This window comes from Petromyzon marinus, unplaced genomic scaffold (assembly GCF_048934315.1).
Source record: "Petromyzon marinus isolate PM22_M1 ecotype Great Lakes invasive population unplaced genomic scaffold, UKy_Petmar_22M1.pri1.0 PM_Scaffold_2, whole genome shotgun sequence".
NCBI lineage: Eukaryota > Metazoa > Chordata > Hyperoartia > Petromyzontiformes > Petromyzontidae > Petromyzon > Petromyzon marinus.
This window is the reverse complement of record NW_027423168.1, coordinates 4574152-4646240: the sequence shown is the minus strand read 5'-3', so window position 1 is coordinate 4646240 and position 72089 is coordinate 4574152. Positions and strand designations below refer to the sequence as shown.

Genomic DNA, 72089 nt, shown 5'->3' with positions numbered 1-72089 from the left:
TGTGCGTGTCACAGTGTTTGTGGGGAGCGGTGGTGTTAACGGTTAGCACGCTGCGCTACAAGCCTGTTTAAGCTATATGGGGGGGTCTTTGTCTTCGTGCTGTGGTGGCGTGGTGGTTAGCACCGCTTAAACAAAGTGTGGTAGTGACACTGATACCCTTCAAACGTTACATTTCGTCAATCATTTGGCCAGGATTTCAACTCTCAACCTCCCAGGTTTGAGGAGGGTAGTTGTCAAACAGTAACCAGTAAACCGGTAACAATTTTCATAATCGATTGCTGGTATTGAAAGTCTGGAGCCAGTAGACAATCCCATTGGAATTTTCGTCGCGGATGGCTGATTTACGTGTGATTTACATGTGATTTACGATTGCAAATGTACAGATCGCATGGCAGCCCTAAGTTCCTTTGTCCTCATTCCTCACTTAACCTTTTCCCGTTCCGAGACGTCTGCACGTTTTCAGGGTGGTGGTAGGTGTCCCCGGTTCATCACTGAATCTTGAAACGCGCAAAGCGGCTCGGCGTTAATTTTATTCAGAGAGGCGTCGCAGCGCCGTTGCTTTTAAAGAAGTTGTTACTCACCGCAGAGAACTCTCGCGACACGACAGCTGCACTCTATGATAGCTGGCACCAGTGTAATGAAAATAATTTAAATTTCTAAGTGCTACCCAGCTGATACACGCATTTATGTGGGCGATCTTTGTCATTGTGCGCATTTTGAGTGCCATACGTGACTGCGTGTGCATACCCTCATCTATTCTGCACTTCACAAGTACAGGTGAATAATGTGCAAGTGCCACCTTGTTTGGTCACCTGTCTGTCCGTGTGCTGCTAGGAGCTTGGTGTCTTGGCTCGATGTGGTACATGGCCCCCGAAATGTACTTTGGGCTCCCGGTCACATGCAGCGCGGACATGTGGTCACTCGGATGTGTGGTGGCCGAGATGCTCCTCGGGAACCCGCTCTTCAAGACAAGCTCGGAAGACCACATCGGCTATCTCATCCAGGTATCTGACGCGTAGGAAAACACCATTGCATATATATATCCAGTTGGTTATAAGGTCCTGCTGTTGAGCTACAAGGCTGTCAGTGGGTTAGCCCCACAATACTTACAGGAGCTGATCCACTCATGTACACCAATGAGGTCCTTGAGATCTTCTGATCTCCTACTCAGTTTTCTGAGGTCAAGTCTCAATTCCTGGGGGCGATCGGGCTTTTTGCCAGTGCAGCTCCGAGACTATGGAACACGTTGGCCTCTGATAACAAGACAGAATTTTTAAAGCTATTTAAATCTCGCCATGAAAACTCACCTCGGTAAAATGGCCTATTCCCCATAGTTTTGGTCGTCTCATTTCCTCGTTTTGGTCGTCTCATTTCCCTGCTTTCCATACACGGGGTGCATTGGGATCCTCGGATTAAATGCGCCTTACAAATATTAATTATTATAATATATACATACTGATGAATTCTATAATTTTTATCGTAACAAACCTCGAGCCTGATACGGCACCACCAAACCGGGCGTCATATTTCCCATGGGACCGTTCCAACTGCGCCATATAAAGGAGGAGGGAGGGTTTAATTCGAATTTGAACCAACGATGGAGTCCACGATAAACAACAACAGCAGCAGCAGCAGGGGGTTGGTTATGACTGATGGCGCACGACGATCCACCAGCGTACAGACCCGCTGTGCGATGGCTCATGCGACAAAGCTGGTTACGTGCAGGGCTGTCGTCATCCTCTGGGCCTTTCACTGGTCAAAAAATGTCGCTCAGCTGCCGGTACACGTGAGAGGAGTGGACGTGTTCACTGCGTGATCACGCACCATTTGCATGAGTAAAGAAGTAAAGAGAGATTTCGGGTTCATCGGTAATACCAGAGAATCAGAGCGTCAGGCTGATGTCCTTCGGAATGATTACTATTGTTATGATTATTGTGGTTTGTTGTTAATCCCCGAGGCTTTCACAGCCTGTGTTGGAGAGCAACGAAGCCGCACGTAGTAACCACGTCGTCAATTAAAGACCAAATATGTATGCTTCGCCTGATGATAGAGATAAATATCTGCAAACAGTATGTACAAGAGCAGGCAAAGTTCATTGTACATCGACGTTTCAATGAGACAAAGTGCAGCGTATGTACGCTCTGTTCACTCGAGCGACGGACCTCATCCAACTCATCCCTCTTGTGATCTTGGTTTCAGATGTTGGGGTTCCCACCCAAAGCCATGATTGACGCCTCGACCCACAACATTATCTCCTTTGGTGAGTGGACAGGGGGGGGTGGTGAGGTGGTGGTGTTGGAGTTCGTAGCTGTTGCTGCTGCTGCTGCTGTCACTGCCCGGAGAGTCGTGGCCGTGCAGCCGCGTGTCTCGTGCTCTGTGCTTGAATAGAAAGGCATGGAAACTGCTTCGCGTAATTTAAAAATGAACTGTGCTTTATTTGGGTTTAAAAGTCACAACGGTCTTGGCAACGTACTTGTCAGTACGTGTTGAATTAGTGCGACAGTAAGGAGTCTTATGAAAAAAATACTTTAAAAGGAACGGTTATGTTTAGGTAGCTTAGTATATTTGGAAAACCCATAGGGATTTGCAATCCAACAGAGGACGTGTGTATTAATTACATGGAATTCTGGCCATCACATTTTTAATAAAGATGAGTGGCCGTTTTTTTTAATTTCAGCATGACTTAGCACAATTTTTAAAAATTGTGTGGCAGATGCGACGGTATCCTAAATCAGCATAGAGCAGTTCTACCATAGTACAAAACAACCACAGAGAACAACCCTCCACACAAACTCTGGGTCCTTGATTGAGAAATATATTATGCTTAAAAGCACGCTTGTACAACAAATTACCATCCTCTCCAAGTGATGCAAATAATAATATAATACTAAAATAAACATCAAAGTGTCTCCTTGCTCAAACAAGTATCAGGAGGTTCTCGTCTCCTCCGGTGGCCCAGAGTTGAGAGTGGGAATTTCACTTTAACGCTTAGAAGCCATCCTTTCCACACGACTACTGCAAACGTCTCACAAACGGTTACAAATTTTATCGACCCTGGAGGGATGACAGGCTGTAGTCGACCGCCAACATGGAATCATATTTGCAAACATAGCAATTGGAGGGTTAAGGACCGCCGCCGCATTGCACTGATCGCCACAACTAATTCAGTGTTTCTCTCTTTTTCTCTCTCCAATAAACAGACAAAAAGAATCGCCCCGTCGTCAACGGGAAACGGATCGTCCCGTGCTCCGTGTCTTTGAAGGCGGTTCTGGGAACCCGCAATCAAAAGTTCATCAATTTTCTCCGCGGGTGCCTTCAGTAAGAGACTTGTTACTATTGTCTACATTTCACCTCGTACAAATAATTAAATATAAATCACTTTGCGTCTACCATCAACATTACTGGAAACGATCTTAGACCTCACGTGTCGTTTGGGCTAGGACTGCAAAGTTTTGTGTCACACCGGGGCATCGTTTCTTCATCTCGTCGCTTTTTAAAATAAATATCGTTTCTGACAAAAGTGTTGAGGATAGAATTGCGCATTTCACCCCAGACCACGATTCAATGAAGCGATTTTAGAATGCAACAGGCACCTGACTCCCTCCGTTTGCCTCCTTGGCAGGTGGGATCCCCAACGTCGCCTCACACCCACGGAGGCCCTCAACCACCCATTATTGTTGGGCGGAAGGACCGTGCCACCGCAAGCGAACTTCCCGCCTTGCCCAGCCATGGACACGGAGCCGGTGGCGGCCTGCAGCCTCTCGGCAGTCCCCCGTCTCAGCCAGGGAGATTGCCAAGTCCCTGCTGCAAGCGAGCAGACTTCGGAGTCCACTTGGTCAAATCAGAATACTGCAGGCTCAGTTTCTGGGAGCGAGTGGGCTTCAAACTCTGATTGGGGAATGGAGTCGGAGTGGGGAGTGGAGTCGGCAGGTGACTGTGCGGTAACACGAATGTCTGAAAAACTCTTCGATCAACGTGACAGCACCAATGACGTCATCGTTGAAGAGGAAATGGAGCCGATGGTGGCCTGCAGCCTCTCGGCAATCCCCTGTCTCTGTGAGGGAGATTTCCAAGTCCCTGCAGCAAGCGAGCAGACTTCGGAGTCCACTTGGACAAATCAGAATACTGCAGGCTCAGTTTCTGTGAGCGAGTGGGCTTCAAACTCTGATTGGGGAATGGAGTCGGAGTGGGGAGTGGAGTCAGCAGGTGACTGTGCGGTAACACGCCTGTCTGAAAAATTCCCCAAAGTGGTGGCACCAATGACGTCATCGCGGAGGAGGAGGAGATGGAGTCGGCCACGAGACAAGAGTGAGTCTCCAGGCAGAAGTGCACCTTGAGAAAAATGTGTATTGGGGAGGTCATTCAGACAAAGTGTCTCCTGATATAAATTAGCATATAGCAAACACCATCATCATCATAAATTAGTTATTTGAGTAAATTACACATTCCTATAGCAAGGGCAAGTCTATTTATATTACAACCACTGTTAATTCCCACAATGTAGTATTCACGATTGAGAGGAAGTAAAAAATATTGAGGACACATGAGATTTGGGTTCTGTATCAGATGAGACAAGTTCTGTATTGTAAGAACGGGGAATCTGTTTCATGAGGAGTTGTGAAATGAGGATTCTGTAATGGCATTCACCTCTTTAGTTCATCTCACTTGAAGATGTAAATATCCCAGGGCTCCACAGGATGTAATATCTTATCCCTAACCTCATCTCCACCAATCTGCAGCTAAATGCATTCCTAGTAAAAATATATATCTTAATTATAAATATATGAATTGCACTGCATCCCACTTGGAGGTGCTGCGGTTAGAGCACTCCACGATCACTGTACGCTTGCGAGTTCAAAATCCAGGTCAAGAAGGTTAACAGCTTATTTATCAACCCGAGCTATAGTCAAATAATGAATCCCATTTTGTGGGAAGTCAACAGCGGTGATCCTATTATACACCACCATTGGCTCCTGTTATAGGAATGTAGCATTCCGCTACTGGCCATAGTGAGAGATGTGTGGCATCCTCCTACCTCGCATTTGAGCGGCCGGACACATGTGAGGTGCACTGCAGCAACCAGTGTAAGCACAGCCGAGAATGCACGATGGGGCAGACGGTGGCATTATAGATACGCGCATGTCTGTACGTTGAAATAATTTTGAACGCGTACGTAGCCGATCGTGCTAACCGTAGCCGACCGTGCTAACGATGGCGCGTGCGTCCATTTGCCAGGCGGGGCCCTGCTCTCCAACCAGGCAACAACAACAACGAGGAGGATGATGATGATGCCGTCGACAAGATTGGGCCAAAGGCGTCACGCGGGTCTGGACGGAGATTTTCCCGCCTGAGGCGGAATATTCGGGGGATTCTGCGATTCATTCGGGAGCACTGTTTCTGTTACCGTGACGATAGCGCTGAATAAATCCTGTCATGCGGCTGGGCCCTCCCTGCCCTGTGTACATATTTTTCAATGTTACTGTCGTTTTTATCTCGCTTCTTTCTGGTCCAATGACTCCAAGACTCACGGTTTAAACTAAAGATCCCAGTGGTCCTCAAAAATATTTATGGGGACTCCTTCACTTAAAAAACATTCAACTTAGAAAGTCTCAGAGATACAAAGAAACCTGTCCATATGTCCAGTTGCCTGTTTGTACCGAGATTCATAAGTTCAACCGCCACGCAATAGATGGTGGTGGTGGCATCTACATCTACACAACGTGAAGAACCAGTGGCGTCTACGTCTACAGGAGATTATACAACTCTTAAAGCCATTCCCTGTGTTTAGTGTACACGCCGTACAACATGTTTGGAATCGACAGGAGTAAAGTTGGACTTACGAACAGACTTCTGGAACCTAACTCGTCCGTAAGTAAAAGAGTCCCTGTATATGGTGGTCACTGAACAACGCAGACCCAGCCTCCTTTTTACGATGTTTGGTCCATTAGGACGTTACCAGACGCATCTTTCTGTGCTGACGACCACGCGATACACATTAGACGAGTCACAACAGGTCACGTTTAATACTCTAAACTTGTCTGGAGTAAATTTTGATTTAAAGCTTTCGTGACTGCAGTAATTCATATTCTTAGTTTTTTCGGTAAAGTCACGTTGAAGGAAACAACAAAATAATAATATAATATATATGACCGTTTGAGTTATGGTCGAAACGTCGTGAGAATTTTTTATTGTTTTATATATATTTTATTATTTTGTTGTTTCCCTTCAACGTGACTTTACCGAAAAAACTAAGAATTGTCTGGAGTAATTCGCATACGGCAGACATTTCTGCACATTTGCAGAATTACATGTCTATGGGAAAGGAACCATGTGTATGGCATTACAAGGGGTGCTTGGTCGTGTGTGGATGTAGGCTGTTGGCAGTGCCACTGATTAATCAGAATCTTTTTTTCATCCTGGAGGAATCCAATGAGCTATGAAGCTCTTTTCACATATGTCCAGTAGGGGCGGGTCAGCGAGGTATGTACAAAAACGATATGAGAGGCAAGATGGAGAAAATGTAAGCATGTTGCTAAAAATACAAAGTACATAGATTCCTGCCGATTTGTCAACAAATGCAAGTTTGGGCAAGGCAGCAACACAACAACAGCACCAGACCACGACAAGACAACGCACAGTCCCTCAATTACATTGCAAATTAAAATCGAAAGTTCAATGCGCGATATTTGAAACAGCGTTACTAAATGGCAATATTCCCCTCGAATACCGAATGAACGAGGCTAAGACGCTTGCAGTAATGTTCAAATATGCATCGCAAGCCATTCAGAAGTGGAAGGCCTCACGTGACCACAGGGCACCACGGTGACTGGGAGATGTTAACTACCTCCCCTGGTACGCAGGAGGTCGTGGGTTACATCCCAACCCTGACGCATGCTGTATATTTGTCTGCTATAAATGTCCACGTGACGATAAGCCACTTCGTTGAGCTATCATTTGCGATGGCCAGGTCGCTTCTGAAAAACTGCTATATATGCTCAGTGGGCCTTACCTGGTAAAATATAAATAGTTTGTCAATTAGTAAATAAATGAAGTATATAAGTTCCAATTTCATTCATACATACATTTCCAAGCTTGGAAAAGGCAGTAAAACAATAGCAAAAACAGCCACAGTCCACACCAGGAAAACATACAGTGCGCCGGTAAAATTGTACTTAAAAACTGAACTGTGGATACATTGTTAAGAATACAAAAAATAGTTTAGTTAAAAATCATTTGGTTGATAAGGACCTGGGTAGTGATCTGCGATTATTGAGTGGGGGTTTGGGAGTCGCTGACTGGGAGGAGTGGGAACGGGTGAAGCCGGATCTGCCACGCGTTGCGCTCACCAACTCGAGCTTCGCCGGGACAGCAACAAACGAAGAGACGGAGAGAGGAGCTACCCCGGGTTTACATCGCCACGACTCACGACGCACACAACACACACGGCACATGCCCAGGGGGAGGAGGGCGATGACCACCCCACAGTGCGATAGCTACGACTCTCCTTTCAATTAGTGAGCCATCCTCACACAACGCTGCACGGAGTGTGCAGCGTTATCAATGAACACGGCACTACCACTGCACGGAGTGTGCAATGTTATCAATGAACACGGCACTACCACTGCACGGAGTGTGCAATGTTATCAATGAACACGGCACTACCACTGCATGGAGTGTGCAGCGTTATCAATCAACACGGCACTACCACTGCACGGAGTGTACAGCGTTATCAATGAACACGGCACTACCACTGCACGGAGTGTGCAGTGTTATCAATGAACACGGCACTACCACTACACGGAGTGTGCAGCGTTATCAATGAACACGGCACTACCACTGCACGGAGTGTGCAGTGTTATCAATGAACACGGCACTACCACTGCACGCGAGCAATCGGCTGCTTAGTGAGTTACACGGCACGGTACGGAGCTATTAACGCGACACGAACCACAGCGTGTTCCCGGGGTACTCAACTACCTTAGTTTCTCAACTACCGGGATTACTCAACTCAATATTTCAAGAGGCGCAATGCACTGTGGTGAATACGAGACAGTGGTCCTTCATAAATAACATCACCAAACAGTCTTTAAAGAGCAGCATGCGGCACCGGGAGACGCAGATTGCCAACCCCTGAGCTATTCTATTCCAGCGCATGAGGGCAACATGTTCAGGAGCCATAAGCCAATGTCCGAGGTCTGCTGGTCACGACGAGAGGGCTTCAGGAGAAACTTCGTGTAGGGTTACTATTCCTACTCCGTTGAAGGAGCACAGACGACTGTGGTTCACAATATCGTGCATAGTTTGGGTTGCATGGTCACAATCACACTGTGGCTTGACTTTAATTTTCTATTGCGTCGTTTCACGTTGTACGATCTGTTCTGGATGACCACAGTCAAACACTGGAGAGTTTAAAATTTTCCATTTGTGCATCAGGTATCCGCAGCTGCCATGGTTTGTGCAGATGCGGTTTAGGGGGACCATGATCTTCGTGGAATATCAAGCCCAGGGATCTTCTGCGTTGGGTTTTTCACAAGGTGTGTCAGTTCTTTTGAACTTACACTGATCATGTCGACTCTCTGCAGTGGCAATGTGAAACTATTAAAATAAAAAGCGATACAATTTTTTAGAAGTTGATTCTTACACGTGCAATTCAATACATGAATTGTCAGCTGAATAATAAATATTAATCGATTAACCGATGTATCGCGCTGTTACTACTAACTAGCACAACTCTTTATTACGATCACAGCATGTACAAAGTAACATTTTAATAAAAAATATACTTCCTGAAGTAATGATGGTTTATTCAAACTGTGTGCAATATCAAGCAACTTCGGAATGATTTCTGAAGCACTGCTGCAATGTTTGGTGCACTGCGATACTAATGGCTAAAGTCAGTGGTGACTGATATCTGAACCAGTCCTGAACCTAATCCCCGCCCCCTTCACCAAGCGTGGTAAAGTTTGGTGCAACAACCCCCATGACCAAAGCAACGTGGCGAGGCCTTCATCAGGCAGTGGACTGCCAGAGGGGTGTTACACACACAATCATCAGTTTGTCTAGACAATCACTTGCCTTGAACATTGAATCCTTAAGTTACATTACCAATGGCATATTGGTGTGGCTCACTGACCCTTTGATGTGAAAGATTAAAGAACCCCAAGTGTCTGTCGCCGACTCAACAATTTTGAGGAGCGACCCGTGGCGGTCAGGCAGATCACGAGGTGAGCAGAGGGGTGAGGAGGAGGGCACTTTGGAGGGGGCTGCCAAACCTCGAGTCGCGAGCACACAGCGCCGTCTCCTCGTACAAGACGGCGCACCGATAGGCACCGCCGCTGCTGCCACCGGGCTTGGCCTTCTGCGCCAGTTTTACCAGGTTGGCCACGGGGCCGTGCCCATGGTTGCGGCAGGAATGCACGCCGTAGTGCTGCCCCACAGCGCAGTCCACGGCCGGCAGCTGCAGAGCACACAGCCAACAACAGAGACCTGGAACCCTCTCTCTTTCGTTTGGAGGCGGCCGAGTTGCTAGCAGCCCTTTTCCACTGGCGCATCCGATCCGTGCCAGCGCGTAGCACCCCCACGGAACGGGTGGTTTTCCATTGGCCATTTGCTGTGCCGATATAAAATCAAACTGTAATACGTCGCCCTTACAAGACCTCTCAAAATGGACCAGGAGCCAAACAGGTCCAGAGGTGGTGCTAATAATAAAGTGTCCATTGCGTACGACGTGAACAGCGTTAATGTGACTGCACAAATTTATGGAAACATGGCCGAGTGGTGGTTCTCGGATCAAGCCCAGCATCCGCCCTGGTTAATGTTGCCAGTTTATTCACCACAAACAAAGAGATCTGTTTCACAATGTATGATAATAATCCTGTGACGCCGTATTAAAAAAATTGAATTGGCCACGTGTAACCGCATCATGTTCCAAATTTGCCAAATCAGATCAAATACTTGCAAATTACTTTACCGGGGAAAAAACCACGTAGGAAAATCAAACATCGCTCCCGAATGGCAGACATGTCCATTCACAGGCCGGTAGTGCGTGCACCACGTGCCAAATAGGAACAGCTGCCATTGGGGGGGGGGGTCCCCTCGGGTAGACTGCCGTAGAGCAATGGAATGGTTGAGATGAGACGTTGCTGTAAGGCGCTTTGAGTTGAAGAGTTTATTTACGCGAGCGCCCTATATCTCCAAATCCTTATCCCCATCTCTGAGCCGCCCCTGTGGCCCCTACTGGGGCCCGTGTCTCACCGCTGCGGTGTCGAGGCTGCCGCACTGGTGGATGAACTCCATGCAGCTCGTCGCGCTTTGGACAGAAGCTTCCCGCTGTGGCTCCAGATCCACCCAGGGCAGAGATCACAACCCCAGTCTCCTCCAACAGCTACCACAGACACAACAAATCCGTCAACATCAGTTGGTTGACACCGAGGCGACCGCAAGGCAAACACCGGCTTAAAGCTAAACGATACGCATGGAGCTGCATCTCACAATGCAGTGCACAAAAACTGATTAAATATTACAGATTTAAGTTTGCAAATTAACACAAAATTCGTTCTCAATTTTAGTTTTCCAAATGCACTATCGGCGTAATGTCAAGAGACAAATAAATCATCCATGCGTAAATCTCGCATAGCCGTGCAGGCCCTGTGTCATAAAATGCGATGGGTGGCCTTTTATCTTGTACACAATAGGAGCCAACACTTTCACATTAGCTGTGTTATGAGATTGTGCGGCGCACGAGAGTCAAGCTGAAATTGTTATTCTCAGAGATGGAATTAGGAAAATGAAGTGCAAAACCCAAGTTTAATGAGACTGTAATTTTGTGCAGTCGCTGGTGACTGGGCTCGGACGATCGACTTGATAAGACTTGAGACCTCGGTTTCAACCCAAGCGGTCAAAATCCAGATTCAAGCCCAGAATCTAATTATTGTCATCGCACCGCTTTGATATCTGAGCCACCTGGCCACTTTGCATATATAGTGTTATCATAAATGTTATCTGAATGTCACCGCTGTACACTCAATTTTAACGGTGATTTTCAATATCTACCTTTGGGATGTTTGCCAAATTCACAGATATTTTTTAAGAGTGACAAGAGAAAACCCATGCATCTTACGTGACACTTTGTTGTGCTCTGCATTGGCAGTGATTACATAACGCTTAAATGTATTCGAGTTATCGACAAATGAGTTTTAAGTTCGTAATAATAAACTAATATTACCGCGCACAATTTTGGAAACAAACTTAACATTGAGCGCCACTCGGAGGCGGTAAGTACACTCAAACTTTGCACGGGCAGTGTCGTACACCTACTTGCTGTACTGCCTCTTACCAGCTGGAGGCGGGTGGGCTCACGCACGCCACGTACACACCTGGGCGTTGCGATGGAGGATGTCCAAGGAGCCGAGGCCCAGGCTGGGGAGGTCGCACGAGTCAAAATGCTCGGCAAGCTGCTTCTCCACGCGTAACAGCGCAGATAGGCTCGGGGGCTTTGCCATCTTACTTACGTGGCTCAGCAGACGGACCAGATGCTCGGCTACTGCCTCTGCGAAGGAGACAAGCAATGCCATTGTAGGAGAGGACAACGATGCTGTAACTCGCTCCAATAGGCTCAACAACTGCAACTCTCTCTCTGCCCCCCCACCCCCACGTCTCATCTACGGCCTCCCGATAAGTTTCATCATCACTCTCCAGATGACTCAAAAAACAAGTTTAACACGAAGGCCTTCGCGACCAATGATTATCCATAATAGAGATTTTTGGATTAGGTCACGTAAATAGTGCATATTAACGCGTATTATTTAGTGCATGTATACATGATCTAACCCAAAAATCTAGATGATGGACTCAAAAAACCACTGGCAGACTTCTCACACCCGTATGCAAGACGATATCGCCCCAATATTCAAATTGTTCAACTATCCCCCGAACCAGTCCAGGATAAATTTCAAGATCACACTCAGCATTTTGACAGTCCTCCGTGGTCTGATCCCTTATGTACAATACGAGAAACTACATTTTATTCAGATTGTGCTTTCGATATCGTGTCATGAGACGGAGTATCCACTCGGATCTCTCACGGAGCAGCGGAACCCGTCCTATTGGAGAATGGCCCACAGAAGAGAACTTCACAAAGCTACCTCTGACATCGCTTCTAGTGACCTCTGGTCTACAGAGTAAAGGGAAGCACATTCTAACCCACTCTGAACGTGAGAGTAATGTCCGTCACATGAAAGTTGAGCCGATATTGGACTTGGTCAAATTAGCAGGAAAGTGTTATCACCCAGCACGTGCATCGATCGGTTGATCGTTAGTTTGTGGCATAGAGATCCGCAAAAAATAGATATCTTTGGATCATCCGAGATTTTTAATTATCCGCAGCCATCCTCCACGTCATTAGCGCAGATAATCGAGTCTACTGTATATGCAAATTTGTCTCCTTACTCCCCGGAGTAGGCGGCGGTCTGGTGTCGGGAGTGCTGATGTTGCCGAGAAACGCGGCCGGTTTCTCCTTGACCACGAGGTCGCGAGGAGTCTCGAGGGAGCTACAGCACAGGGCCAACTGAAACATATTCCGGGCCGGCGTGTCCCCTTTCACCTGCCCCAGGAAGTCCTGCACACACTGTCGGTAGAAACAACAAAGGACCCAAACCACGTGCAGCCATATCACTCTGTTGGGACAAATAGAGGGTGATACATGCATAGATGTCCGACCGATTTCAATGCCCCCCCTTACTTTTGTTTCAACGTGTGACTAAATTTTGTGAAAGCGATGGCCCTAAATATTATAGAGGAGTGTTAATTCAGTGGTAGAGCAAGTCTTTTGATAATGGTGGAAGTATCCACAGACTTGAAACGTATGGCGATTATCACTTATTAAATAATTCCGAGGACAAATGTATTATGGAAAATCTTTGACAAATCTAAGCAAATGCATGAATGTTCTCGCAAGGTAATTTTGTTGCATTAAGTCCAAACGCCATGGCCCCACCTTCTTCAGCTTATTCACAAAGATGTCCTCGGCGTTCTGGAAGACCTGCAGCACCATCTCGGCCGCCGGCTGTATCGTGAACTGTCGGCGAAGATCGGCGCTCGTCCCTGGCAAGGGGAACGACTCCAACAGGTATTTCTTGATCTTGTGTGGCCGGCCCTCCACCTCCTGCTTAATGTCACACTCGATGCGAGCCAGCCCACGGTCCATCGCCTCCCGCTCGCCTTTCTGGGCCTTGCCGATCACCTAAACAAACAACACAATGTTAGCAACTGTGGCGGCCACAGGTGCAGGGCAGTGCTGTAGTTGCGATGATGGAACACGTGATGGACGAGTGGTTCAACAGCAAATGCAAGGTGTGCAGCTAATGCACGATTGCAATCGAGAGATGGGATTGGTGGATCATCCTAGCAGCAGTGGCTTTTGGCAAGCCATCGAACAAAGACAGTCACCGCATCACTCGCTTTCAGATGGGCTTCTGCGGCCAACTGGAATGCTCTTCCTTCCGATATTAGGAAGCCATTGGAGCTATGCACTTTTAAATCTAGATTGAAAACAATTTCTTTAGAACTGCTTTTTGTGTTCAGTTTGTTGTCCTCCACACCTCCGATTAGCACAGTTGGCTATGTACAGTGCGAAAGATGTTCAACATATATACATGTGGTTTTACCCAATCCAGTCATTTCTGAGTACTTGTTTAGATTTGCAAATTTTGATTCTGACACCAGCACACATGTCCTCCTCATTCATTAATAACACGGGATTTATTTTTTTACATTATTTGTGAAGCATATAGAAATGCAGTTTTGGATAATACACCCGCAATATTAACTAGGGCGACTCCTGGGATCGAATCGCGAACCTCTGAAACAAGCGACAAATGCACAACCACTCGGGAAAGAAGATTTCTGTAAGGAGCGGTACAGTAAAATAGGCCTCAGCCTTCAATACGATATATTAACATGATGTACTTACACGAGCAGTTACTTCAGTGCTCTTGTCGCAGCACTGCACCCCCAAAACTGAAGTCGTGTTGGAAGTCTGTCTCAGACTGCATGACAAAAGGATACACCACATTCACTTGACAGGGAGACAGGTGTGAAACTTGTGTGCCTGAGCAACTGAGGATAACTCAGCATTGTGGCCGTGTAAGGCAAACGCAGGGGCGGGGGAATATTGGTAAAAGGCTGATGCAGTGTCACTCTCAGGTGTGAACACAGCGACACGTACGTTGTGGCTGTGTGTCAGCAATTCCAGAACGCATTTAATTCCGAAAGTAAACCCCCTCAAGGGCAACAACAATACATACTTGAGCCAATCTTGATTTGAAGCTTTCGCGACTGCAGGAATCCGCACTCTTTGGTTCTTTCGGTAAAGTCACGTAAAATCGAGGAGGAGGCCGCTTTCCTACCTTACAGTTACACGCTAATTTCTCATGTTAACATCACTAGCCCTGGCCACTTCTTTATGACCCATAGGCTACACACATTTCAAACCATTTAAAACAGTCTGCCTCAGCAGCACACCAAGGCTTTATCACCTGATGACGGACGCTTGTGTCGCGCCCGAAACGTCGTGATTTATTTCATTTTATACCTACGTGACTTTACCGAAAGAACCAAAGAGTATAACTTGAGGCATCCAATAATAATACAATTCGCAGTCAACAAGCGACGCAATGCATACACACGTACACACACACACACACACTCGTACACGCAGGCACGGCACGTACGGAAATGCCCAGAGGTATGCTGGTGATACGGATGCCCAGATCGTGAATATCCGGAGCCCCGTATCATTCCATGAGATGCTTCAGCAAGTCCGGCACCTTGAAGCGTGCCATCACTCCTTTGCCTCGGGAGCTGCGGCTCTTGGCCACGAAGGTCCTAAGCTCTGCCGCAAACAACAACAACACGAGCGGGTTACGCAGAGCGCATGCTAGGGGAGCAACGACGACGCATTGATTCGGACGTGATCATTCATCCTGAAGATCGCGATATGCACACCGGATCGCGTGCGTAAGAATTTGTTTTTGATTTGTATACGTTGCGTGTCATTGTTTCACATTGTCCAACACCCACCCACTCCAGTCACTAGAGCCGGCTGTGTTCACGTTTTAAAACAAGGCGTTGAATCTAGAATTTATTCACGAGCCCTCAATCGCGATAATCGATTGATTCGCGACATGGGTGGCTGGGGTGGCGCGTATCGCTTCTGTTTATGTCTGCAAGGAATCACTTGCTGAGCCTTCGTATCATTTCAAATACCAAACAAATTCATGCATCAGTAGCACTGGTGCCTTGAAAAAGGGAAAAAATCCGATAAGCGACGTTTTGGGCAATGACCCTTCTTCATATTGCATAGAAAGGCCAGAGAGATTGAGTCAACAATAAGAATTGGAAACTGCACTTCACAGCGATTACCGTGTTTCAAAAGTTATTAGGTAACCATTCATATGAACCTTATGGTGGGACCCCGGGGTCCCATAAGTCTCCGGCTTTTGCATAAACATTATATTATATATAATGTAAACAATGTATTATAATGTAAACATTATATTATATATAAACATTATATTATATATAATGTAAACATTATATTATATATTATATATAATGTAAACATATTATAATGTAAACATAAACTGTGGTCTTTTTCACTAATGGGTTTGAAGGATGGTGGCAAGTGTTGACTTGTTAAACTATGCCTTTAAAACTGAAAACTACTTACCTACAGTAGCTCTATTTAAATACACTATCGAAAACATAATCTACTCCCCTCTGTCAATCATCGTGTTTCTCAGTGTGGATTTGTAAACACACTTGTTAAACAATACTTAAAATAGTACGCGTTTTCAATGCGCTGTTCATATTGTAAAATGCGTTTATACCAATGTGACTCTACAGCAGTTGCACAGCCGCACTTTTATATAATTCAGGTCAAAGCCAGATAAACAGTGGAGGATAAACATCGCATGAAGGCGGGGCAATTGTTGTGCAATCATTTCAGGTCAAATTTACAGGTGCGTTTTATTCATGCCACACAGGTAGAGAATTGAGAGTGAAACCTGGCCCACTGGCATCGTGAATCATGGATCATGAGTCACCCGGACTTGTTGTGTTTGATTATGGTTGCTATACAAGCCATCAAATCTACACCACGAAGAGAGTTGATGAACAAGTAGGAGAGTGTGTAACTGGATTACATTCATGTGCACAGGCGTTTCAGATGTGAATATGAAATAAGGTCGACTCAAACGCCACTCTTTAGGATTTGGCACACTCAATAACATTTTAATTGATAAATTAAGATCAACAAACCATAATCAAATGGGTCATGCATCGATGTACCAATTGTGGTTACGGACTGCTTAAGAAGAAAATGATGAATGCAGATTCGAAGCGAGTTTAAACATGAATCTACACCATTTAAATATATTTTAAACAACCCGTTGCAAACATGACAGTAATTTGAAATGTAGCACTGTACATCAGAACAATTTGAAAAACGTTAGAGATTTTAAACTGTCCAAAAAGAAAGGAGGAAAATAAATGTATTTTTACATAATACAGGTTTTTTGGGTAAGATCGCGTAAATATAAAAAAAATGTCGGTAAACCCACCACCACCCGACACAGCCAATTAGTAAGGTTTGTCACTTAAACAGAACATGCCAATTCGTTACTAGTACAGCACACCGGTTGTGTGTTAGAGAGCAAAGCCACAACATTAACAATCTGAGTACGACGTTTCGCCAGTAATTACAACCAGCATCATCAGGAGGCAGCCAGATTTGTGGATTTTAAAATGTAGATTAATTTAAATCTAAATTTAAAACATATAGAGAAACTGGAACATTATTAATACAGAATTTGGTGGGACATATGTTGAAAAGAGACTGACTCCAGCTTAGCTTGCAAGAACTAAGAGACACTGGGTGGCCATGTGGCCTTAATGAGAGAGACTGACTCCAGCTTAGCTTGCAAGCACTAAGAGACACAGTGTGGCCATGTGGCCTTAATGAGAGGGACTCACTCCAGCTTAGCTTGCAAGAACTAAGAGACACTGTGGCCACGTGGCCTTAATGAGAGAGACTGACTCCAGCTTGGCTTGCAAGAACTAAGAGACATAGTGTGGCCATGTGGCCTTAATGAGAGAGACTGACTCCAGCTTAGCTTGCAAGAACTAAGAGACACAGTGTGGCCATGTGGCCTTAATGAGACTCACTCCAGCTTAGCTTGCAAGAACTAAGAGACACAGTGTGGCCATGTGGCCTTAATGAGAGAGACTGACTCCAGCTTAGCTTGCAAGAACTAAGAGACACAGTGTGGCCATGTGGCCTTAATGAGAGAGACCGGCAGAACAAAGTTGACGTTGGAATGAAGACAAATGGATGAGGAAGGACACGGACTGCGTTTCACGCATCGCAGAGTGCGTCTCGAAACCTTACCACGCCTACATATATTAACGGACATCGATTACAGTGGTCCCATTAGATTTACAATTAGTCTGAATCTTTAGTACAAATTTAATGCCTAGGAATATAAAACATGTTGTAAGAGAATACAGGTCGCTTAAACAAATTCAAATATTGCTTACTACAACCAAAGCTCTTTGAAGAGTCGTAATTTAAAATCAAATGGCAGAGCAAAAGATTTTCATTAATTTCACTGCTTCCATTATAACATTAACGAACCTGTGGTGGGCCCATTGCTTGCATATTAAACACTCAACACGAGTCATTGTTATTGACTTCTTGCCGTTTCAGTGGCACATATCGCACAATATATACACAATTTTGCCATCTTCTTTGGTTATTTCGGTAAAGTCACGTAGAATAAGATAAAATAATAAATTGATAAAATAAAATAATAATATTCTCACGACGTTTCCGCCACAACACAAGTGGCCTTCATCAGACAGTCTCGTCCCCTTCACCTGATGAAGGCCGCTTGTGTTGTGGCCGAAAACGTCGTGAGAATATTATTGTGTTATTTTATTTTATCAATTTATTATTTTATTCTCATTCTACGTGACTTTACCGAAAGAACCAAAGAAGATGAATCCTTGCAGTCACGAAAGCTTTAAATCGAAATTTTGCCATCGTCTGTTTTGCAAAATATCGTCGCCAGAACATTTATCTTAAGTGCATTATTCCTGACCAAATGTTAACGATTAACAAAAGCGCAATAATTAAGGTTGCGCATAAAAACCTCACACGAGGCGAAAAATCCCTCAAGGGCCCATAAACTACAATCGCGTTTAAACACATAAACTGTACGTATATATCAATGCACACATTGTGTAGCAGCAGCATGATTATTATTAAACTCACCTTTAATAACGAGGCACATAAACACGAGTAAAAGTGTCAATATTAATGTGCCACTGTACACGACGTGACGTAGCTGGGGCCCCGCCGCCCCCCACGGTGAACGGTGACGCAACGCGTACAGTGCCCGCGTCACGGATTGGCGCCTCGCGTGCACAGAGCGAGGCAGCAGCAGCAGCAGAGCCAGAGGGGGGGCGGCGTTGCCTAGGCGACGTCGGCACCCTCACGATCGACTCCACGGACAAGCTGTGTGTCACGTGGTGACGCCCACACCACCAACACCACCCGCCCCTTACTGGACGTCTGTGAACAAGAGCTTCATAGCGCTTCGGATTTCTCCAGGGTCGATACAGCGTGCGCGGCACCTGTACGCGGCGAGTCCTCGTTTAACGCGGTAGATGCGTTCCTGAAAAGTGCCGCGTTAAGCGGAAACTATTTTCCTCCCGTAAATAATAATGTCCACGCACGGTAAGATGGGGGTCCAAATAACTTGAGGGGACGCCGCCGCCGCCGCCGCCGCGTTACCGTCTCATCTCGCTCAACCGCGCAGCTCAAGAAAGTAGTCCGCTCAGAAAGCACGTTGTGACGGAGAAAACGCGTTGTAGTGAAAACGCGTTATCGTGTGAACACGCGGGACAGACCCAGGTGTTGTGGGTTAACTCCCCGAGATAAACTTTCTTCCAACTTTGTGTTTTATACGCCCGGTGCTCTGCCAATTGTTGTTGTGAGCGTCGCTCCTCTGCCCTCTGTTGTTCATGGAGGGAGACTGCACCCCAGTGCCCAGTATCATCCTCCGCGAGCCTCTTCAAAATGCTGATCTTGACACCGCTGGAAGCAGTCATCGGCCTTGACCTCACCCCACAACAGTGCAATTTTAACAGCTCAACATCAAAACACAATGATGGGTCGCTTGCACCAATCGCACAACATCCCAGCATTGACTCTCAGCTGTTAAATTTTGATTTAAAGCTTTAGTGACTGCAGAGATTCATATTCTTGGTTCTTTCAAATTTTCTTGTTGTGGTTTTCACACCTGATGATGATTGCTTGTGTTGCAGTCAAAAGGTCGTGAGAATTTTATTGTTTTATATTTGTATTATTTTATTGTTTCCCTTCGACGTGACTTTCCCGAAAGAACCAAGAATATGAATCTTAGCTGTTTCTTGTGTAGAGGGGGTCACGTGTGTCACCATAATTGCCCTAATCCTACAACTCGTGCTGCGTAATATTTTCCTTTCCATATTATCTGTGACACACATGAGGACAACCGGTAATCCAAATGAAACCAGAGGTGGGAAACCTGTTCTTTATATTATTAATTTCAGGCAATGTGAACACGACTTTTAGAAACACCGATGCAGCTATACACGTGCCATATTGGCCAGAAATTCAGTTGATACTAATAGGGTTTATTTGCCAGTATTGTACATTATTTACATTACTTTTGTTTGGGCGGCAGGGTGGTGCAGTGGTCACGCCCGTGCATGACATCTTCTGAAGGACTGCCTGGCTTCGCTTTCCTCATTCTGGTCCCTTTCTCTGCATGGGTTTACTCCCATAGCAAAACAACAACATACAATGTAACTGGTACTAGCCAAACATCCAAATTACTCCTGCGAAAAGTTGTCAGGCCCCTCCTGAAAAAGAGTCTTGAGACTCAGTGAGGTTTTCCCAGGGAAACAGCCTATTAACAACATTGTTTCACTGCATGTGAAAAATAACGATTTTCAGGATTAAATCTGTGGCTGTTTACATTGAAACATCAAGTTACGTTCAAGTGATAATTGTAACTGGCACACAGTATCCCTTCACTTTGGCACGAGGAACTACAGACGAGGGACAACAGCAGTCAAATGGTGAGCAGCTGGCAACAAATCCCCCCCCTTCCACTCCTGCCCATGCTCTGTTGTCCTCTTTATATAAAGATGTTATCGGCCAATTAATGAGAGTTTGTACTCTTTGGTTGTTTAGGTAAAGTCGCGTAGGTAGAACAAATAATGGATCACAACGTTTCGATCGCCACACAAGCAATCGACGAATTTTTTTTTAGTTTTTTTACCAACGTGACTTTACCGAAAGAACCAAAGAGTAAGGATTCCTGCAGTCACGACAGCTTCAAATCAAGATTAATGAGTGTTTACATGTGGGAGGAAATCGGAGCACCTGGAGAAATCCAAGCAAATGAGGGGCCAACGCTCTACCACAAATATACTAATGGAACAGGCGGAGTCCACATTATTCGACACCGCCTTCTCTACCTCCTAGACGACCAAGGGGTGGGAGTTGTCGCAACATTTTTGTGATCCACCAACCCTCACCTCCACGTAGTCGTTGATTACAGGCATACATAGCCGCCACAACCATCCGGCTAAAGTAGCTGTAATGCACATCTAAAATTCTACAAAAGTTGATGTGGCAAATGTCGCAGGTCAATTGGTTTGATTTCTATGCGCATTAACCAGTCTCTAACGTATGCACATTTAGATTCGCATTCGGCCGCCAATGGAACAGGTGGAGTCCAAAAGCAAAGTGGATGTACTGATTGTATCTTCATTGCGGGACTCATCCAGCAGTGGATTGACATGGGCTTCAGGTATCCACGTGTGGACGGCAATGAACACTGGGGCCACCTGGCGGTAAATGTTTGCCGGTGCACATTGGGACCGGCTCACACGTCACTGGCCCCTGGGCTGAAGTTAGGACCCTGGACCCCAAGCTCCGTCGTCCTTCAAAGGGCCAGAGCTCAGTGAGGCCAGTGGTCAAGGGAAGATAGGTCCTGGGGGATAGGACCCTGGACCCCAAACTCCGTCGTCCTTCCAAGGGCCGGAGCTCAGTGAGGCCAGTGGTCAGGACCCGAAGACCCTGGCACGGTCGGGTCAGCAGAGCCTCCCCTAGGGCCCCCAGCCGGAGGACGGGGAATTAACGGGTTCCCAGTGTTAGGGCCCGTGTAGTCCGGAGGCCATACCTCCCCAGGTATCGGGTGAAGGGGCCGCTACCCCTTTGTGTTAGGGACCCTGTAAAATAGAGTGTTAATAAATATCGTGTTGCCTCACAAGAAGTTCGCCACCGATTATTTACCCACATATGTGCTCCAGTTCACTGGCTAGGTGGCGCTGGTCGGAGATGCAGCGGATTATTTTTTCCGCCTGAGGACGACCGCTTGTGTTGCGATCGAAACGTACTATATTATTTTTTATTTTATTTTTCTACCTACGTGACTTTACCGAAAGAACAAAAGGGTATGGATTTCTGCAGTCACGAAAGCTTCAAATCACCACCAAAATAAGATTTTGTATATGAACAACAATTACTAATTATCTCCATTTTCCCAATGTTACCCACCAGAGATCCTATCTGCATATACACAACAGAAAGCTAATTATAGCACCATACGTTCAGTCCCTATCCATGACACACTTGACTCCCAATCCCCATGTAAGATTGCAATATAATTTCTGCATGAGGGCCCGTCAAAAAGTGTTGAGAATGGACACTTTTTTTCAAAAAAACTACGTAAAATATTCTTAATTAAAAGTCTAGTATAGTACTATTCGTGGCACTCATAAGTGAACTTCATTATTGCTCATGCTAATTATTACAATATTAACTATTTACCCAGGAAAGCCTCATTGAGTCTAAAGACTGATTTTTTTTCAGAAGTTTCCCATTGCAATGAGATATTTGGCAATTACATTAATGAGCGTTTGGCTCTGTGTGAGTAGAACCCAGAGAGACCCCCACCTTGCACATGGGGAAACAGCACAACTCTGCACAGATTCTACCCACACTCGATAAATAATTCAAACCGATCTTGGTTTGAAGCTTTTGTGACTGCAGGAATCCATACTCTTTGGTTCTTTCGGTAAAGTCACGTAGGTAGAAATAAAACAAAATAAATCACGACGTTTCGATAGCAACACAAGCCATCGTCTTCAGGTGAAAATCGCGACAGCCGCGATGTCTGCTGCCTTGTGAAGAGAAGCTGTTACCAGCAAGTCCCACATCCACAATTGGAATTTTTATTTACAGACAGTCCTCGACTTACGAGCGCCCAAATTACAAACAGTCGCACTTCAGAACCAACTGCCATGAAATATTAATTATTTTATATGGGGTCGTCCATAAATGACGTCACGCGATTTTGGACGATTTTTGACCCCCCCCCCCCTCGTCACACGGCGTCACAAAAAGTCAGACCCCCCCCCCTCAAATATGACGTCACAAAGCTCTGCCCCCCCCCCCAAAATCATATTTACATTTTGAAAATTAAACATGACTCAAATCGCTTTAGACTATTGTCATTGTAGTGCGTATTTAATGTGGTGCTGCACTCAGTTGTTGTCGGAGAAAACATTAAAAAATCTATTTACCTAAGTAGAACGTGTTGTCTATATTTATTTAAAGTTGCACATTTTGATGTGACGTCACATTTCTTAAACCCCCCCCCTCCTCGTCACACATCGTCACAAATGTCTGACCCCCCCCTCCCCAGGTGCGTGACGTCATTTATGGACGGCCCCCATCGCCTTAAAACGCGAACTCGCACTTGCAAACTGAAACCGCGGAACTTTTTTTGTTCAGCAGCGCGATCCTCCGCGAGATGTAATGAGTCGGCCTCGCGCTGTGAGTGAGTGTGAGTGGACAGCATCGTCCCCCACTCCTCCTGATGTCGAGGGTAAATGGGCGAGGTTTAGGTCTGTGACTCATGCAGCTGCAATGACTGCTTTGTGTACGCGGTCCAGACCTCCCCAGAGACCCTGGCTGACAGAGGAGGTGTTCAGGATGGTTGAGAAAAAGCGACAGGCCCACTCTAATCGTCTACAGCATCCCACGTCAGAGAATGAGGAGGCTTACCGCAGCCTTCGCTCGGAGGTTCGGAGAGCCGTGAGGCGCTGCAAGGATGGGTGGTGGTCGCGGGTTGCTGAGGAGATGGAGTCTGCCTCAGTGGCCCGCGATCACAAATCCCTATTTAACTCCATTAAAAAAGTAACCTACAGCGCCACACCTATTACCATTGTAGGGGTAATCGTCACTCACCACTCTGTGGGCTGGTAGCTTCCCCTTATCGTCAATAGGGGGCGGAAGCGCTATCACGCCAGGGCTAATGTCCATGGCCCAAAAAGGGGCCAACGACAAACCCTAGCAAACGGATCCTGGGACACATTCCCCGGGGCCCCGGGAGGGGGGAACCGGGGGATGATGTCACCTTCCAGAACGTTCTAGAAGGGAAGCGTGGCTAGGGCGGAGCAAGCCACGAACCATAAGCCGGACCTCTCAGAGGTTTGGCTCAGTCATCTGCAAGCTGAAGAACGAAGACCTGGGCTGAAGATAGGACTCTGGACCCCAAGCTCCGTTGTCCTTCTAAGGGCCGGAGCTCAGTGAGGCCAGTGGTCAGGACCCACGGACCGGGTACGGTCAGGTCAAATAGCCTCTCCTAGGGTCCCAGCCGGAGGACGAAGGGTAACGGGGTACCTAGTGATAGGGCCCGCATAATCCGGAGGCCATACCTCCCCAGGTATCGGGTAAAGGGACCGATATACCCTTTGTGTTAGAGACTTGTAAGGAAGACAATAAATATCGTGTTGCCTCATCAGAAGTGTATTCGTCAATTTATACCCACTACACCACCATTAGGGAAACGAAGGGTGATCCAATCTCCGACCCCCAGGGACAGGTTTGCAGATTTGCTGAGCATTTCTGTGAGGTCCTGGGGGAGGGGGAATCCCTCAGCCTGGAAAACATCATGGGACAAAGTGTGGATGACTCTGCTGAGGATGCGGTGCCTCAAATATTAGAGGAGGAAGTCACCCCCTGTGAGTGGCTGGCTGAGGTACCATCCATTGAGGAAGTACTGAGGGCGATCCAGAGTCTGAGACCAGGAAAGGCACCGAGCAGAGATGATCTCCCAAGCGAAATGCTGAGGGAGGGTTGCGTTTGTGCGTAGACTGCCCTACATGACATCATAACAACAGTCTGGGCCACTGGATGGGTTCCGCAGGATTGGAAGGATGCCCTGGTGGTCCCCCTCTTTATGAAGGGGGACCGCACAGACTGTAACAACTACAGGGGCATCTCACTCAGTGTGCCGGGAAAGGTCCTGGTAAGGATTATTCAACATCGCCTTGCTAGGTACGCTGAGCAGAGGCTTGCGGAGCCCCAATGCGGTTTCAGGAAAGGGCGGTCCTGCACAGATGTCATATTTTCTGTCCGTCTGCTACAGCAGAGGTGGAGGGAATTCCAACAAGACCTACATCTCTGCTTTATTGACCTGGTCAAGGCCTATGATACCATCAGTAGGCCTGGGCTCTGGGTTTTTCTTCGTGCTTTCAGAGTCCCTGACCCTCTGCTCACACTCATTAAGTACCTTCATGATGGTGAGCAGGCCCGGGTAAAACTACGTAGAGCCATTCCCTGCGACAGGGATGTCCTCTGGCTCCAACATTATTTAACATCTATTTCGACCACATAGTTCGTGAAGCCTTCAGTAGCTGTACCAGAGCAATTTACGTCTGGTACAGATATAATGGGAGGCTGATCGATGCCCGGGTGCGGTCAAGGGATGGCTCCCTATTGGTCAACCACATTATGTATTCCGACGACCTGGTAATTGCTGCTCATTCAGAGGAAGAGTTGGAGGCGCTGCTGCTGAAACTGGAGTGTGCCACTAAGAGGTGGGGCCTTACCATCAGCCCCACCAAAAGAAGCACCTGCCTGGGTATTTTGTGCCATCGGGCACTCCACCCCCACAACTCCCAATCGGTGATGGGGCAGTTGGGAAGAGAGTGGAGAGTTTCCCATACCTGGGCAGTGTGCTCATAATCGGTTCCGGTTTAACAAAAGAGGTCTCACTCCGAATTAGTCGAGCGGCATTATCTTTTCATCGGTTGTGTAACGTGTGGAAGCTACCTGGTCTGTCGCTCCGCATGAAGCTTCGGGTCTTCTCGGCCACAGTCATTCCCTCCCTTCTCTACGCTTGCGAAACGTGGACCCCCCTAATGCAGCATCTTCACCGGTTAGAAACATTTAGGCTGGCCTGCCTACGATCAATCCTAGGTTTAACCAGGCTGGATTGTGTGAGGAGCTCGCAAATTCTCGAAAGATCTGGACAAAGTCCCATCGGCGAGCTCCTCCAGCAGGCAAGGCTGTGTTGGCTGGGCATGTAGCCCGCATGCCCAATCACCGCATGCCCAAACAGCTTTTGTTCGGCCGGATTGATGGAGCTAAACGGGCGTGGCACGGACTTGAGAAGAGATGGAGTGATGTGGTACAGGAGGATGTGGAGCTGAGTGGACTTGCCGATGACTGGTACCAGCGGTGTCAAGATCAGCCTCTGTGGAGGAGGCTTGTGAAGGACGCTACTGGGCAGTTGGAGGCAGTCGCCCTCCAACAACAACGGAGGGCGGAGGAGCGACGCTCAGAAAAACGAGCGGAGCGTCGGGTGGCTAAAGCTCAGCAAGTTGGCACAGTAGGGGGCACAGGTGGTGCATCAGCCAGTCATCTCAGTCATGTCAGTCAGTCGACCATTGGCACCTGGGTCTGCCCCGTGACCTCCTGCCAGCCGGCGATCGACACTTCACGTGGCCTCAAGGTGCACATGGCCTGGCACAAGCGTCGTGGTGACGTCACCACCACTTAGTGGCGAATGGCGGTTGTTTTGAGACAGTAAGAGAGTGTGAGGTCGACTCAGCCTCAGATGAGTACCTGGTGCGGTGTGTCGTAAACATCGCTACTGGGGGAGACAAAGGCCGCCGTGGAGGAGAATCCTAAAATAATAAAAGCTTTTATTATAATAAAAACTTTGATTGTAATATTATATTAATATTATAATAAAAGCTATACTTAAAGCTTTTATTATAATAAAATTTCAATTTGTTATGAAAAGAAATACAATAATAAATTGAAAATAATAAAAGCTTTGATTATTTACAAATTATTATTTTATTATTTTTATTTTGCTGCCACCTGCCGGCCACCAACGTGGCGTGTAGATTCTGCCAAATTAAAAAGTTACTAATAAAAATAAGAAATTGAAAATAATAAGCAAAAACCCAGATTCATATTCTTGGTTGCTTCGGTAAAGTCACGTAGATAGAAATAAAACTAAAATAATAACATACAATTTATTTTTTTTAATTAAAAATACAAAAAATAAATTTTAAATAATGAAAGCTTTTATTATTTTCAATTTATTATTTAAGTTTTTAAATTGGCAGAATCTACACGCCATATTCTTGGTTCGTCAGGTAAAGTAACGTAGATTTGAAATAAAAATAATTCAATTTAATTAAAAAATATAAATTATATATTGAAACTAATAAAAGCTTTTATTATTTTCAATTTATTGTTTAAGTTTTTTAAATTGGCAGAATCTACACGCCATATTCTTGGTTCTTCAGGTAAAGTCACGTAGATTTGAAAATAAAAATAATTCAATTCAATTGAAAAATATAAATTATATATTGAAACTAATAAAAGCTTTTATTATTTTCAATTTATTACTTGAAATTTTAAAATATAAAAAAATAAAATACAAATAATAAATTTAAAATAATAAAAGCTTTTATTATTTTATAATAAATTGAAAATAAGAAAAGCTTTTATTATTTTCAATTTATTATTTTAATTTAATTATAACTTTACCGAAGGAAGCAATAATCTGGCGTGTAGATGCTGCCATCTGGTGGCCACAAACGTTGGCAGATGGCAGCATCTACACGCCATATTCTTGGTTCTTTGGGTAAAATATAAATAATATAGAAAAGTAAAAAACTAACAATTCATGATTTAGTATTTTTTCATTTAATTCTATTATTTTAATTTTCAAATCTACGTTACTTTACCAAAAGAACCAAGAATATGGCGTGTATATTCTGCCAATTTAAAAAAAAATTACAAATTAAAATAAATTGAAAATAATAAAAGCTTTCATTATTTTCCATTTATTTTTTGTATTTTTTATTTAATTTTATTATTTTTATTTCCAACCTACATGGCTTTACCGAAAGAACCAAGAATATGAATCTGGATTTTTGATTATTATTTTCAATCTATTCTAATTTTTAAATTGGCAGCATCTACACGCCATATTCTTGGTTCTATCGGTAAAGTCACGTTGATAGAAAAAAAAATCAAATCAAATCAAAAGTGTGAAATTGAAAATAATAAAAGCAAAAAACCCACATTCATATTCTTGGTTCTTTCGGTAAAGTCACAGAGATAAAAAAATGAAACAAAATTTTGATTTTAAAATAATAAATTGACAATAATAAAAGCTTTTATTATTTTCCATTTATTTTTTTGTATTTTTAAATTGGCAGAATCTACACGCCATTTTCTTGGTTCTTTGGGTAAAGTCACGTAGATAGAAAATATAAATAATAAAAGAAAAGTACAATTTTTAACAATATTTTTAAAAATATTTTTAATTATTTTATTGTTTCCCTTCTACGTGACTTTACTGAAAGAACCAATAATATGAATCCCTGCAGTCACGAAAGCTTTAAATCAAAATTTAATAATAACAATTCATGATTTTTCATTTAATTTTTTTATTTTCAAATCTACGTGACTTTACCGAAAGAACCAAGAATATGGCGTGTAGATTATGCCAATTTAAAAATTACAAATAAAAGTAATAAATTGAAAATAATAAAAGCTTTTATTATTTCGATTTATTTTGTTTTAAATTTATTTGATTATTTTTAAATCTACATGACTTTACCGAAAGAACCAAGAATATGAATCTGGATTTTTGCTTATTATTTTCAATTTATTATTTTCATTTTTCAATTGGCAGAATCTACACGCCACGTTGGTGGCCGGCAGATGGCAGCATCTACACGCCATAATCTTGGTTCTTTCGGTAAAGTCACGTAGAATGAGAATAAAATAATAAATTGATAAAATAAAATGACACAATAAAATTATCACGACGTTTCGGCCACAACACAAGCGGCCTTCATCAGGTGAAGGGACGAGACTGTCTGGAGGACAGCGCTGGAGCGAACAAAGCCAAGCTCAGATCGCGACCTTTAAACTGTGTGAGAAGAAACAGAGCACCTTGACAAAGGAATTATCATAGAATTTAGCATTGAAATAGCTGAGTGATTAGCTTGTGACTGGTCACAGAAATGGCTATGTTAAAGTCAAAGCCTACACATCTGAGCTATTCACAGTAACTGGGTATATACTACACTACATAATGAATACTACATAGTAAACCAATAAAAAACTAAAATATAAATTACCTCAATGTTATTAATAAACTATATATATTCTCCAATCAGCTAAGCTACCACACAATAAGTCGTTATATATCACAATGCTATATGGCGAAAAAATTGGTGGATTCTTACCCTTAACTTTAGCACCACGGACAGCTACGAGCCCCGTTCAGACGGACGAGTTCATCCATGGTCGGAACAGAGGAGGGGTAGAGAGACAGCTGCGAGGCGCTGTTATACTCCATGTTGTATATAGTATTCATTATTTAGTGTAGTGTTTACCCAGTTACTGTTAATAGCTCAGATGTGTAGGCTTTGACTTTAACATAGCCATTTCTGTGACCAGTCACAAGCTAATCACTCAGCTATTTCAATGCTAAATTCTATGATAATTCCTTTGTCAAGGCGCTCTGTTTCTTCTCACACAGCTTAAAGGTCGCGATCTGAGCTTGGCTTTGTTCGCTCCAGCGCTGTTCTCTAGACAGTCTCGTCCCTTCACCTGATGAAGGCGCTTGTGTTGTGGCCGAAACGTCGTGAGAATTTTATTGTTATTTTATTTTATCAATTTATTATTTTATTCTCATTCTACGTGACTTTACCGAAAGAACCAAAGAAGATGAATCCTTGCAGTCACGAAAGCTTTAAATCGAAAAATATTCTCGGTTCTTTTGGTAAAGTCACGTAGATTTGAAAATAAAATAATCGAATTTAATAAAAAAAATTTTTTTTATTATTTTACATTTAAAAATACAAATGATAAATTGAAAATAATAAAAGCTTTTATTATTTTTAAAATAATAATAATAAAAGCTTTTATTATTTTCAATTTTATTTAATTATTTGTATTTTCTATCGACGTGACATTACCGACATAACCAAGAATACGGCGTGTAGATGCTGCCACCTGCCGGCCACCAACGTGGCGTGCAGATGCTGCCAGGTGTGATTTGAGAGGTGATTGGGTTGGTGATGTTGGTGAGTTGCATAGTGAGTGTGTCGGTGAGCACCTGGAGGATTCGCCTCCACGGTCGCCTTTGTCTCCCCCAGTAGCGATGTTCACTCCACACCGCACCAGGAACTCATCTGAGGCTGAGTCGACCTCACACTCTCTCACTGTCTCACAACAACAACCGCCATTCGCCACTAAGTGTCGGTGACGTCACCACAACGCTTGTGCCAGGCCATGTGCACCTTGAGGCCACGTCAAGTGTCGAACGCCCGCTGGCATGAGGTCACGGGGCAGACCCAAGGGTGCCACTGGTCGACTGACTGAGATGACTGAGATGACTGGCTGATGCACCACCTGTGCCCCCTCCTCACACTCACGCATGCGGACTCACTCACAAGCGCGAGTTCACGTTTTCAGGCGATATAAAATAATTTATATTTCATGCCAGTTGGTTCTGAAGTGCGGCTGTTTGTAATTTGGGCGTTCGTAAGTCGAGGACTGCCTGTAAATAAAGATTCCGATTGTGGATGTGGGGCTTTCACCGTGGGTTGAGCTTGGCCCGATCCGCGGGGGCGTGGCTTGCACGACAGTGGGCGGAGCACAGCCGCGACAGGCGTGGCTTATCCAGGAAGTGGGAGGAGGAGTCTCGAGCCTACGTGGGGGCGTGCAATAACAAAGGGGACGTGGAGTGTCACCCTGGGTGACGCCTGCGCTGACCAATCGCAAAGGAGACCGCGATCGCCGGAATGCAAGCCAGAGAGAAGCGCGCTCCTTTTAAAGTTAACAACAACATTGTTAAATGTAAGTAGCGCCTCTCTACTTTATTATTGTTTTATTTGTTTAATACATTACTTGTGGTGCCGTGAGTCGAGTGAAATGAGTCAATAACCTTGCTAGACATGGCTAAGCTTTTAATAAGGGGCGCCGCGGTGTCGAGATGTTAACTACCTCGCCAGGCCTACAGCAGCGTGGAGGTTCCATCCAGACCCTGACGCCTGCTCTGTATTTGTTTATTTTTTTCCCCTATGGTCACGTAGATTCTTCTCCTGGTCCTTCGGTTTTCCCCTCCACATTTAGAAACGTGAGTTCAGAGTACTTGGCTGCTATAAATGTCCACATGATAAGCCACTTTTGTTGAGCTATCATTTGTGTCCAGGTCGCTTCTGATAAGAGTTATATAGCTCAGTGGGCCTTACCTGGTAAAATAGAAATAGTTTATAGTTTAGTTTATAGTTCATAAGAACTCGTGACAAGGGTCAGTGTCTACTTCAAATATTGTTCAGGCTCTGGAGACCTCCAAAGTTATTCGTGATGTTATAAATTTGGTTCGTTTTGAGCATAATCGCGACCTTATATAATTATTACGTGATACACACGCTGAATATACGCACACAAACATCGTGTACACGTGTGTCGTGCCCTCTATTGTCCACATAGACGGCTTGTGCTGACTAGAGAACGATCTTAACGTACAATGTCGTGACATGTATCAGCCCTTTGTCGATCCAGCGTTTTGATAGAGGCCTCCCCCACACCATGTCGTTCGTGGGAGTTGTTTAACCATACTTCACCATGCCGGTCAATGCGGGTTTGGTGAAGTGAGGAGGCCCAGAAACTTGTATATGCAGATACGAGTTAGCCTGTGCTTGCATCTGCAGAATTACATTCTCACACATCTTCAAGTATAGTTTAATACTTATAAAAATGCATTCATTCTTGAGGATTCCATAAAGTACTGTGGTAAAAATAAAACAACTTGATTTGAATAAATTTCGATTTAAAGCTTTCGTGACTGCAGGGATTCATCTTCTTGGTTCTTTCGGTAAAGTCACGTAGAAGGGAAATAATAAAATAATTAAAATTAATTAATAAAATTCTCACGACGTTTCGGCCACAACACAAGTAGCCTTCCTCAGGTGAAGAAACAGAACTGTCGGAAAGACAGCGCTCCAATGAACACTGCTAAGCTTGGCAGCATATTTTAAGCTGGGTGGGAGGAGCAGAGCTCCTTAACAAAGGAGTTTACATATCAACAGAAGAATTTAGCATTGAAGTAGCTGTGTTAATGTGATAGATTAGCAGGATGTTAAAGTCAGAAATTAGCATGTAACTGTGAGATTAGCATGATGTTAATGTGAGGAATTAGCATGTAACTGGTGACAGAAGTAGCTATGTTAAAGTCAGAGTTTACATATCAACAGAGGCATTTAGTATATTGACGCTAAAGAACTGCAACTACCCAACTATCATACAATAAACCGATGTGAAAGAACTAAATATAAACTACATCAATATAATCAATGTACTCAATATATTCTCCACTAAGCTGAGCTACTAACAATAAGTTATTATACATTACACTTCTATGTCGCAAAAAATATTATGATATGCCTCCAAATAATATTTTTTATTATAAACTGCCATAGACAGACCCCAACATTGAATTATACACTGCGTTACTATACACTACCCTATACGTTAGATTATAATAATATTAGACTTGTAATATTACACTATGTATTATTTTACCAACCCTACTGTATACCTCACTGCTGTAGATTCACTATACAATTACGATACTGTATATTACCAAATAAATTATATTAAACATTACACTGAGTACTTTGTTGAACAGGGAATGCTTTGAGCTTGTGGGTTGAATCCATCTGTGTGGAGTTGTGTTATTTCCCAATATGCAAGGTGGGGTCTCTCTGGGTTCCACTCACGCAAACATCTCAATGCAATGGGACCTTTCTGAAAATGCAGTACTTAGACGCAATTAAGCTTTCCTGGGTAACTAGTTAACATTGTAATACTTAGCATGAGAGATAATGACGTTCCCTTATAAGTGCCATTAGTAGTACTATCCTGTACTTTTAATGAAGACTATTTTACGTAGTTGTTTGTAAAAAAGTGTCCATTCCCAAAACTTCTTAACGGGCCCTCATACAGAAATGATATTACAATCTTACATGGAGATTGCGAGTCAGAGTGTTGTGAATAGTGGAATGAACGTGTGGGGCAATCATTATATTGTTGGTGTGTATATACAGAAAGACCTATTTGGTGGGTAACATTAGAAAAATGGAGGTAGTTAGTCATTGTTGTTTAGAAACAAAATATTACTTGGGTGGATAAGAGGGTAAAATCGTACATGATAGGAACTGCAATATTGTGGAGTTCTGGTATAATGAGTTGTAGTATATATGAATCTTATGTCACCTTAAGTATGCCTTTGTGAGTACACTCGTGACACGGGTGTCATGCGCGTGACCTTTGTCTTTTGTTTCAGATGTGCGAGAGCAACTCCGCTGCGAGTCATGGTGGTGCTGGGAGAATTGCCTTCACCATCGATGGCACTTCACCAGCACCCGTCTCAACCCCACCTCAATCCGGTAGAGTTACAAGAGCGAAAAAACTTTTCTCTTGTGACGTCTGTGGGAAAAAATTCCAACTGGCATGGTGCCTAGAAGCCCACGTAAGAACGCATAAGGAGACCCGTGAGCAATGGAGCGGCATATGTGGACAAAGGTTTAATCAGCCAGGAAAATTAAAAAGGCACATGAAGACCCATGAAAAGGATTATATGATAAAGGGTGCACCAGGTTTGGTGAATAACGGCAGTTTTGCCAATGCGGTGTTGAATCCACCATCGCCCTATGAGATGTGCTCAGTCTGCGGATTTTTAAGTCCTATTGAAATCCTGAAAACTCATGAAAGTCTTCACGCACAGTTTTTGTACAGACCGAAGCCTGAACATGATTACACTTCGACAAAAGATAGCGGCGTTAAGATAAATGACATGAAATCCAAATTTCTTGAATGCTTTGGCCTAGTTCCACGTCAACAAACTGCTTCACCAGTCAGTGAGAATAAACCATACGCTGCTCTCGATCCTATTACGAGCATGAAAGTGTTGATGACCTTGCAGCAGAAGAAGAAGGAAAAGCGAAGTAGACCTAAGTCCATTAAAAGAAAGAAGACCACCACCAGTGTCACCAATTGCAGCAGTAACAACAGCCAGAATTCGGACATCAAGAGGATGGACTGCACGGAAGCAGGAGGCTGCGTGGAGCAGAGCATCCCCAAGGTGGATGAACCCAACCTGGCACCTTTAGGTACGTCCTAGTAATGCACACACTACATTTAATTTGGATGTAATTCATAATTTCACAAATTAGTTAATGTACGCATATGTTGACCATATCTGTATGCCTGAGCTGAGGAGTCTAGAGATCTGATGTGGTGCTGCTCGGATGTTGGGTTAAACCGTGAAACTCTGGGTTTTCTGTCACCGAACCATGATTAAACTGGCTTCTCATTGATGGTCTTATCCAGTTATCAAACACTTCTTCCAGCAAACACTTGGAACTACAGCCCCAGAGCCCACTTGGACTCTTTGATGAATACCTCGAGATGGGTACAATGAGCTCAGAGGATCACACTACGGAGTCAACGCGTTTTACTTTATTATAACAAAAAACACACAATTGGGTATCATTTGACTATATAGGCACGTGTGTACGGCCCCTGTGTATCTGTCGGACATTGTTGTGGGAGGGAAATTACCCACACTTCGGGTTGTTGAAGGCAGGGAGCACAGATGTAAGAGCTTAGATGTACAATACAACAATGTAATTTGCTGCACTGTCCTCTGCTGCTCACAACCCCACAATAACTATTGCATGGTCACCCATCCAACCAATTTTCAGGCTCAGCTCTCCTTAACTTCTGGGATCTGATTAAATCTGACGCATACTGGGTGATTTGGCCATAGGCACCAATCTATGGATATACTGTAACACAATTGTCTTTGAGCATGCGCGTATGTGCATATGTACGGAGTTAAGTTTTAGAAACAATAGGAGCACATATTTGCTCCTCTTGTCTGCTAACCAATGCAGCTACATTGGTCAGCTTGGATTGACGTTTTCCCCCCTTACTATTTATTTAAAACTCTTGTGCATCATGTCCACTGTGGTTAACTGCTGTGATTTGTTGGCATTTCAGCCACAGTGCATATGCCTAAAAATGTGTGGTACGGTTAATGGAGTCCTCAATACAGGATGTGATCTAGTTATTATAGCCACCTAGTGGTGGAAAATGGTGCAAAAGAAACCCAGGTGAACCAGAGCTTAGCATTAAAGATGGTAGTGGCTGGTCGCATCTCAGTGGCCAATGTAATGGACACGATAATTTTGTGAACAAATGACACGAAAATGTGACCATATTTTGGGGTCTCCTTTGACTAAAACACATTCAATGCATTGAAAACATGTTTTGTTTGCTTAAAGTAATCACAACATAACAGCATTAAGAGTGTATGTCTATATCCTGTTTCACTCATTATCCTATCCTTGTCCCCCTACCCATTCTCAAAATATACCCCAGTTATCCAATTCGGGTTTGTCACTCTCTTCGTGGCATCATTTCCACTTGCGCCATTGCTCGCACTGCTCAACAACATCATCGAAGTGCGGGTCGACGCGTGGAAGCTCGTAACAAAGATGAGGAGGCCTGTGGTTTCACGAGCAAGAGGAATTGGAGCCTGGGCCGACATTTTGAGTATCGTTGCCACCCTCTCTGTAATCACCAATGTAAGTCGCCAGATTGTCCGCTCGCTTTCTCGCTCAATATCCCATCTTATGAGTGACATAACATGTCATGTTAGCCGTGTGGGTTCTTTTTACCATACTTCACCATTCTGGTCCTGGCAGGTTTGAGAAGAGGTGTAGTGGGGGACCAGGAGCGGTTCGGGTATCACTCGTCACTGATGTTAGTCGTAGCTGGAAGTCAATTGCATGTGTGCTGAATTCAAAGTGCAGTGCACGAATCACTGCACCACCGCTCCTATCCACTCTCTCCCAAAATCGCAAAAGGTAAAGCCTTGCCATTGCTTGCTCATGTCACTGCTGGCAGAAGGGCCTCAACTAAAGGTAGCTCTAGAGAACCCCTCTACACGGTATTTGGCCTACTCTTCCATGATGACCAGACATGTTGTAAGATGTGGAATTACCTGCGCTAAAACAGTGATGAACCCATTTATATTGCTAATTGGACAGAGGTGGGGGAGATTTAAGAAAATGATCCATTGCTTCAACTGTTGTGTCAGGAGAATGAACTGACGACTGCCAGATTGCAAGTCCTTATATGGTAACCATTTCACTCTGGCAGCAACCCCCCAAATTGTATTTGTGAAAATTAATGTAATTGCCAAGGTAAGATGTTCAGAAGCCTTGGTCAAATCATTGCATGCTAAGTGACCGCTATCGCTGTGCCTCCGTATGCTAATTCCACAGTCATGCATCTTGGCATTCACAACGGACATCATCCCACGCCTGGTGTATTATTATGGATACTCAGCAGAATATGGCACAGGTTCGCCTACAATGCATGGGTACACGGAGGACAGCTTTTCAATTTTCAAGATCAGCAACTTCAAGGAGCAAAATTATCCCAACATCCTGCCAGCCTGGTTTGATCCGGCAATCCACACAACCTGCAGGTTTGTGCCATTCAGTGTCATGCCCAGCTATCGGGGGTGCCGTCCCTGCGAATGTGATGCACTGATGTCTGGGTGTGGCGTCCTCCTGGCTCCGCCCCTTCCTGATTATGCTCGTTTTCTTCCTCTTTTCACTCCGTGACTTTCCTTTTAAGACCCACACTTCCCCTAGGCCCCACCTCTGTTTATGCCCTGCCCCTTACCGTGGACACAGGGTTTGGCTTAGTTGGGTAGTAAGGGGTTGTGGTAGGGTTGGGGGAAGAGTGTGCATGGTGGGTGGGGACAGTAAAGGGGGTGGGGGGGGAATTGGAGGGGGGGAGCAGTGGGTACGGGTGGGATGGCTTCACAACCAAAGTCCCACTTAGAGAAATATAATAATAGATTGATATAAATTACAGCTCATTGTTACCTTGCTAAAGAGTAATTTTATTTATTTATCTATCTATCGATCCACGACTGCTTAATTGAGTCTCAAGATCCCTTTTCAGGAAGACCGTGCATTGGGATTCCAGTTTAAGGTGGTCTTATGCATGTGGGATGCAATAAGAGGTCCTGGAGAACCCATGATAATGAAATGAAGCTTAAAGGTCCACACAGACATGAAACCACTTGCTCTACAGCCATCTTCTGGTCACCTCACAGCACAGTTAGTTAGGAAATTGATGCGATCTACCAACCCTTTTCTGTAACGTTTTTGAATTGCTGGCATACACAACTATAATCAATATAACCATATTGATCGATATTTAATATAACCTTACTTGACTATGACCAAATCACCACGAATACAGCTAATCTTAGATTCCGGAAGTCAAGCAGGCTTGAGCCTTGTTCGTGCTTAGATTGATGAACACCATGCACAATGCAGGTGCAGTAGGCGACTTTGGAGCTAGGTTGTCAGCAGTGGGTAGATCAGAAAAATTAATAGTTGTGCTATATTGTTCTCCCATTATCTGTACTCCCTACCTTCACCAACCTGGTACGGACCAGCGTGAACCATGGTCAATAGAGCCCCCACAAGCTGCACGTTGTGGGAAGGCCCTCTTTCAGAAGCGGATTTTTTAAAGGGCTGTGAACGCATATACCGTTTGTGCACAACCATACTTGTTCAATTTAGCGCCAACTCTACTTTCGAGGCACTTTGCTCAATATAGTCCATGCGTGCTTGTGGTTGTATGTGTGTAGGTATCCAGGTCATCGCTACCCGCCGGATCATCCCCAAGCCTACTCCGTCACCAAGCAGTACTGGAAAGTACTGACGGCAAAGCTGGCCTTCGTCATTGCCATGCAGGTACACATCAACATGCACACACACACACATTCATAAACCCATTGAAAGATAAAGGTACAGCCCTCCAATTACTTGCTCATGTCACTGATGGCAAAAGGGCTCCTGCTATAGGGAGCTCAAGAGAGACCCTTAAGATGTATTTGAACTGCTCTTCCACACTGGACAGACGTCTTGGGAAGAGCTGGGAGTTCCCGCACTGAACAGCACCAAACTCAGCCGACCAATTGACTGGATGTATTCCACTTACACTGCTTGGTGGATAGAGGCAGTGGAATGTAAAAAAAAACCTTTCACCGTTGTTTACACTCCCACGATCAAAGATCAATTCACACCCGTGACCTCTGGATTGCAAGTCTAGTGTGCAAAGCCTTACACTACTGCACCATCGTATAGACTCATCTGTGAGCAGTTGTTAAGGTCAGCAGAGCAAACCGTGATCATTGTCAATGGGTCATTACAGATAATGCCAGTAATGCTATTACACCTCACAATTGCACAGTATTTCTGAGATCACAAATAATAGTGGTAATACAATACTCACTTTCATCATGCAGCAGACGATTCATGTTGTTGATGCAATTTGTCACACGTAAGCATGTGTGCGTGTGGGAAGGGGAGCGGCTGCGTAGTTGTTTGTGAACTGCGCTACCAATCCTGTGTGACCGGAGTACTATTTCTGGCCACAGCCAACAACAGTGGAAAATATTAGAACCAGTGTTGAGCTTCCCTTAAGTTGATTCTGTCTTAAAATGAGTACTTGATGAAGTGTGTGAAAATCATCACTGGCGAGATAAAGGTGCACACCACCCCCACAGGCACTGTGCCACCCTTCATAGATGCACTTGTCTCAGTCTGTGAAAGGCTACACAGGGAATCTTTGTAGTGGTGACATGGCCGAGTGTGTTTGCTGATTGTTGCGGTAATTTGCGGCTGCCCAGGTGAATACTGTGGGTGCATTAACTGCACATCATAAATGTTGCCTGCTGCATAGTGAACGTAAAAAACCCATTAAGTAATTCAAAAAAAGTGTCTCGGTATAATTTGCCAAATGTTCAAAAATTACTCAAATGACTTAATTTAATTGGGAAAAACGACGTAACAATATAATATCCCTGGGCTTCAGGTCCCCGGAATAGTTGACCTGAGATGTAAAGCACTTTGAGATGCTGCCATATTATATTTAGTAAGCACCCTTTACATGCAAATCCTGAAACTGAAAATCCTTTACCTGTGTGTGGACGTGTGCAGCACGTGGTGTTACTCACGAAGGCCTGCATTGCATACATCATCCCGGACACGCCATCCCATGTGCGCGCCTGCAGGCGCCGCGAGCGCTTCGTCGTACAGACGATTCTGCAGCAGGCAGAGCTGGGCCGTCTCCGTAACACCCTCCTCACCGATGCCCCCAGCTCACCGCCATCTCCTCAATTCCACGTTGAGGATGAGCAGGCAGAGATGGGCCTGCTTCGCTGCTCGCTGCATAAGGAGTCTCCTGGCGTATTGCACCCACCCCAGCCGTGCCACATGGAGAATGAGCAGGCAGAGAAGACTGGTGACGACTCACTGCTGAAGGGATCCGAGGAGGAATCAAGCAACGAGGATTCGTCAACTGTCTTCTACAGCGTATAAATCTACTCTGGCTTTTAAAGGAGGCTGCTATCCTAACTCTGTTTGCACGTGGACAAGGACATTGCAGTCGAGGACTATCTGTATATATATATTAATAAATACGTTTATGATTTAACATGTCTCAATCATCTCATGTCTGTTCATACGAATCACGATGTGAATGAGGAAAACTAGAAATTATTGTTATTTTGTATATATTTTAAATTTTGGTTTAACATGTAGGCTTTCACGCCCAATATCATCCATAGAGGTGTTTTTTGGATTAGATCGCATACATATATAAACGTGTCGTTAAAACCCGCCACCACTCGACACAGCCAACTAGTAAGGGTTGTCACGGAAACAGAACAAGCCAATTCGTCACTGGTACTTTGGAGAGCCAAGCCACAACATTTACAATTGGAGTACGACGTTTTGCCAGTAATTACAACTAGCTTCATCAGGCGACAGCCAGATTTGTGGCACTCTCGCGCAAAGTGGGGGGGGGGGGGAGATTACCGAGTCAACGTACATTATGCATGTGCATAATGAGAGCCCTTTGATCTTGTCCTTCCTGTCTATTGTGTATTAAAATAGCCGTACCAATGGTAATCCCTATTGAAGTATGCTGCCCTTTATAGGCATGCATTTAAATAATGTATTATTTGTTGGCACCCGTGTTCAGCAGTAGCAGAACACACGTGCCAACAAGGACACTCAGTTGATTCTAATGTTGAAGTTCTGTGCAAAACTAGCTACTACTGCCCAAGAATAATTCGAGAATCTATCGAAATTGGAAGAAAAATGTACAGTTCGGATAGCTACCGCCTTTGTGCTGTGTGGAAGCGACTCATCAAATAGTACATTAGATGAAACTCCGAGTACCCACTCAGGAGGTATAGTGGTAAAACAGCGGAGGAAAAAAAAGCATTTTTTTTTTATTTGCCCTTGTTGAATGATAGAGTCGATACACACAGCAAGCGAGATTAAGAAAGCGCATCGGAAGAAATACCGGAGGAGAGAGAGAAGACAATTGCTTGCTGCAGAAGGAAAGGCATTCCTACCGAGGGAGACAAGTTGACAAAGATTTTGATCATGGGAACCGGTGGCGTGGCTCGATCTTCCCTATGTGCGCAACACGCTACCGAAGGAAAACAGAAAATCCTATTCAAAGGCTAAAATAAGCTCCATTTTTTGTATAAGAGCCCGATAAACAATAACCCCATCCATAGACTGAGGAAGAAAGGGAAGAGCCTGAACAAAGGGGAGGAGATTACGACGGAGATGGGTTGGAGGTGGAGAGAAGGGGAGAGGGGAGGCCGTAAAGGCAGCTGCACATTCAAGGAAAGCGGTGTAGAAAGAGTTGAACGGGGACATGGAGACAGCAGAGACAAGGGTGGAGAAAGAGGAAGAGAGGATCTTTCAGTGCTCGCTACAGGAAACCCACAAAACTGAATTTCCTAAACTCGTGTCGCCTCCGTGACAGCAGCACCACGAACGCCACAGACTCACGCTCCCCAAATCGACAATACCATCTCCATTGCCGACCAGCCACGAGATGGTTGCTCTCAACACCTCGGTCGTGGTGTAAGCAGCAAAATACTTCCGGCTGGTGAGCATCCGGCCATTACGAGGGTTGGAAAGAAACTGAAGCACGGGGCGACTCCCACAACCTTCGGGTATTTCCAAACTGGATGACGTCTTGGGATGAAGCTAGAAGTAAGCCAAATCTGCACTCAATAAATGGGACAAAGATTCCAGAGAAGCCTCCAGAAATGTCACAGGAGGCTCGGGTGTGAGAAACCAGACTCCATGTGGGGTCCTCCAGACCTTTGCCCTCCAGTTCATCAACATTTGTAAAAGCAGGACGTCTCAAAGGTACGTAGCATGGGTGAGGTACGAGGTTGAGAACCACGTTCCGAGATTAGGCGCTTTGACAGGTTGGGGTCCGAGTAAACTTTTAATGGAGCTCACCCTACGACATTACAGATAGAAGGATAGTGTGCCGGCACAATCCGGACACCCTGCTACACCGAAACAATCTGCTGCATCAAACTCCCTGGTACAGCTAAACACTGGCACGATCGCGCTCAAATACACACAAACTCTCGCTCGGCCAGTTGGTACACAGGTTGTCAGTTGTGGGGGATGCGGGCCCCCGGCTCCCCCCCTGGGGGAGGGCTGATCTCGAGAGGGCTGCGGGCTCCGGACTCCTCGCTCGAGTGAGAGCAGCCGCTACTCGACTCCTCGCTCGCGGTGAGAGGGCTGCCGCTCTCCGGCTACTCTCCTCACGGCGCAGCCCCTCGGGTCCGCGGGTCCTGTTTGTGGGGCATAGCTCGGGGCTGGCACGTGGCTGCCTGGAATCAATCCGTCGCTTCTCAGCCACTCAAACGCGACGTCTCCGCTCACACAACCCCGCGCACCACTCACACGAACTAAACGGGGGGTCAGGGGTCAGAGGGCAATGACGTCCTTCGCACACGCGTTGCCGCCGATGCCGGGCAATGGAGATTGTTTAAAGGGCTGCGGGGCGGGGATTTGGAGTCGGTTTTAGAGCGACACACCAATCGCACGCGCGGGACGGGGGGGTCGGGGCTTAGAGGGCAGGGACGTCACTCATACACGCATAGCCGATTGGGGGGCTGTATGGGAGGTTATTTAAAGGGCTGTGGGGGCGGATATTCGGGATTGGTGTTAGCCCGCAGTCACGAAAGCTTTAAATCGAAATTTATGTTAAGTGTAATGTGTTGGTGTTAATAAATAGTGTTGCCTCCCAAGAAGTTGTGTGCGCCTATCTCAGCCCATTACATATAAGTGTAGATGTGATTATGTAATTCTTGTGTTCATACAAGTGTAGTGACACAGCGCTGACTGCTGTCCAGCAGCGGCAACTGCAGTGGAAAGTTTGCGCACACGCCGTTGAGCATATATACGGGTGTGCCGGCCGGGCAGAGGAATTGGGGCAAGGGTCATGGAAGACCTCATAGGGAAGCCTCTGGAACCCTCTGGTCGGTTCGAGAAGGGAGGCGTGGATAGGGCAGAGCCAAGCCGCACCGAGTAGAATATAGAATATAATATAAGCAGCGGAGAGCGACAGCTCCGGGCTGCCGGTTCTGGGAGTGGACTCGTCTCGACGTCGCTGTCGTTGCCACCGCATTCGCCCAATCATTGCGTGGCCAGACAGTCGTTGGCCTTCTCGGTCGACGCCGTCGGTGCAACACGGACAGGGTCGTGTCTAGGCTGGGCTCTATGGCAACGTGGTCGAGAGAGTGAGGCCGGAGTTGGTGTGAACAAGATAATAAAGAGACGATGTCTCCTGCAACTACCTCGTCTCCGACAGTGTGTGCGACACACACCACACGTCGGAAGGAGAACACTTCACAAGTATAAATGCTGCCTGTGTCAGTCGAGTCACATTTGCTCTAATTTATTTTGATGGTGACCTAAGACAGGAGAAGCAAAATGCACTTCTTCAGGAAGTGATATTTTTTTCATAATGCAGAGGCTGTGCCTGATACACATCTTTCACGTGTTGTTTGGCAACCCTGGTGCCCAGTAAACGCCATATGGCCAGATCTTTGCATTGAATTCCAAGTATTAATTCCTCCATACTTGTGCACAGTTGAGTTTTTATTCCATTCCCTTCATGAACCATGTTTTTGAACTTTACATCATAGTAAGATAGTACATGCCGATGAATAATTAATAGATGCTTGAAAACATCTATCCCCAACCATCTGCCTGTGTTTGGCCTAAAACCCAATCACCCAGAATGCCCAAATTCACCTTACATACTCTAGGAATGTAAGCAGGTTAATGCCTGTATATCCATCACAATCATCACTCCCAAATGTGAAGACATGTCACGAGACTCGCTGACTTTTCTTAAAATACTTGAGAAATACAAATCATAGCTGAATATTTTCAATTCCATGTGTATAAGCCTTTGTCTCAGATTTATTGTAAAATAAATATACATGTACAATATAAACATTCAAATATCAGAAAATATTTAATGTATGTTGAATTTCTTTCACACTGTACATAACCAACCATGCTAAACAAGACATGATAAAAACAATCCAAGTCATGGGTTGCATACAATATGCAACTTTGGTTTATTGATTACAAATTACATAAAAGGTTCTGAAATTTTACAATACAGGTATAGTGCAATCTAAATAAGCAAATGTACTTTTACAGTGATTTCCCAAATGTTTATAACTACACAAATACTAGCATGTATGTTCCCAATAAAGTAGTCTCCTTCCAAAATGGCTAAAACCAAAATTAGTTTAGTTGTGCTCACAATATTGTTCACATATCCGTTCTATTTCAAGTGACATTTGAGTCTGTATGGATTTGCTGTGCAAAATACTGCTGCAACCATTCAATAACTCCAACCCTGAACGAACTTTATCACATTTTTCCAATACTTTGTTGTGGCACTTCCATTAACAGGGCAATTACTGTGCCCCATGGGCCCCACAAGTTCACAAGTAATTGCGATTCACACCACAGCACCTGAAGTACCATTGATGTTTAACAACCATGAATTAGCAGGACCAAGCGAACGTATCCTTCTGAGTAGAAACCTCGACCACCGCCATAAAATGCTTTCGGGCTTTCTACATCACGGGTAGTCAGCCATCCTTGTTCTCCTTGATGGTGTCAACCAGCTCTTTCAGACGCGACAGGTGGTACACGGCCCTGAGAAGAGACACGATTGAGAGAAAATTACTTGGTTGACTTATTATCAAGGTGGAAGCCAGAAAAATCTCACCAAGTCTCAGGAGGGTTTGGCAGTGATATTTTGCAAATTTCATCAGCGAGTGGTATGTGAGAGGAAAACGGAGAACCCGGTGAAAACAGAGGGAGTAAAATGCAAAACTCCGGATATAGATTCAAGATTCCATTGCCGTATTACTAACTCCTGGTTACCTAGCAGCCAAAATCTATAATATATGCTATTTCAAAACAGTCTCCCATCCAAGTAATAACCAGGCTTACCTGCTTAGCTTATAACATTCAAAATCTGACATCATACTTAGAGGCGGTGCAGCCTCTATGCTGTGCGTGAGTGTGGATATAAAGATAAATTCACAATGGCGTGGAGGGGTTTTCCCAGGGACGATCAGCCCCTAGAAAGACGTCCGTGTTGAAGCTGCCCGGGGAGGGGGCCTCCAAGCCGGGGGAGTCCAACTCCATGTGCGCCCTGCTCAGCAGCTCCTCCAATGAGGCTGTGCATCAAGAATCACGCATCGCACGTCACAACCACATGGGTGGCCGCTCAGCCGTCTCTGTGAGAAAAGACTGAATATGTACCTGAAAACATATGAAATGTCATCTGCTATATACAGACTATATATATACACACACCTAGGGATCTATTGTCCTCTGACACGGACTCCTCGTTGGCTACATTCGTAAGGCCGGAGATATCCAAAACTTTGAGCCACTCTGGGTACTTTGGTCTGCTTTGCGGGCTCTGAGCGGCACCTGCTCTCTTTGTGCTGGTATCCGTCTCGTGGCTGCTGGTCTGGGAGTCCACATCGCAGTCACGCAGCCAGGCCGGGTACCTGAGCTCAGGAATGCTCGTGATCCCCGACACATCCAGCTTATCCTTTTGGCTTGTCAACCACCTGAGATAGGTACTTGTCGCACAGCCGCCGTTCGGCAAGTGCTCACGCCTAGTTGCTTCACTGCTCCATAAGTACAACAAAACATTCGTCTGGTTAGAAAAGAAATAATTTTCGGGCTTTGCCGACAAATTTAATGGCATCACGGCCTTGTTGCTTCTCGCTGTTGAGCTCAACCGTTTAGTTGGCTTATTGCCCCTCACCAATGATGCGCCGAAGCTGTGCGCGGTGACCCCGAGAGATGACCGCTTGCCTCTGTGCGACACTGTGAGGTCTCGGTGGGCGCCAGGCGAGCGGAGCAAGGACTTGGAGGAACCGTCAACTGGCGCCGCTAGGAGCTGGTCCGTGGTTAGACTGACCGTCGGGCTATGAGCCACGACCGCTGCAGCGCAGCAGTGAGGCTGCACGTGCCCGAGATGAGGTCCTCCACAAGCAGCATGCCACCTGCAATGTAAGACCCACAGACATTTTACTGGTACACAATGAATTTGCTCTCCCCTAGATTTCTTGACCCCTGAACGGCAATCCTGCAATGTTGCCTTACTTTGCACCATCAGTAACTAATGATGTTATCCGTTTGTGGAGTTTGTGAGAATATGGGATAAATCAGTGCATGAGCTGTTATTGTTTAAACTTCAGATGTGTCCAGTCTAGGATCTGCAAATTTTGACACAAAGGTTGGAGGATCACTTAGATTTCACAAACTTTACAAACCTGATAATCAGTGAAGTTGCTGGAAGATGACAGGAGAAAGAAATGCATGCACCGACCTATCTGTTCAGACCTATGCTATCCTCTCATATGCGTGTGCTTACTGTGGATAGTTTTCTCTGACATAAAATGAACTCATTAATGGAATTTGCCAAGCATCCCAGTGTGGGACTCTCACGAAAATGTATCTTTAGACCTTATTAAGGGTTTTTTTTCTAGGGGAATTACATTACATTCATGATAGCATAGCATAATTGACAAGCACCCAGTACAAGCAAAAAAAATGGGGTTCTCCTCTCCAATTATCCCCCATCCAGTCAACTAGCTTCGATACCTTATGAGACCTCCTTTGCCAGTAACAAGATATAGTAATAGGTTTTTACCCTTTTATCTGGCACAAAAACTGACACTTTTATACAAGGGATCATGTTTGCGATAACCACAACGCAAGTAGTTAAAATGCAAACAAGAAGATGCTAAGAATAAGAAGACGCCTTTTGGCGTCTTCTGGTCCAACACCAGTGGAGACTGGGATCTCAGAAAAGCCGTCTCGGGTGTGGACCAATCAAATTCAAGGACAGTGCATATTATCAGTTGTCTTTTTTGTTTGCATTTTGACTACTTGTGTTGTGGTTATTGCAAACATGATCCCTTGTATAAAGGTGTCAGTGTTTGTGCCAGATAAAAGGGTAAAAACCTATTACTATAGCTTCGATACCATTGCACCGCCTGCACACTCGATAGCCACTCGAGCGCAAGCACCACGGAGCGATTCCTCGCGTGGCGAGAGGCGCAACCCACCCTCATCCACACTGTGCATCCTCCTCTCCTCCACGCGTCTCCGCTCCGCCATGCTGCGCGGCGCTGTGCTCTGCACGTATCCTGGGTAGCGGTGACGCACAGATTCCGCTCTGCTCAAAGTCCTCGATGTAGGCGTCCAGCGCACCGCTCGCCTACGAGCAGCACTGCTCTCCGCACACCACAGGGCTGCGCTAGCCCCCGCTTCCGGTCCAGAGCAGCGAGCTGCCCTGGCTGCCGCGAGGGCTTGTGTCCGTCACCGTGCTGTCGCCCGAAGGGCTGTTTGTCTCACCACCGTTGCAGTTCATTTTGTACGATTTGGGATGCCCGAACCGGATGGGGCCAGGGAGAGGAATCGCTGTGGCTACCAGGTCACCACTGGTCCTGGTATGGGGGGCACCATGAGGAGCTGCTGTGTGCGGAAAGTGGGTCCGACGTCACAACGCATGGGCCAGCGTCGACCACTTCGCGTTAGCAGCTTCAGCGTTAGGTCTCTTAAGCTACTGTGGCTGTTGTCCTTTTTTCAACAAAAATTCCAGCCTTTCCCATGCTTTCCTTCATCACACCTGCAAGCTCTATGTACAATTGAAGTGTCATAAATGCTCTACCTGCCTACTACTACATTATGAATGATATACATTTAAGAATTAGCTGGAGACAACTCCATGTTTAAAACACACTGTATTCAAAAGAGAAGGCTGAACATTTAACATTGGTTAACGTTTGGCATGTACACCTGCATATCAACAAATTACAGTACTACTAATAAAATGAATGCTACATATTAATAGTGGTATTACAGTAGTATGACTACTTATATTTATATATTATCGCACCTCCGAAGAGCACGGTGGGCTTGGTACGGTGCGAAAGAGATTCAACACACATACAGAATACAATACTTTCCGAGCACATTATGCATACCGAACCTCCAAGTTCCTTACCCTACCCTGAATAACAACGTGTGCAGAGTACAGCTCCTTTTTCAATCCATTGCTGGCTGACAGCTGTCCCATGCTATGCAGCTCCCAGGGGGAGGGGTTATTTACCATACTTCACCACGCTGGTCAGTGTGAATTTGGTGATGGCAGGGGGCTATAGAAGTGCATTACAACAATGTACTGAACATTGCTGCACAATGTCAGGGGGCTATAGAAGTGCATTACAACCACGTACTGAATACTGCTGAACTGGTGGCAGGGGGCTATAGAAGTGCATTACAACCACGTACTGAATATTGCTGCACTGGTGGCAGGGGGCTATAGAAGTACATTACAACCACGTACTGAATATTGCTGCACTGGTGGCAGGGGGCTATAGAAGTACATTACAACCACGTACTGAATATTGCTGAACTGGTGGCAGGGAACTATAGAAGTGCATTACAACCACATACTGAATATTGCTGCACTGGTGGCAGGGGGCTATAGAAGTGCATTACAACCATGCACTGAATATTGCTGCACTGATGGCAGGGGGCTATAGAAGTGCATTACAACCACGTACTGAATATTGCTGCACTGGTGGCAGGGGGCTACAGAAGTACATTACAACCATGTACTGAATATTGCTGCACTGGTGGCAGGGGGCTATAAAAGTGCATTACAACCACGTACTGAATATGGCTGCACTGGTGGCAGGGGGCTATAGAAGTGGATTACAACAATGTACTGAATGTTGCTGCACACGTGGCAGGGGGCTATAGAAGTGCATTACAACCACATACTGAATATTTCTGCACTGATGGCAGGGGGCTATAGAAGTACATTACAACCACGTACTGAATATTGCTGCACTGGTGGCAGGGGGCTATAGAAGTGCATTACAACCACGTACTGAATATTGCTGCACCGGTGGCAGGGGGCTATAGAAGTTCATTACAACCACGTACTGAATATTGCTGCACTGGTGGCAGGGGGCTATAGAAGTACATTACAACCACGTACTGAATATTGCTGCACTTGTGGCAGGGGGCTATAGAAGTGCATTACAACCATGCACTGAATATTGCTGCACTGATGGCAGGGGGCTATAGAAGTGCATTACAACCACGTACTGAATATTGCTGCACTGGTGGCAGGGGGCTACAGAAGTACATTACAACCATGTACTGAATATTGCTGCACTGGTGGCAGGGGGCTATAAAAGTGCATTACAACCACGTACTGAATATGGCTGCACTGGTGGCAGGGGGCTATAGAAGTGCATTACAACCACATACTGAATATTTCTGCACTGATGGCAGGGGGCTATAGAAGTACATTACAACAACGTACTGAATATTGCTGCACTGGTGGCAGGGGGCTATAGAAGTGCATTACAACCACGTACTGAATATTGCTGCACCGGTGGCAGGGGGCTATAGAAGTGCATTACAACCACGTACTGAATATTGCTGCACTGGTGGCAGGGGGCTATAGAAGTACATTACAACCACGTACTGAATATTGCTGCACTGGTGGCAGGGGGCTATAGAAGTACATTACAACCACGTACTGAATATTGCTGAACTGGTGGCAGGGAGCTATAGAAGTGCATTACAACCACGTACTGAATATTGCTGCACTGGTGGCAGGGGGCTATAGAAGTGCATTACAACCATGCACTGAATATTGCTGCACTGATGGCAGGGGGCTATAGAAGTGCATTACAACCACGTACTGAATATTGCTGCACTGGTGGCAGGGGGCTACAGAAGTACATTACAACCATGTACTGAATATTGCTGCACTGGTGGCAGGGGGCTATAAAAGTGCATTACAACCACGTACTGAATATGGCTGCACTGGTGGCAGGGGGCTATAGAAGTGGATTACAACAATGTACTGAATATTGCTGCACACGTGGCAGGGGGCTATAGAAGTGCATTACAACCACATACTGAATATTTCTGCACTGATGGCAGGGGGCTATAGAAGTACATTACAACCACGTACTGAATATTGCTGCACTGGTGGCAGGGGGCTATAGAAGTGCATTACAACCACGTACTGAATATTGCTGCACCGGTGGCAGGGGGCTATAGAAGTTCATTACAACCACGTACTGAATATTGCTGCACTGGTGGCAGGGGGCTATAGAAGTACATTACAACCACGTACTGAATATTGCTGCACTTGTGGCAGGGGGCTATAGAAGTGCATTACAACCATGCACTGAATATTGCTGCACTGATGGCAGGGGGCTATAGAAGTGCATTACAACCACGTACTGAATATTGCTGCACTGGTGGCAGGGGGCTACAGAAGTACATTACAACCATGTACTGAATATTGCTGCACTGGTGGCAGGGGGCTATAAAAGTGCATTACAACCACGTACTGAATATGGCTGCACTGGTGGCAGGGGGCTATAGAAGTGCATTACAACCACATACTGAATATTTCTGCACTGATGGCAGGGGGCTATAGAAGTACATTACAACCACGTACTGAATATTGCTGCACTGGTGGCAGGGGGCTATAGAAGTGCATTACAACCACGTACTGAATATTGCTGCACCGGTGGCAGGGGGCTATAGAAGTTCATTACAACCACGTACTGAATATTGCTGCACTGGTGGCAGGGGGCTATAGAAGTACATTACAACCACGTACTGAATATTGCTGCACTTGTGGCAGGGGGCTATAGAAGTGCATTACAACCATGTACTGAATATTGCTGCACTGGTGGCAGGGGGCTATAGAAGTACATTACAACCATGTACTGAATAATGCTGCACCGGTGGCAGGGGGCTATAGAAGTGCATTACAACCATGTACTGAATATTGCTGCACTTGTGGCAGGGGGCTATAGAAGTACATTACAACCACGTACTGAATATTGCTGCACTGATGGCAGGGGGCTATAGAAGTGCATTACAACCACGTACTGAATATTGCTGCACCGGTGGCAGGGGGCTATAGAAGTGCATTAAAACCATGTACTGAATATTGCTGCACTTGTGGCAGGGGGCTATAGAAGTACATTACAACCACGTACTGAATATTGCTGCACTGATGGCAGGGGGCTATAGAAGTGCATTACAACCACGTACTGAATACTGCTGCACTGGTGGCAGGGGGCTATAGAAGTACATTACTACCATGTACTGAATATTGCTGCACTGATGGCAGGGGGCTATAGAAGTGCATTACAACCACGTATTGAATATTGCTGCACTGGTGGCAGGGGGCTATAGAAGTACATTACAACCATGTACTGAATATTGCTGTACTGATGGCAGGGGGCTATAGAAGTGCATTACAACCATGCACTGAATATTGCTGCACTGATGGCAGGGGGCTATAGAAGTGCATTACAACCACGTACTGAATATTGCTGCACTGGTGGCAGGGGGCTATAGAAGTACATTACAACCATGTACTGAATATTGCTGCACTGGTGGCAGGGGGCTATAAAAGTGCATTACAACCACATACTGAATATTTCTGCACTGATGGCAGGGGGCTATAGAAGTACATTACAACCACGTACTGAATATTGCTGCACTGGTGGCAGGGGGCTATAGAAGTGCATTACAACCACGTACTGAATATGGCTGCACTGGTGGCAGGGGGCTATAGAAGTGGATTACAACAATGTACTGAATATTGCTGCACTGGTGGCAGGGGGCTATAGAAGTGCATTACAACCACATACTGAATATTTCTGCACTGATGGCAGGGGGCTATAGAAGTACATTACAACCACGTACTGAATATTGCTGCACTGGTGGCAGGGGGCTATAGAAGTGCATTACAACCACGTACTGAATATTGCTGCACCGGTGGCAGGGGGCTATAGAAGTTAATTACAACCACGTACTGAATATTGCTGCACTGGTGGCAGGGGGCTATAGAAGTACATTACAACCACGTACTGAATATTGCTGCACTTGTGGCAGGGGGCTATAGAAGTGCATTACAACCATGTACTGAATATTGCTGCACTGGTGGCAGGGGGCTATAGAAGTACATTACAACCATGTACTGAATATTGCTGCACCGGTGGCAGGGGGCTATAGAAGTGCATTACAACCATGTACTGAATATTGCTGCACTTGTGGCAGGGGGCTATAGAAGTGCATTACAATCACGTACTGAATATTGCTGCACTGATGGCAGGGGGCTATAGAAGTGCATTACAACCACATACTGAATACTGCTGCACTGGTGGCAGGGGGCTATAGAAGTACATTACAACCACGTACTGAATATTGCTGCACTGATGCTCGCCACGTGAGAGCCACACAGCAGGACAATGCTATACTGTACAATATTGAAATGATTCACCTACAAATACTAAACATTATTGTCTTAACAATCAATACTACTTTTAACATAAACAATAACTAATAAATGCACACGTAGTAATCGCCGTGCTAACCCTTAGCGTGCAATGTGAGCAGAACTTGTGTTGTAAGTCGTACCCAGTCCATTACCGCGCCACACACTCCCATTAACAAACCAACGACATTTACTGAATGTCCTCCTCCTTTACACGGCACAACCAGACAACACTTTGCACACCGAAGTGTCCAAGTCGCGTGCTAAGGGAAGCAAACCCCATTCAATTCTAGATTTAAAGCTTTCGTGGCTGCTAGGATCCATACTCTTTGGTTCTATTGGGTAAAGTCACGTAGGTGAAAATTGTTATTTTATTTTCACCTACGTGACTTTACCCAATAGAACCAAAGAGTATAAACCCCATTCACTCTGCGCTCAGCGTTCAACAAAGTTGAACCTGGCTCGCCCTCACGCCTGCCCATCTCTCTCCGTCTCTCACCGGAGATTATTCCATTGATCGTCTTCGCCTTGCCGTCCAGAGATCCGTGTGGATTATCCGTGAGGGTAGTTAAAGGTCGCGGTTATTCGGAGAAGTTTTTTTTATTAATTTTCCCGCCACAACCACCGCGTCGCCAAAGGCCGCTGAAGGCGATGTCCGAGACATGCCGCCCGCGCATGCGCACTGAGGGTTGAGAGAAACCTGCGGGGAGGGGCAGCGGGGGGCGGGGAAGCCGCCGCTGTTGGCCACACCCACATTCAGGCCACGCCCATATTTAACTGACGTCACGGTGACATCATTCTGGGTCGGACTTTATCGTGGGCTGCCTGTGCACGCGAGGAGCTCCTGACTTCTGACTCTGAATTCGAAAAAAATCAAAGATTCACGATGTCTACCTTCGTCGAGATAGGTAAAGTTTAACGTTAGTGTTAGGGAGGTGTGTTTGTGTTATATGTTGAGCCTGTAGACAAAACTGCTGGGGATGTGCCAGATGTCTCCATCTAACGTTAAGGAGGTTGGAGTCTGGATAGCGCATACCAGGTGTTACAGGCTACATGATGGGAAGCAGAAGGCATTCTAGTAAAATAGGTTTTTGTTTGTACGTTAATGCTCCTCCTTTTCCTTTACCAACCCATACTCACCGGCATGGTGAAGTATGTGCAAATAACCAACACGATTCGTGCAATCGTCAAGAGGCTCTCCAGAAGGGGATTGGCAAAAGGTCGTACAGGAGCAGTTTTGTGAAAAATAATTGATTCTTTCATAATGTACATCTATGATTTATTATTATTGTTCATGTGGGTAACCTCGGCAAGGGGGGAAGCAAGGTCGGGAAGAGCGGGGGATGGGGCCGCTTTTGACCACGCCCATATTTAGGTGACGTCACGTCCTTTTCCTGTGACGTCACTATAGCGGGGAGTTATCCTTGGCTGGCTGTGCATGAGGAGCCCCCGAGTTCTAACTCACAAGATCTGAGATTAGACCAAAGATTCATGATGTCCACATTTGTTGAGATAGGTAAAGTGTAATGTTCGTGCTATGACGGGGCTTTGGGCCACTTTTAAATATTGAGATCTCGTCAGTGTTTTAATCGGACGCTCAGCAGGGTTTGAGCCAGGATAGTGCATAACAGGTCTAAAAGTGTAGTGTCGGGCTACATGGTGGGCAGCAAAGGGCAGTCCATCAAAATTGGTTGTACTATACATACTATACGTCTTCACCAACCCACATTAACCAGAGTGGTGAAATGTGGATTTGAAGCTTTCGTGACTGCAAGGATCCATACTCTTTGGTTCTATTGGGTAAAGTCACGTAGGTAAAAAATAAAACAACAAAAATCACGACGTTTTGGCCACAACACAAGTGGCCTTCTTCAGATGAAGGAACAGAACTGTCGGGACGACAGCACTTCAATTGAAATGTGGTCAAGTAACCACCATGATCTGTGTGGTCACGGGGAAGCTCTCGCAGAAGCTGACAAGCTTCCATCTTGGCAGTAATTATGTTGCCTCTTTTTTTACTCTCAGCGTCTCTGCAGCGCTTGCAGCGCTCGCACTCCTCGCCCCATTCACCCCCCACTCTCCCCCTCTCTGACTTATTTAACTGCCCTAACCCTGGTTTCTCTCCCACTTCAGTAAAACAGTTTCCTTGCTGTGGTTGTCACACCTGATGATGAGTGCTTATGTTGCATTCGAAACGTCGTGATTTATTTCTATTTCTATTTTTTTTTCCACCTACGTGACTTTACCGAAAGAACCAAAGAGTATAGCTGACAAGCTGTCAGGGCAAAAATGACTTTGCATATTCCAACTAATATTTTTTGCCCTGGTTTGTGTCTGACCATGCTGGGCACGGCTTTGTTAAAGTGTACGATATTCAATGGGGTAAAAGTCCCCTAATGGTAATACAACTTTATACCACAGGTGTACTCACACTGGAGCAGCGTCGACATTTATGAGAAAGCTTTACACATGAGTACCATGTGCGGTTCTTTACCGACATTCCCATCCCTGCACCTGCCTCCCCTGTCCCTAATGCAATGAACCCTCTACCCCCACATTACCTATGCAGAGCTCGTGGAGAGAATGAATGAGGAGGAGGGAGCGGAGGGGCATGAGGCTCAGCCTTCAACGGTGCCACAAGACTTTTCGACGTCATCATTTCAATCTACCCTGGCCCAGGTACGATGCGGCACAACGTGGATTTGCACAGCCTATAAATTAACTTGGCTAATGTCAAAGATGGGAGATTCCTGGTATTTACAGATTTAGTTGTTTGCATTCGCCAACTAATGGGCCCCAAAGTGTAGACATGGCTGCTCCTCATTTATAGATTTCCAGCCTTTGCAGCAGTGCGTTTTGGTGACTATACTGTGCTGATGAGTCCGAATGAGGATTACACCGGTCCACAGTTGCATATCACTGCATCACTGCTGCTGTTAGTCTGTCACATTTGCTCAACTTTATTTTGATGGTGGTTTAAGATAGCATTACCACAATGCACTTTAGAAAATACTGATGTTTTTTGTATAATGCACAGGGACTAGATGCTTTGTGTACATATTTCTCCAGGTCTCTGGTTTCCTCCCATAGCTAAATGACACAGTGTAACTGGTATTGGCCAAACGTACCAATGCTGAAAAAATACATGCAAATTATTCAATTGGAATTAAACTAAGCAACTTCGTTCTCGACTGCAAAAAAACAGAACTTGGTAGGACCCTCCTTGAAAATAAAAATGTAAACTCATTGAGGTTTTCCTGGGTAAACTAGTACATCATCATAGCAATAAACAACTTGCATACAAATAGCAGATTAACTTATGTCCTGATACATGTATCATGAGCTTATGAATAAATATACATTTCATGCATAAGCTATTACATCTCTCATATTCGTGTGTATGCTTGCCTTTGCGTGTAGGACACTGTCTACTTTTGCGATGGAGTCCGTCGGATCGATTTTATCCTCGCGTTCGATGATGAGGTCCATTCTCAGGACGCCATCAACAATCAGGTGAGAACGAGGAACCTACAAATAATGCTCCACCTTCCTGCACCCAGCATTATCACCCCTCCCCACGTGCAACACCACACGCCTCTAAACCTAGGTTTGACGCAGTGGTGCCAGCTCAGCTCTCTGACTGCTGAGTCACCCTGCCACCTCCATACGAGTCTTTAAATCCACAGTATACATCCTTTATCAAACTGTATCGTCAACTGCAGACCACGCTAGTCAATGAACGCTAGACTCCCATCACTCAACTCGCACATCCATACCCTGAACCATACACCTCACTGCTTTGGCGAACAACAATCAATTATCGTTACGTATCACACTCCATCCACAACTCCTAAATAAATACACCACTTTCATATTGCAAACACCGACACCCAGACATAACTTACAGGATACATGTAATATCCACATTCTAACTGCCAAATGGAAAACTATTACAACAGTGCTGAAGTACCCAGTATGCATTCTCTGCAATATTGATGTTTTTGTTTATTTTGTTGCTATTGTACCCACGCACAATGGATCTATCTCCCTTGTAAAATAGCAAAGCAACTAGCTAAGTGAGACCATCCCTGTAACAAATAAGGTGAACTCAAACAGTTGATTGACAAAGAGCTGTGCAAATTTTTATTTTATTAAGGTCTGCTGAAGTGACACCGACTGAAGCAGTTCAGTGATGCTACTTTGCAGAGCCGTTCTCTGATTGATTCCCATGTGAGGCTCTACTCACTGTAAGAGTTCAAGAAGTTTCCTCACCTCTTGACTTGACTCCCACAGTGACACAACTGAGAACAATGTATAACACAGATGGTCAATTTTGTTTGACAGAAGAAGAGGACCGAATATCAGGCAAGCCTGATGAAGATGGGGCTAGATCTCGAGATTGAACCCAAGGAGGTAAGTTTCCTGCGTGTCTCTCTGCTATAGATGACAGACACTGTATACAAATAAAAAGGTGTTAGACTGTGATTGCTTCATAATATCACTGCTGGCATACATTCCTTGAGTAGGAGCGCTAAAGATCCCCGCTGGAGGGTATATGGCCTACTCTTCTATGCTTGCCAGACGTCTTGAAAGAGATAGCGAATACCCATACTTTACCCCACCATGCACAATCTTAAGATGGATTAATTGTGGCTTACCCATTTATACTGGAGGGTATAACAGTCTCCACCTTAATGTGGCATGCCAGCTATTTATACTGTAGTAATAAGTGTTCGATAACTGCACGTACATTATGCAATTTGCTTTTGGGTTGTGCCACACGTTGATCGGCACGAGGTGCTAACAACACGTGACACAAGCACGAAAATCCACGCGGCCGTGGACACTCTTCCAAATGAGACCATCCGGTTCCCTTGAACTCTCACCTGGTCAAACAAAGTCTAATAAATACAACTAAATGCACTCATCTAGAGTCTGACGATGAACTTCGTGCCATCCACTAGGAGTCGGTGAGCGGACGCACCACCTTTGTGAAAGTACACGCGCCATGGAACCCACTCACCACCTATGCCGAGATTCTACACATCCAGGCAAGATTCTGATGGTCATTGTAATGATGATCATGATGATGCCGATGATTGTGATGATGATTGTGGTGATGATTGTCATTATGATGGTGATAATGAATGTGATGACAATAATGTTTGTGAAGATTCATCATGGTTGTGATGATAATTGCGATGATCATGCATGTGATACAGAGTATGATGGTGAGGGTGATGATTGTGATGATTATAATTTATGACGTTCAACGATAATAATCGTAGCACTGACATTACGAGATATCGAGAGACGTAAATATACAAACGGATTAGAAAAACGTACATTTGGAAAAATATGCATATTAGCAACATATTGACTCTTTTTAGAAAAGTGAATGGGCTCGGGAAGGGCACGTTGCTTGAAGGGATGATGTCTGCTGGCCGAAAATGACATTGGAGTGGCAGCAGAAGGAGAGAACGTGCCCAAGATGATGTATATCATAGAGATGGCGAGATAAGATTGGCTCATGTGCGTGTGCTCATGACTGGGGATATTGGTGGGACAACTTGAAGAGTGGGTGGGATATGCAGTGGAGGCTTTTGGCATATTAATTGTTGCATTATAGGACTTGTTGTATTATAGGACTTGTTGTATTATAGGACTTGTATTATAGGACTTGTATAGAATGTTGTATTATAGGACTTGTTGTATTATAGGACTTGTTGTATTATAGGACTTGTTGTATTATAGGACTTGTATTATTATAGGACTTGTTGTATTATAGGACTTGTTGTATTATAGGACTTGTTGTATTATAGGACTTGTATTATTATAGGACTTGTTGTATTATTGGACTTGTATAGAATGTTGTATTATAGGACTTGTTGTATTATAGGACTTGTTGTATTATAGGACTTGTTGTATTATAGGACTTGTATTATAGGACTTGTTGTATTATAGGACTTGTTGTATTATTGGACTTGTATTATAGGACTTGTTGTATTATAGGACTTGTTGTATTATAGGAATTGTTGTATTATAGGACTTGTATTAAAGGACTTGTTGTATTATAGGACTTGTTGTATTATAGGACTTGTATAGAACGTTGTATTATAGGACTTGTTGTATTATAGGATTTGTTGTATTATAGGACTTGTTGTATTAAAGGACTTGTTGTATTATAGGACTTGTATAGATTGCAACAACTTGGGGAGACCTTCATCCATTCGTGGACTGATTTTGGCTGATGATGATTCCATGTGCTCGAGGCAAAGGGTTTAATACATTTAAAATCAAACAGGTGCCACTCAAGGAGAGCGACCTCCCCCAGGTGTCAGGCTCAGACAGTGGGCCTCTTCACTACCTGGGAAATATTCACCACCTGAAGCCGGGAGCCGTGCCCAAACAACCGGACTATTTCACGGCACCCTACCGGCGTTCGCAGCAGGACATCTATCCTATAAAGGATCATGACGTCCTCATTCCACCGGCCGTACGCAGCCAAATCGTACGTTTGTATCAATAATGCTGTATAAATAATGCCAGAATGAGGTGGTTTTTTTGCAAAAACAAGTTAATTTAATAGGGTTTTGTCGTGTTTTTATCATTTTAATTAAAGTTTTCAGCTCTGTATCGCAACTTGCGATCTCTGAGTGACATGTGGTTAGAAGTGTAAATCATTATGGTTTATTAAGAATGCCTGGATTTATGATTTAGGGGTTGTGGTAATATGTGTCCCTGTAGAGAAAGCTACCAAATTTTTGGGATGCTTAACCAGGAGACATGGTGAGCTAGCAGCCCCACCCTTTGTAAGTCCTGCCCACATTATATAACCACGTCCCCTCAATCACTCTCCCCTGCACAACAAAAGAATGAAAGACTACTGTTGATATGGTTCTTGGTGAGCAGGTATCCTGTCGAGCCAATATTATGGGCATTTGGGGTTTTGATAGTATTGTATTCTGAATAAATTGCCTTTGTGCATTGAAAACATGCATAAAATGTCTCCTTGAAATCTGGATATTGTACTTGCTGAAATCGGTACATATCTGCTTCAGTTTTTGGGGTGTTCTATGGACCTTTCCGAGTCGGGACTCAATAAGAGTTGTGGGCCCATTATAACTGTGTAGGCTGGTGGTGGTTGGAGAGGGGGAAACATTTCAGAGTGGAGTGAGTCAATAATAGCTTACCCACCCAGCCCTATGTTTCATGCATGTAATGTTTGTCATGTGTGTCATGTGTGCTCACACAGGTCCACTACATGCTGCAAAACCCCATGCCACAAGACAGCACGAACATATTAAATATCAACCAAATGATTGAAAATGGCTGCTATACTGCAGCCTATCCACTGCATGACGTAAGTTGTTGGGGGGGTAGGGGGTGGAGGGCACACTGACACCTTATGGGAGGCCTATGTACAACACCTGAATTGCACACCTGTTTAGGACGCTATTGCATAGTCTAAAGCTTACCACATACTTAACATTAGTGTCCCACAGAGATGCGCCGCATAGGTGTCCAGGTTCCCCAGCTCACTAAACACACCTCTGATTTGCATGGTTGGCTACATACGGTGCAAAAGAAGTTCAATATCCATGCATTGGAAAGGACTCCACGAGCACTCTAGAGAGCCATTCTCAAGGGTATTTGGCCGACTATTTCACGTGGGACAGAAGTCTTTGGAAGAATTAGAAGTACCCACACTTCATCCCACAACACGTGAACAACCAATAGATTAACTGTGGGTGCACCCATTTACACTGCTTGCTGGGAAGAAGCAGCGTGATTAAGAAACGTGGTCATTGTTTTAACTGTCGTTCCCATGTCCAGTGCAGTGTGCAAGTGTGCAACACCATTACACCACAGCAGCGCCACGGCAGAGTTTTGGGGGGGTGGAGCTGGTAATTTGTGAATGTCCATGCAGTGTTTGTGACTAACAATTGCTTTCCCCATGTCAGAGTGAGTCTGTTCATCCCACCAAAAACCCGAACACGCTGGGCGACCGCAACACGCTGCGACGGGAGTGGGCGAGAGCCGGGCGCTCTTTCAAGGAGCAGCCTCTTGACCTTGTGCGGTAAGTTCATGCCCTATCCACTGCTGGATGAAGACTTCCCCAAGCCTTCGCCATCTCTCCCAGTCTCCTGATGCAACAATCCATGTGGCTCCTGCACACATGCTGATTTCATTACTTAAATCTCTGTGGTGCACATCCTCTCAGACGCATTCCTTCTCTTGACTGCCACATCATTCTTAGTCTCGACCACAGGCCATCGTACCTCTTAGGGACGTGCTCTGTCCAGAAAGGTCCTAAGGCTGGACTTGAATGCTAGCTGGGAGTTGATAGCACAGATGGCTGGGGAAATGGAGTTCCAGAATAGCATTTGCCCATGCCTTCCCTGCTCTTCACATTTCCCTCCAGCCCATGGTCCTTGCTTACATATTCGATAGCTACACCACTGGTGCCATGTGCGGTTGGTGATGTTTGCGCTGTGTGTGCGAGTGATGTTGTCGGCACAGGTCATACTTCGGGGAGCAAGTGGGGCTCTATTTTGCATGGCTCGGCTTCTACACAAAGATGCTGATCTTCGCTGCAATCGTCGGCCTGATCTCCTTTTTCTTTGGAGTATTCAGCAAGGACCGTGACATCACTAGGTACTGGCCCAACACATGCATACAGACAAATGCATACAAACACACACACACATACACTCATGTGTCAGATGTAGAACTCACACAGATCTCCTGTATAGCAATACAGACTGAACAATGAGTATCAGAAAGCACCTACTAAGGCTATACACAAGTACATATACACGTAAAGTACATATAGACATACATATACACTTATATACAATCCCATGGGATGCTGCCATGGTGTAATAGTTACATTTCTAGAATTGCAGTTTATAGATTTCCAGTGCGATCGCCTGGCATGGCAGCTGAAATAATGGCTAGGTTTCTTCAATTATCCCACATATGCTCAGCAGTATAAACGGAGACACCGCAGTTAGATGATTGGCAGTTCAGATGTGATGGGGTAAAATGTGGGTACTCCCACCGTGTCCAAGACGTCTGGCCATCATGGACGAGTAGGCCAAATATCATCTCGATGGGCAATCTAGAGCATTCTTTAGTGGAGGACCTTCCACCAGCAGTGGCATGAGCAAGCAATTTCAGGGCCACATCTTTAACATTTCACTATTAAAGTACATATGCACATATATACAATCTCCTACAGTTTATATACATATACAGTACAAATATAGTACATTCAATATATTGTATATGTATATATGTTCCAAATGTCTCTGTTTCTAAAAGTAAATCCAAAAAATCAAGCCTAGCTACAATATTTCGGACAATCCAGGGAAAATTAAACATTGTTTTGGATTGCTCAGAAAACATGACATCGCCCATTGTGACGTCACTCACGACGACACGTATCACGTGGCATCGGGTTTCGTCACTCTTGTTCACATGAATATATTGTACATTCTTACGAATTGTAAATAATCCGAAAATCAAAAGCAAAACATATTCAAATCCAAAATGTTTAAATGTGAAACGTATCCTTATAATACGACTTACACACATAGACTCTGTGGAGCTGCATGACGAACAGCGGGGAGCAAGTGCAGGAAATACATTGCTGTACTCTGTGTCTGGAGTCTTCGCTTCCCATATTCAACCCGTACTGACCAGTGTGGGATGACTAGAATTAAATAGCCCTCATGACCCACGAGGTGTGGGGAGGCCCTCAGCCAGAAGTGGATTGATAAAAGGGCTGTAAACACCCCTGGAAATCAATACATAGAGATGTTACACCACTGATATCAACGAAAATTATAATTAAACATCAGGAAATACATTTTACTTTGGAAAATGCTCGACGTTGGAACCCATAATTTAGTCTGACTTTGTTTAAAGGGAGGGTATGACACATTCAAAGGTGGCATGACCTTTAGGCAAATTATATTTCTCATCCAAGTGTATTATGCCCATTAGTGTGTTTATGTTCGTGCGTGTCTATGTGTGCAGTGGAGAAATATGCAACAACACCATCGGAGGATCCTTGGTCATGTGTCCCCAGTGTGACCAAAAATGCACCTTTTGGAGGCTAAATGATACCTGCGAGACTGCGAAGGTATCACACAAATACACCATCGATGTTCCCTCTAAATAAGGATACTTATTGGTTATTGGTGATGTGCATCATTATCACAAAGCCAACTCACGTTGCTGAGATTGTACCATTAACATTAACCATGATCACTAGATTGCAGCACATCATGCTAAACACTATGCTGCCATTCGTGTGGGTGTTAAAAAAATATTATACTAATAATACACGTGTGATCATTTTGAAGGTAGTTAGTTATAGTTTTAGCAAATAGGGTATTTTAATGGACTAAGTCGATGGTTAGACAAATACATGAAAATGAATGCATCGTCACATCCCAGCGGGAGTGCAAAAGTTACTTTGAGTAAATCCGACACGATGTATTTCATGAGTATTTCTCCACGATCAATACAAGTGGACAAAGTATTTTGAAATCTGAATTTCAGTGCTAATTAGTTGACATGTCATGCCGAAATAATGATTATTCACTTTAAAGTGTCTGAAATGTATGTCCACAATCATGGAACTGCCCATTGCTTATTTTGCTCTTTCTGTCACATTTATACAGATTTGTTTGATACATGAATAGCACTATAATATCAGACATTGTAGAGCATTGTCATCTCCACAATTTAATGGATGTTTCATGAGTGATTAATCTATTTTAACTTAAAAATCAATCGATGCATCGTTACTTTCCTGCTGTTGATATTGAAAAGACGTGGATGCTAAGATTTAAGGTTTAATTGTGACTAACACCTCTGATTGTGCCGTTGCAGACTTCACACATGTATGAAAATCCGGTCACCATATTCTTCGCAGTTTTCATGGGACTTTGGGGTAAGTGATTCTAAGCATTGGCACACATTGTCCAGACACAGTGACAAGTATCAACATGTTTGCAATGATGATGAGCACATTTGGCCACGTACAGTGTTAAAGAAGTTCAACATACATACGTACAACCATATACAGTACCATCATGTCTTGCAATGTTCGTATGCAGTGATCCTGACAGTCCTATTATGAACCCACTGCTCAATGAGGGCACATTTGGACCATGACTTGTACACATTGTCCTACTCTTACGAATGATAACCGATAATCTTTAATGTCCACTGTGAAGCAGATGGTGTGTATTTTTGTGTAATTAATACACCGGCAATATTAATCAGGGCAGCCACATAATTTGAACCACGAACCTCTGCAACAAGCAACGAATGCGCTACCCCAAGGCGATTCCATGAAAAATACAAAGTGGCCAGGTGGCTCAGAGTTCAGAGTGCTGCGTTGCCGCCGCTGAGATTCTGTGTTGAAATGAAAGTGGCCACCTGCGATTAAACAAGTTTTTCAATTATAGCGAGATGATGGTCTCAACTCAATCACCGATATCTGCACAACAAATAGAAAAAATCCATAATGTTGAAGTTGCTTCTGTACTTAATTTGGCTACATTCCAGCTCTGAGAATAAAAATGTTAGCTTGACTATCACGTAACAAACGCTCCTCTCCGTGGCAAAGCAGTTGGGAAAGAGCTACCCCTACTATGTGGATCAGAGATCACAGAGGTAGCTCTGTGACATTCGCTTTTGTGTAACGTTTTGTAACACGAAGAGCAGCACTGCTCTGTTATAGATCCAAAAGAAATCTCAATCTCATGCCATGCCACTCATGGTGCAAGTGGGATAAAATTGTGGCAATGTACCAAAAAAAGCCAATAAAGGTATTTATGAAAGACAAAAAAAAATACTAATGAAGTTACTTTGAACATTACATTTAACAGACTACATTAGGTAACTTTTGAACCCTTGAGCAATCGATAGTCAAATTACTTTTCAAAGTAAATCCTCCCCGTGTGGTGTGTCGCAACAGCCACGGTGTTCCTGGAATTTTGGAAGCGTCGCCAGGCATCGCTCGCATACCGCTGGGACCTGACGGCAGCGGCGGAGGAAGGAGACCCCATTCGGCCCGAGTACCTGGCTCGCTGCACGACCACGAAATGTAACATCATCACCATGGTAATGCTTTCTGCCGTCACCACGGCGACTACCTCATTGCACACACACACCTCTGTTTTGTAATGTTGCATGTGTAACTGTTCACTGTTTTCCTAGTTTTTCTTCTAACATATTTGTTGGCCTTTGCTCAATTTTGTTTTCCTCCCAATATTATCCCGATTGTACTATCGGAATCGTTATGAAACAATGTCCATTTGGAACTCTATGTTATGGAAAGGTTTGCTCAAGCAGATGTTACATAATTACTTCTAAGATCCCTTCAAGTGAACACACACTAGAGGGTGGCCCTTTCCCATCAGCCCTGCTACAAAGAAATGTTCATGATGGTCAAACTAATCTTTTTTTATTCTGAAAGGTGAAATTTGGCCAAATTAAGAAAAGAAACAAATGTAATATTGGTGACCAGGCTGATCGGCTTACTACTTGGTTTAATTGTAGGCAGCTGCCTGGATTCAAGCCAATGAATCTCAGCGCTGCCAGCTCAACTCTCAGACATCAGAACCATCAAATCCATTCCTTTATATCATCGCATGCTTAACTAGTAGTGGGGAAAACAAATAATGGTTCATCAGTCAACCTTAACGGCTCACACTAACATTGGTCACTCCTACAGACTAATCTATATACAAATGCTTTTCCGTCTATGTCCGTGCATTGTGAGTGCAGGAGGAGGAGCCTCATATGCCTAAGAGGATACTGAGGTTCCGTTACTGCCTCTCTGGGATCATGGTGTTGTTCTGGGTGAGTCCGCCAACTCAACAGCAACATTGAACCCCTTCTCCTGATCCAGTGAGCTATGGTCAAGTCACCTGCTATGTGCCTCATCTTGGAGGCAAAGCAGGTTTTGAGCCTGGGTACTGCACGAATCGGTAACCATCATGCACAAAATGGACTGTAGGCTGCTGCAGAGCTACCTTGTGGCCAACAGAGAACTGCATTCTCATGCTTCCATCCTTTACCAACCTGTACTGGTGTGCATGGTGAAGTATGGGAAAATAACCCTGACAACCTGCACAGGTTTGGGGAGGCCACCATCCAGCAGTGGATTCATATACGGGTTATACATATATATATTTTACTTGACCCAATCCTAACCTCCACACTCTGCTCCCCCAGTCAGAATCGCTCTCAAACTATGTTGTTCCTCCTGTGTGATCCATTGAGTGATTACAAGTGGGGGTATAGATACATGCATAATCATATAACTTACAGCCCTTTGTCAATCCAATCACCTGAAATATCTACTGCTGCCCCAAGGCAATGAATACCTCATGAGCCATATCATGTTATCCACCTGCTCCTGTCAACCTCGATTTGGGTTTCTCGAGACCAGTACTCGGCCTTAAGGCCAGATGAAAAACATGTCCTCAGCTCCTTGGCCTTGAGTGTGTGGCCTCAGTCCGAGGAGGTTTCTTAGAGGTACCGACCTTGACACTGGCCTCATACTAGCGCACCCAACCTTGAGTGACCTTGACACTGATTGTGGCCTAAAAAGCTGCCACCTTGGCCTCACCTTGGCCTTGTAGCTTTTGGTCTCAACTTCACATCTGAACCTGGCTCGAGGTCTAGCAGGGCCAGGGATAGTAATTCCTTTCATAACATTGCATCATTTTCTACATTTGACCAAGTGACGTTACCATTACACGTTCATTGTGTGTGATGTTAGCGAAACAGCTCAGGTTCTGTTTAACATGTAAGCTTTTCGCGACCAATATCATCCATAATATTTTTTTTGGGTTAGATCGCGTAAATATATGCCATGAAACCCACCACCACCCGACACAGCCAATTAGTAAAGTTGTTCACGTAAACAGAACATGCCAATTCGTTACTAGTACAGCAAATCCACAATATCTACAATCTGAGTACGACGTTTTGCCAGTCATTTGGTTCTGCAGTAGACAAACGAACTGGCACCTCCTGAGTCACACCAGGCTAGCTTGGCACAGCTAACTCACGACTTGGTTATACAGTGGAAAAGAGCTACAAGACTGTAAATCTCACCCACCTCTGTGTTTCTTGTGTTACTGGCAGATCCTCCTGATTCTTGCTGCAATTTTGGGTGTGGTTGTTTACCGCCTGTCCATCTTTGGCATACTCTCCTCGAGTATCCCCAATCATGTGACCAAGATCAAGGTGATCGGTGCCCTACTCACACCTGATATGGTTACCACCATCACGGCCTCCATCCTCAACATCGTAATCATATTACTACTCAACAAAGGTTACGACAAGCTGGCCCTCGTCCTCACTGATCTGGGTAGGTGTCATCACCATCACGGTTTGCATATGTTTATTTTATTATACGCCACCAGAGAACACATGTAAATTTGAAGATTGGATAAATGTTGTGCATGGTAAATATTGTCACTGTAAAATGTCATCATGATTTTAACCTTGCACCATGAGGCCATGAATAGCAGCATCAGTGCATCATCCAATCACTTGTTCAACTACTGCCTGTTTTTGTCAGAACTCTGTTAAATTTTTCCTCCAGTTTCATTCCGATTGGGCTATCAGAATCGTGTCTTGAGATGAAGTATCCAATGGGATCTCTTGTAGACCAGTGCAACCCTTAATGTCATGAAATGGCCCTAGAAGTGAGCTACCTCTGAGACCCTTCATTCAAGTGAACTCTGGTTCACACATTAGAGGGAAGCACTTTTCAATCCACACTGCTACGGAATATAATGTTAATCTCGTAACAGTCAAATTGCTCATTCTCACAACTAAAATTTCACCAAATTAAGTGATGAACCAAATGGTGTATGTTACAGATGTAATGCCATCATTAGTAATAGTCCTGAAGCCATTAATTTACTGCACTTGAGAACACATGTTACCAGAGGTCGCTGCCTGGATTTAAACCCAGGATCTCAATGGTGCCAACTTAGCGCTCTGATTTCACCTCTCGATCCATTGAATCACTGAATGTAATTGTGGGCTGACCCTCACTGCTGCATTGCTACCTTCTAGCCAGCAAACAGCTCTCTGCTTGTGTTGGTCATGTTGCCCGCTACTGAGCCCTTTATTAGTAATTTATCCTGCTGAAGCCTGCACCCCCTCTGAAAGGTGACCCATGATAATTAGCGCTGTCCTCCAGACAGTCTCGTCCCTTCACCTGATGAAGGCCGCTTGTGTTGTGGCCGAAGCGTCGTGAGAATATTATTGTGTTATTTTATTTTATCAATTTATTATTTTATTCTCATTCTACGTGACTTTACCGAAAGAACCAAAGAAAATGAATCCTTGCAGTCACGAAAGCTTTAAATCGAAATTTAATACACCTTAAAGATATTTGAAAATCAAGTGCACTGGCTTTCAGACATCATACGGACAGTGTAAATGGCTTAATTGCAAATGGAGACTGAAGGACACTCCACAGGGTGATTGTGGTGAACAACACCTGGTAAACAACTTGTCCACTGTCACTCATTCCCCAGCAACATCTTTGAAATTCACTTTTGATCTTCAAATTCATTTTAATGGATATCAAAGCACGTCACATTGTGAAATGTTGCTATTCCTCAATGCGGCATCATTATCAGTGGCTTTTCGTAGCCTGTGTGCCAGAAACTATGTAAGTAACATCAAAACCGATTGCCCTGTTTGATGTCTGTGTCCCTGTGTGCCTTTGTATCATACCCACAGAGATGCCCAAGACGCAAGGAGAATATGAGTATCGGCTGACGTTCAAGAAATTCTTATTTCAGTTCGTCAACTTCTACTCGGCGTCTTTCTACATTGCATTTTTCAAAGGGAAATTCATCGGCTTCCCCGGAAGCTACACTTACTTTGGAAAATGGAGAATCGAGGAGGTGTGTAGATCTGAGGGGTTGGCCCTGTCTTTTCTATGCTGTTTGTACAACATTTTTATGTTTTACTTTTGTAGTTGATATTTTTCCCAACAATTGTCTTCACACCGTGCTGTTGGTGAAATGTCGAAATAAGGACTCTTTCTTTTGGAACTCTAAAAGGCCTCATTGTCTTCACACCTGGTCACCAGCTCTAGCATTAACACAGTCTCCGGAGTAAAAAAGTTTTCGAAACCAGACTTGAGAGAGCACGAGGTCACCACGAGCAGAACACGTGTTAGACTGATGCAATTGGTAACCCAGTTACCTTTAGGGTGTTAGTTTATCACATACTTTGCAAGTACTACCCTTGTGGTCTCTCATTGGACATTTTCAATTATATACCGTATTTATCAAACGCCATTTATTTAAAATTATATATTTGATCATCCTTAAAAATGTACAGTATTTCAGACCCCCTCAAGGATATATTTAGCCACTACCTATGACTCACTGTGGCGCAGTGGAGCACGTTGTGTTAGAGAACGGCCCCGTAATATATCAAGAACGAATTCTGGAGTAAGGAATTAAGCAGCATTGCGTTGTGCACACGTTAAATCAATGTCATTAAGACAGTGTTAATGACACGTAGTTTAACATTTACATAATTGCCATTCAGAGTCACCCTGAGTATTTGCAGTCTATGCTCAGAAGAAAGTCCATTGCCCAAAATGTGCCCCTGTTGCTCATGTTTCTGTTTGAAGGCAGACTTATTGACACATGAGATGATTATGAGTATATTTGGTGTTATATTAAGGTGCCTACTTCTGCTGCAGATTTGCAGAAAATCGTCACGAGGGCGATTCATTGATTGAAATCCTCTCAAAAACAATACAGATAAAGGATAAAGAATAGAGCTTATTATTTAAGTGCCTCTGTGTTTTCTACCAACTTAATTTCATGTTTTACGATTATTATATTTACTAGACGATGCTCTGGAATTAAACTCACCTGATACTAAACACCAACTGCAGTATGCATGTTGTGTGTTGAACTTATTTTGCACCGTACACAGTCTGCATCGGATGTGTGGGGGAAGGACAACAAACAAAACATTATCAGATGCGCCACCATTTTCTTTATTTAAAATACATGAGGGGGAGGGGGAAAGTGTTTCTTATAATCTGGAGAATATTGATATTCTTAATCACTGTCCCCTCTAACATATGGAGCCGTCACTTTTGCAGTGTGCAATTGACTGAAGAGAAGAATGTGAGAGGATCATTAGAAATGATGTGTGGTATCCATATATGTATTACCCAATATTTCATATCTTCAGTGTTTAACCTGAATCTATTCTCCACCCCATCCCCCCTCCAGTGTCCCCCAAACGGCTGTCTCTTTGAACTGACTTCTCAACTCACTGTCATCATGGTAGTGAAGCAGATGGTTGGCAATTTTCAGGAGGTCATCATCCCGTAAGTATCGCATGAACACATGAAAGCTGTGAAGTCTGATTACGGCGTTTCCTCGTGTAACGCGGTAGATGCGTTCCTGAAAATTTCCGCCTGAAGTAAAAACGCGCAAAGCAAGGAATTACTGAGTTAATCACATTTTCACAGTACATTAAACCTGCAGTCATTCCAAAGTGGGATAAACAACTCAGGCTAGGCTGCCGTGTTACTGTATCATTCGGCATCCTGTATCAAACTGCTCAGCCGCGCAACTCAAGACAGTCGTTCATCGTCGACTGCTCAGGAAAGCATTATAATTGCCGCGTTCGGCGTTTTAACAGTGTGCATTCCACATTATAATGGACACGTTCCACGTTGTGTGAAAAGTTTTCCCAAATATAAGAACCATGTTACAATGCAAATGTGTTGTGTGAAAACGCATTCAGCGAAAAGTCGGGTCGACAGCTTGTTAGCAGTGTGCACTGGTTAAGCAGTGAACACCAGTCAAGTGGACAAAGTTCACCTCGTTAGTATCATGCGATATTCCGATCAGACGCTTCGTACATAGTTTCATAATATTAGACAAGCAACTCCCATGACTGAAAGAGTGTAGTGGATTGACAACGGGCTAAATGAAAAACAGCTACTACTTAGGTTTTAGCAGTTGTTTTGTACAGCTCTCTGACATGTTTTGTGTCATACCGCATATTGTTTGGCATGTCTTGACGTTTCGCTCCACGTGCTTGGGATATTCACATGATACAACCTGAAAACGCAGTGGAAAGCTATGAAATAGCAAACCTAGTGTTGATGAACAAATGGATATGCACGTGTGTAAGGGTGTCTCTGTGTCTGCACATGCGTACCTCCCTCCACAATTCCCCAGATGGTTCAGCAATTGGTGGGCCCAGCGTCGGGCCAAGCTAAGGCCTGAGGCTGTCTACACGCGCTGGGAGCAAGACATGGACCTACAGCCCCAGAGCCCACTTGGACTCTTTGATGAATACCTCGAGATGGGTACAATGAGCTCAGAGGATCACACTATGGAGTCAACGCGTTTTACTTTATTATAAAAAAAAACACACAATTGGGTATCATTTGACTATATAGGCACGTGTGTACGGCCCCTGTGTATCTGTCGGACATTGTTGTGGGAGGGAAATTACCCACACTTCGGGTTGTTGAAGGCAGGGAGCACAGATGTAAGAGCTTAGATGTACAATACAACAATGTAATTTGCTGCACTGTCCTATGCTGCTCACAACCCCACAATAACTATTGCATGGTCACCCATCCAACCAATTTTCAGGCTCAGCTCTCCTTAACTTCTGGGATCTGATTAAATCTGACGCATACTGGGTGATTTGGCCATAGGCACCAATCTATGGATATACTGTAACACAATTGTCTTTGAGCATGCGTGTATGTGCATATGTACGGAGTTAAGTTTTAGAAACAATAGGAGCACATATTTGCTCCTCTTGTCTGCTAACCAATGCAGCTACATTGGTCAGCTTGGGTTGACGTTTCTCCCCCTTACTATTTATTTAAAACTCTTGTGCATCATGTCCACTGTGGTTAACTGCTGTGATTTGTTGGCATTTCAGCCACAGTGCATATGCCTAAAAATGTGTGGTACGGTTAATGGAGTCCTCAATACAGGATGTGATCTAGTTATTATAGCCACCTAGTGGTGGAAAATGGTGCAAAAGAAACCCAGGTGAACCAGAGCTGAGCATTAAAGATGGTAGTGGCTGGTCGCATCTCAGTGGCCAATGTAATGGACACGATAATTTTGTGAACAAATGATACGAAAATGTGATCATATTTTGGGGTCTCCTTTGACTAAAACACATTCAATGCATTGAAAACATGTTTTGTTTGCTTAAAGTAATCACAACATAACAGCATTAAGAGTGTGTGTCTATATCCTGTTTCACTCATTATCCTATCCTTGCCCCCCTACCCATTCTCAAAATATACCCCAGTTATCCAATTCGGGTTTGTCACTCTCTTCGTGGCATCATTTCCACTTGCGCCATTGCTCGCACTGCTGAACAACATCATCGAAGTGCGGGTCGACGCGTGGAAGCTCGTAACAAAGATGAGGAGGCCTGTGGTTTCGCGAGCAAGAGGAATTGGAGCCTGGGCCGACATTCTGAGTATCATTGCCACCCTCTCTGTAATCACCAATGTAAGTCGCCAGATTGTCCGCTCGCTTTCTCGCTCAACATAACATGTCATGTTAGCCGTGTGGGTTCTTTTTACCATACTTCACCATTCTGGTCATGGCAGGTTTGAGAAGAGGTGTAGTGGGGGACCAGGAGCGGTTCGGGTATCACTTGTCACTGATGTTAGTCATAGCTGGAAGTCAATTGCATGTGTGCTGAATTCAAAGTGCAGTGCACGAATCACTGCACCACCGCTCCTATCCACTCTCTCCCAAAATCGCAAAAGGTAAAGCCTTGCAATTGCTTGCTCATGTCACTGCTGGCAGAAGGGCCTCAACTAAAGGTAGCTCTAGAGAACCCCTCTACACGGTATTTGGCCTACTCTTCCATGATGACCAGACATGTTGTAAGATGTGGAATTACCTGCGCTAAAACAGTGATGAACCCATTTATATTGCTAATTGGACAGAGGTGGGGGAGATTTAAGAAAATGATCCATTGCTTCAACTGTTGTGTCAGGAGACTGAACTGACGACTGCCAGATTGCAAGTCCTTATATGGTAACCATTTCACTCTGGCAGCAACCCCCCAAATTGTATTTGTGAAAATTAATGTAATTGCCAAGGTAAGATGTTCAGAAGCCTTGGTCAAATCATTGCATGCTAAGTGACCGCTATCGCTGTGCCTCCGTATGCTAATTCCACAGTCATGCATCTTGGCGTTCACAACGGACATCATCCCACGCCTGGTGTATTATTATGGATACTCAGCAGAGTATGGCACAGGTTCGCCTACAATGCATGGGTACACGGAGGACAGCTTTTCAATTTTCAAGATCAGCGACTTCAAGGAGCAAAATTATCCAAACATCCTGCCAGCCTGGTTTGATCCGGCAATCCACACAACCTGCAGGTTTGTGCCATTCAGTGTCATGCCCAGCTATCGGGGGTGCCGTCCCTGCGAATGTGATGCACTGATGTCTGGGTGTGTTGTCCAGGTAGATGCGACATCCTTCTGGGTGTGACGTCCTCCTGGCTCCGCCCCTTCCTGATTAGGCTCGTTCTCTTCCTCTTTTCACTCCGTGACTTTCCTTTTAAGACCCACATTTCCCCTAGGCCCCACCTCTGTTTATGCCCTGCCCCTTACCGTGGACACAGGGTTTGGCTTAGTTGGGTAGTAAGGGGTTGTGGTAGGGTTGGGGGAAGAGTGT

General features: G+C 44.7%; 1 long non-coding RNA gene across 1 annotated transcript; it reads right to left on the bottom strand.

The window, feature by feature from the left end:
- Nucleotides 1-42921: 42921 nt before the first annotated feature.
- Nucleotides 42922-46235, bottom strand: LOC142922888 (uncharacterized). Its single transcript, XR_012940400.1, has 4 exons — nt 46053-46235; nt 44744-44984; nt 44006-44141; nt 42922-43611 (listed from the first exon to the last, which is right to left on the bottom strand). It is a non-coding gene; the product is annotated as an uncharacterized LOC142922888 (long non-coding RNA).
- Nucleotides 46236-72089: the final 25854 nt, after the last annotated feature.